This window comes from Rutidosis leptorrhynchoides, chromosome 3 (assembly GCF_046630445.1).
Source record: "Rutidosis leptorrhynchoides isolate AG116_Rl617_1_P2 chromosome 3, CSIRO_AGI_Rlap_v1, whole genome shotgun sequence".
Lineage (NCBI taxonomy): Eukaryota > Viridiplantae > Streptophyta > Magnoliopsida > Asterales > Asteraceae > Rutidosis > Rutidosis leptorrhynchoides.
The window spans coordinates 574,623,960-574,696,048 of NC_092335.1; the positions used below are offsets into that span (position 1 = coordinate 574,623,960).

General features: G+C 33.7%; 1 protein-coding gene across 1 annotated transcript; it reads right to left on the bottom strand.

Annotated features, from left to right (window-relative positions):
- Window positions 1-21,288: 21,288 nt before the first annotated feature.
- On the bottom strand, window positions 21,289-22,546 carry LOC139898672 (polygalacturonase inhibitor-like). The gene has a single exon (XM_071881427.1). It carries the CDS (start codon window positions 22,518-22,520, stop codon window positions 21,519-21,521), a length of 1,002 nt encoding a protein of 333 aa, XP_071737528.1. The 5' UTR covers window positions 22,521-22,546; the 3' UTR covers window positions 21,289-21,518.
- Window positions 22,547-72,089: the final 49,543 nt, after the last annotated feature.

Here is a 72,089-nt window from a genome sequence, read left to right on the forward strand (position 1 = left end):
GACCATTAACTTTAAATTCAATCCCATTTGAATTTATTAATTCTATCGTTCCGTATGGGAAAACTCTTTTGACTATGAATGGTCCAGACCATCTTGATTTCAATTTTCCAGGAAATAGCTTGAATCGTGAATTGAAAAGAAGAACTCTGTCTCCTTCTTTGAATTCTTTTGAACTTCTGATTCTTTTATCATGCCATTTCTTCGTTCTTTCTTTATAGATTAACGAATTTTCGTATGCTTCATGTCTTAATTCTTCTAATTCGTTTAGTTGACTTAATCGTAGACGTCCGGCTTCATGTAAATCAAGATTACATGTCTTCAAAGCCCAAAATGCTTTGTGTTCAATTTCTACTGGAAGATGACACGCTTTTCCATAAACAAGTCTAAAAGGTGTGGTTCCAATTGGAGTTTTGTAGGCTGTTCTAAAAGCCCAGAGTGCATCTTCCAATTTAATGGACCATTCCTTCGGATTTGATCCTACGGTTTTCTCTAGAATACGTTTTAAAGCTCGGTTGGTATTTTCAACTTGTCCACTTGTTTGTGGATGATATGCGGTGGAGATTTTATGAGTTACTCCATATCTTTTAAGAACTTTCTCAAGTTGATTATTACAAAAATGAGTTCCCCGATCACTTATTAAAGCTTTCGGTGTTCCAAACCTTGCAAAAAGACGTTTTAAAAAGTTGACTACAACTCGTGCATCGTTAGTTGGGAGAGCTTGTGCTTCCGCCCATTTAGATACATAATCAATGGCTACGAGTATATATAGATTATTTTGAGATTTTGGAAATGGACCCATAAAGTCAATACCCCAAATGTCAAATACTTCACATACTTGGATGACATTTTGTGGCATTTCATCACGTTGACTTATTTTTCCGGCCCTTTGACATGCATCACAGGATTTGCAAAGAAGGTGTGCGTCTTTGTAAATTGTAGGCCAATAGAATCCAGCTTCATAAACTTTTCTTGCTGTTAGTTGAGGCCCATAATGCCCTCCTGTTGGTCCTGTGTGACAATGGTTTAAAATTTTACTAGCTTCATCTCCAAATACACATCGGCGTATTATTCCATCGGGACAACTTTTAAACAGATGTGGATCTTCCCAGAAATAGTGTTTTATATCACTGAAGAATTTCTTTCGTCTTTGGTACGATAATCCTTTTTCAAGGAATCCACAAACTAAGTAGTTTGCATAGTCTGCAAACCATGGGATTTCTTTATAATCTATCTTCAATAGATATTCATCAGGAAAGTTGTCTTGTATGGCTGATTCATTCAAAACTTCTAATTCGGGATTTTCAAGACGAGAAAGATGATCAGCGGCGAGATTTTCTGCTCCTTTTTTATCTTTGATTTCAATATCAAACTCTTGTAAGAGTAAGATCCAACGGATTAATCTTGGTTTAGCATCTTGTTTTGAAAATAGGTATCTAAGAGCAGAATGGTCGGTATAGACCACCGTTTTTGCTAGAACGAGATATGATCGAAATTTGTCAAAAGCAAAGACAATAGCAAGGAGTTCTTTTTCAGTAGTTGTATAGTTCGTTTGTGCTCCTTGTAATGTCTTACTAGCATAATATATAGGTTGAAATCGTTTTTCAATCCTTTGTCCTAAAACGGCTCCCATTGCAAAATCACTTGCATCGCACATTAGTTCAAATGGTAGATTCCAATTTGGTGTTATCATGATCGGTGCATTAGTGAGTTTTTCTTTAAGAATATTAAAAGATTTGATACATTCATCTGAAAAGATGAATGGCGCATCCTTTTCTAGGAGTTTATTCATAGGAGTGGCAATTTTAGAAAAATCTTTTATGAAACGTCGGTAAAAACCGGCATGCCCTAGAAAACTCCTAACTCCTCTAACATTGGTGGGATGTGGAAGTTTAGCAATTACATCTACTTTAGCTCTATCCACTTCAATTCCTTCTTTTGAAATTTTATGTCCAAGAACTATGCCTTCTTTAACCATGAAATGGCATTTCTCCCAATTAAGTACTAGATTTGATTTTTCGCATCTAATTAGCATTCGTTCCAGATTAACTAGACATGATTTAAATGTATCACCGAAGACTGAAAAGTCATCCATGAATACTTCCATGCATTCTTCTATCATGTCATGAAAAATCGCCATCATACACCTTTGAAAGGTTGCAGGGGCGTTGCAAAGTCCAAATGGCATGCGTTTGTAAGCAAAAGTACCATAAGGGCACGTGAATGTGGTTTTCTCTTGATCCTCGGGTGCTATTGGAATTTGAAAATATCCGGAAAATCCATCTAGAAAACAATAGTAACTATTTCCGGCTAATCTTTCCAACATTTGATCTATGAAAGGTAAGGGAAAGTGATCTTTTCTGGTGGCGTCATTTAATTTTCTATAATCAATACATACACGCCATCCTGTTACAGTCCTAGTAGGAATAAGCTCATTTTTCTCATTTGTAATGACAGTCATGCCACCCTTCTTAGGCACGCATTGAACTGGGCTTACCCATGGACTATCAGAAATTGGATATATCAAACCTGCATCTAGCAGTTTAATAATCTCTTTCTTAACTACATCTTGCATATTAGGATTTAGTCTTCGTTGGCGTTGCACATACGTTTTATGACCTTCTTCCATAAGGATTTTATGTGTGCAATACGAAGGACTTATTCCTTTAATATCATGAATCTTCCATGCAATGGCTGGTTTATGAGCTTTCAACACAGAAATGAGTTGTGATTTCTCATTTTCAGTAAGAGAAGACGATATTATTACAGGTAATTCAGATTCACCATGTAAATAAGCGTATTCCAAATGGTTTGGAAGTGGCTTTAACTCTAATTTTGGCGGTTCTTCTATCGATGATTTATATCGATATCTGTCTTCTTCTTTTAGCATTTGAATTTCTTCTGTTGTTGGTTCATATCCATTAGCTATAAGTGTAGCTAACATTTCAGCTTCATCAATTGGTTCATTTCCTTCTCCTAAAGAACATTCTCCTGTTCCTTGTAATTCTGGAAATTCTTCTAATAATTCTGCATGTGCATCTATAGTTTGAATATAATAACATGTATCATCTGCAGATTGTGGTTGTTGCATTGCTCTATCCACTGAAAAGGTAACACTCTCATCCTCTATACTTAGGGTCAGTTTCTTACCGAACACGTCTATCATTGCTTTAGCCGTGTTTAAGAATGGTCTTCCTAATATGAGAGGAACTTGAGAATCTTCTTCCATGTCCAAAACAACAAAATCTACTGGAAATACTAAAGTACCAACTTTAACTAGCATGTTCTCCATTATCCCTCTAGGATATTTTATTGATCTATCGGCTAGTTGTATGCTTATTCTTGTTGGTTTCAATTCTCCAAGGTCTAGTTTAGCGTATAATGAATACGGCATTAGATTTATACTAGCACCTAAATCTGCTAATGCTTCTATTGAACTAAGACTACCCAGAAAACATGGAATTGTGAAACTTCCTGGATCAGATAGTTTTTCTGGTATCTTATTCAACAGCACTGCTGAACAATTTGCATTCATAGTAACAGCCGAGAGTTCTTCCATTTTCTTTCTATTCGTGATTAGATCTTTCAAGAATTTAGCATACCTTGGCATTCCTGAAATCACATCAATGAAAGGAAGATTTACATTTATCTGTTTAAACATATCCAAGAATTTGGATTGCTCGGCTTCTAGTTTTTCCTTCTTCATTTTACTCGGGTAAGGAAGTGGTGGTTGGTATGGTTTAACATAAGGTTTATCCTTAACTGTGTTATCTTCATTAACCTTTTCAACTACCGGTTCTTTTTCCTTATCTTGATCAGGTTGTGGTTCTTGTGAAGTAGGAATAGTTTCATCAGAAGTTACAGGTATTTCAGGTGGTTTAAGTGTTGTACCACTTCTTGTGGTAATAGCTTTAGCTGTTTCATTCCGGGGGTTAGCATTTGTATCGCTTGGTAGACTTCCCGGTTTTCTTTCACCTATTAACCTTGCTAGGTTACTTACTTCTTGTTCCAGATTTTGAATAGAAGCTTGTTGATTTCTAAATGCTTGAGCATTTTGTTCATTGGTTTGTTTTTGAGATGTGAAAAACTGCGTTTGAGTTTCAACTAGCTTCGTCATCATATCTTCTAAATTCGGCTTTTTATCATCGGTTTGTTGTGGTGGTTTGTTTTGAAAATTCGGTCTTTGCTGATTGTAAGTATTATTGGATATTTGTTGATTGCTAGGACCTTGTTGGTTGTTGTATGGAATATTTCGGTTATAATTCTGGTTTTGATTGTAAATCGGTCTTGGCGGTTGATAATTATTCTGATAATTATTTCCAGGCCTTTGGTTTATGTATGAAATATTCTCTCTTTGTTCCATTGTTAATTCAATATTTAGACAATCTTTTGTCAAATGTGGTCCTCCACACTGCTCACAACTAATTCGTATAGCATGAATATCCTTAGTCATCTTTTCCATTCGTCTCTCGAAAGCATCTATCTTTGCTGAAATGGAATCTAAGTCATGGCTAGAATCGGCTCTAGCTGCTTTAGATGATCTAATGATGTCTTTTTCTTGGTGCCACTCATGTGAGTGGGAAGCAGTATTATCAATAATTTTGTAAGCATCAGTTTCGGTTTTTTTCATAATAGAACCACCAGCTGCTATATCTATGTCTTTCCTTGTAGTGATGTCGCATCCTTGGTAGAATATTTGTACTATTTGACAAGTGTCTAAACCATGTTGCGGACATCCTCTTAATAACTTTCCATATCTTGTCCACGCCTCATATAGAGTTTCATTTGGCTTCTGTGTGAACGTAACAATTTCTGCTTGAAGTCTTACGGCTTTAGATGCAGGAAAAAATTGTTTAAGAAATTTGTCAATTAAAACATCCCATGTATCGATCGCTCCTTCAGGTAACGATTCCAACCAATCTTTGGCTTCTCCCTTTAAAGTCCAGGGAAATAACATGAGATATATCTGTTCATCCTCCACTTCTCGGATTTTAAATAGTGTGCAGATCCTATTAAAGGTACGTAGATGTTCATTTGGATCTTCCTTCGGCGCACCACTAAATTGGCATTGATTAGTCACCATGTGTAGAATTTGTCCTTTGATTTCATAATCTGGCGCATTAATGTCTGGATGAGTAATTGCGTGACCTTGGCCAGTGCGTTTAGCTCTCATTCGGTCTTCCATACTTAAAGGTTCCAGATTCTCCATAATTGAATTTGTTGAATCGGTATCACTGAATGATTCTGATTTAATAGTTCGTTCCTCAACAATCTCTGTTTGAATGATTGGTGGTTCCGGAGGAAAGTTTAATGGTTCAGGATCTATGAACCGTTCCTGAATATTTTCTGGATTCTCAATTGTGAGGTTTGTTTCAAAAACTGGATTATCGGAAATTTGAACTGAAGTACTTGGTCGACTGGATGACGATTCTAAAGAAAAATCAACGGCGGTTATATTTGTTAAACGATGTCTTGATCGAGTTACAGGTGGTGAACGTACAAAAGGTGGTGAACGTCTTGCTCGGTGCATTCACAGAATATCCTATTAGTTTTTAAAAGGAAAGAAAAATTATAATAAGTTATCCAATCAATAGACTTTTCTGATTTTGCCCACGTTTCGAATAGCCAAAAGATGCAGCAGAGGGGCAGGATTCGTTTGGTCTCAATATAATTGAGGACTGTTTGGCTCCAATAACCCGGTCCACGTACAAATCCAACTATTACTACGAACCAGAAAATTTTGATGTCTATTAATTTAACCACTCAAAATAAATTTTCGTAATTTTAAGAAATTTAGATAAGAAGTAGAATAAAATTCTAAGTCCTAAAAACTAGAATGGCGAGAAATAAGAAAGAAAAAGAGTTCGTCGCAAAAGGTCGAAAAAGAAATGGTTGAAAAATAAAAGGTGACGGAAAAATAAAAGAAACTTATAAAAACTTAAAAATACTTAACTAATTTATCCTTATTACTACAACTAACTTAAAATTATAATCGCAAATTGAAATTACTAATTGGAATGATAATTGATACATAGTAAAAGGTCTAAAAATATTAAAGCTTACAAGAAAAACTAAATCCCAAATGGAAATAACTTAAAAAGAAACTAAAACTTAAAAAGGCGTCGCAAAATTCTAAAGCACCTAAATCTTAGTATAAAGAAAAAGCACTTAAGGAATTCTACGGCAAAGCCTAAAAATCTAGGAGTAAAAATAACTATAGCTAAAACTAAGTTTAAAATTAATTATGAGCTAAAAAAAATACAAATATTACGCTACAACGATTAAAAAGGTACAAAATATAAAAATATACAAAAAGTTGTAAAAAGTACAATTTTTATAAAAATATTATTTTTATATTATTTATTTAATAAAACTACTAATTTTACAATTTAATAAAACTAATTAATACTAAATATATAAATAAAAAGTATAAGTAAAATTAAAACTATTAATAATAATAATAGTAATTAGGTTTTAATAATAATAATAATTAAAAATAATTAAAAAATAACCCGTGATTAGGGTTTTGTCCGTGTGTCAGAGGACCTCCGCGAGTCGCGGCAAATGAAGAGGAAAACCCCGCGAGTCGCGGGGTTCAGGAATTCTGTTGACAGGTAGTACTTTTACGCGTTTTTCTTTATTTTTTTTTTTTTTTTTTTTTTTTTATTTTGTTTTCTGTTTTTAATTTAAATAAACGATTTTTAATAAAATTTATATTTTTATAAATTAAAATAAAGATAAAGAAACTTATAAAACTTAAATATTTAACAAAATCCTAAAAATACTTATATTTTTGTTTTTCTTTTTATATTTTTGAATAATTAAAACGTAATTTTTACAAAAACGACTTTTAATAAAAGTAAATAAAAATCTTTTTTTTTTTTTTTTTTTTTTATTAGCGTTGCGCTTCCGGCTTTTAAGATGTTCCCCGGCAGCGGCGCCAAAAATACTTGATGTCGAACGAGGTGTATATAAAATAGTTTATAATTTTAGCAGAAAATACTATTAAATACGATACAATTTTACACAAGATATTTATTTATTTATAGAATGGATATACTTAAACCTTGCTACAACACTTATAGGCAGTGTACCTAATCGTACAGTAGTGTAGTTTTTAGTAAGTCCGGTTCGTTCCACAGGGAGATCTTTAAGCAAAGCTCAACGCTATATTAGTTTACTTTTATAAAAATACAAATATATATATAAGTAATATTATTATTATAAAGAGGGGTTTTTACCGTTTAATGACCGGTTTGTCGATTTTAAAACTTTAGTCGCAGTTAAAACCTAATGTAAAATATAAAATAAATACAAGACTTTAAATTAAAGCGTAAAGTAAATAACGATAATGAAATTGCGAATAATAAAAATGCGATAAAATTAAATTGCGATAATTAAAAAGTACGATAATTAAAAGTGCGATAAAATGAAATAACAATAAATAAAAGTGCGATAATTAGAAGTGCAATTAAATATAAAATAAAGGAAATAAAATATGATATAAAAGAATTATGCTTATTTAAACTTCCGTAATCATGATGTTTGACGTGTTGATTTTAGTTTTATGCCCATGGGTTAATTGTCCTTTGTCCTGGATTATTCAATAAGTCCGTCTGGTTTTTGTCCATAACAGTCCATCAGTCATAAATATAAATTGCAAGTGTCCTTGTCAAATTATTATTATACCCGAAGATAAATATTCCAACTAATTGGGGATTCGAATTGTAACAAGGTTTTAATACTTTGTTTAATGAATACACCAGGTTATCGACTGCGTGTAAACCAAGGTTTTACTACTTTGTTAACAATTACACCAATTACCCTTGAATGTAATTTCACCCCTGTTTTAATTATTCTAGTGGCTATTAATCCATTCCCGTGTCCGGTTAAATGAACGATTATTCGTACAAATAAATACCCCGCCCATCGTGTCCGATCGAGTGTATATGGTAATTTATAGGGACGCCCAATTGTAAATCTTTATATTAACATTAACAAACTTTCATTTAGTTAAACAAATATAAAGCCCATTAATAGCCCATAGCCTAGTTTCCACAAGTGTCGTTCTTTTATCCAAACCCCAATTATGGTACAAAGCCCAATTACCCAATTTTAGTAATTAGCCCAACATCATGATTACTTTGTTTTAAATAAGCATAATAATAACTTAGCTACGAGACATTAATATAAAAAGGTTGAACATAACTTACAATGATTAAAAATAGCGTAGCGTTACACGGACAGAATTTCGACTTACACCCTTACAACATTTGCTAACATACCCTTATTATTAGAATTATAATTAAAATTAAAATATAAATTATAAATATAAATATATATTACTCGTATATATTGAGAGAGAGATGAAAAAAAGATGATAAATTCGATCAGAATTCGGTTGGCTTTATAGCCAGAAATGAAATTTGGGGCTCCGCGACTCGCGGCAAAAAGCCCTTCAAACTCCGCGAGTCGCGGAGAGGTATTTTCATTTTACACCCTTGGAGTTTCTGGCTGCCGACGGTTTTAATAATATATATATATAATATATATATAATTAATATAATTAATTATATATTATATTATATTTATATACATAGTTAACTTGTAATTTTTAGTCCGTTGCGTCGAGCGTTAAGAGTTGACTCTGGTCCCGGTTCCGGATTTTCGAACGTTCTCGCGTACAATTTAATATCTTGTACTTTGCGTTTTGAATCTTGTACTCTTGTGATTTCGAGACGTTTCTTATCAATAATTGGAACCTTTTTGATTGTCTTTTGTTCTTTTGAGCTTTTTGGTCGTTTGCGTCTTCAAATCGTCGAATCTGTCTTTTGTCTTCACCTTTTATTATTTAAACGAATATCACTTGTAAATAGAACAATTGCAACTAAAAGCTTGTCTTTCTTGAGGAATAATGCTATGAAATATATGTTCGTTTTTAGCATTATCAAGTATGCGGAAGAACCGGTTGCAATCCTTGATGAAAAGGTTAAGATGTTGCGGAACAAGGAAGTTAGAACCTTCAAAGTGCAATGGCGACATCGAAAGGGTTCCGAGTTTACATGGGAATCCGAAGAGTTTGTTTTGGCTTATCTTCCGGCTTGTCACGCGGCTTGGATCGCGAGGACGCGCTCCGATCTAAGTGGGGGAGAGTTGTAACACCCCGTTATTCCGTACACGCTTAAAGGTACACACCTAATCAATTGTACGTCTATAACTTGCTCGATATGCGGCTAGAATAGCTAACTTGTTAGTTGTGTATGAATGTGTATATAAATGTATATATATGTATGTAGATGAGTTTGGGTAGTGTTCGGTCTCGTGAGACTTAGATTGAGGCTTGGACGAGTATTGGGGAAACGAGGATGAAGTAATTAGTCGAGGAAACCTTGGAATTGTGTAAAATGGTCGAAGGGGTCTGTTGCAGTCAATTGTCGCGCCGCGACAAGGGGGTCCGCGCCGCGGCCCACCAAAGGATTTTAAAACAGGAACCAGCCCAAACTGAATAAACCTTTTTAGTGTATCGTCGCGCCGCGACGATTAATGCCGCGCCGCGGCAGGCCTGCTGGCCAGATTTCAGATTTAGTTCAAATTAAGGGATTTTGAGGGGCAAAATGGTAAATAGACGTATAGATCAGATGGGTGCATTAAATCTGGTCCACTAGATCATTTATGTCATTTTCCTTTTTTCCTTTTTCTTCAATTTCTCTCCCAAAACTCTAACACCCAATTTAATTCAAAGTGAGATTGAGAGAGGAAGGATTGAGGGTTGATCTTTGGAGCAAGTGTTAAAGTTGTTCCTTGTGACTCTAGCTACGTGGTGATAGTCTCGGTAAGTTCTAACTCTAAGTTTCGAGTTTTAATTGATTATGGCTAGGGTTTTGGTTAATAGAAGCTTGTATGACCCATTTGGGAGTAAAATGGGTGAATTTAGGTTAGGTTGTTGTAATGAAACCCTAATGGCCATAACCTAGGGTTTTGGTCTTGTAATTGTGAGTTTGAAAGTGTTAATGATATTGTAAGCATTAAACACTTGTTAGAATTGAAAGAGATGTCATTTGGGTCAAGAATGTGCTAGTTGACCTAGTTTGGGTAAAATGGGTGTAAATTACCCTAGGTGGATGTCAATTGAGGCTAGTAGACTTCAATGCACTAATGTTGGTAATTAAAGTCGAGTCTTGGCCATTAAGAGGGCGGTTGTGGTGTGGTTGGGTCATTTAATGCGAAATTGAGTCATTAAATGCCCAAGTAAATGTAATGTGGTTAATTCCACTAGTTTATGTATTGAATTGGTACTTAATGTATTAGGTACTTGGCTTTGAAGTTTGGAAGCGATTATTCATCATCCTTGCGTCAAGGTGAGTGGAATAATTATGCGTGAACGTATATAATGTATTTATTTGTGTGTATGAATGTGGAAGTGTCGCGGTGTTCAAGACACCCCATTCTAGGTAACGAGTAGTATTGTCGCGGTGCTTAAGACACTACTCATTGTGTAATTGACTTGTGGTATTGTCGCGGTGTTTAAGACACCACAACGTCATGAGAGTGGAAGTGTCGCGGTGTTCAAGACACCACTCATTGTATTGAACGAAGTGTGGATTCGTCGCGGTGTTTAAGACGCCACATTGTTGTAAGGGTGAGTTAGTCGCGGTGTTTAAGACATCACCCGGGGGACTAGTGATTACGCGGTGTATAAGTAACACTAGTGGATGTTATGAACTCCAACGGACTTACATGTACCGTCCTCTTGTAAACTTGGTTAACCATGGTTGTGCGAATTGTGCTTAGCATATTATATTGTGAACTATATGCTATTAGTGTTGCTAGCTTAATGTGGAACGTGGGTAGTAGTTTATGCATGATCGATTGCATGTTGTTGAATTGCTAGCTTGTATGTGGTATTGTGTAATTGTATGCAAGTAAGTAGATTATATATGATCATGTATAATTATTGCATTCACTAAGCGTTAGCTTACCCCTCGCGTTGTTTATCTTTTTAGTTGCAGGTGAGGATAAAGGGAAGGGGATTGTTGGACACTAGATGTCCTTGTCGATATGCTTGTAGGAGCTTTTGGAAGTTGACCACCTTTTGGGTAGTTTAGTCCCAAACCATGCTCGTTGGGTCGTTTGGTTTATAAACTATCATTGTATTCGGTCAAACTTGTATTAACTTAATTAATGGCCTTTGTGCCTTTTGTAAACATTGAAAATGGTTGTACGTTTTAATGGAACTTGTGATTTGGTCTACATATTTAATTGACGCATAAATGTGTATATATATATATATAAAAAAAAAAATTTTATCGTACGGAGTACGGGTTGGGTTGTTTCACCTGGTAATCAACATTAACAAGATGCATATAAGAATATCCCCTATCATTCCGGGAAATCCTTCGGACATGATAAAAACGAATTCGAAGTACTAAAGCATCCGGTACTTTGGATGGGGTTCGTTAGGCCCAATAGATCTATCTTTAGGATTCGTGTCAATTAGTAGATCGGTTTACTAATTCTTAGGTTACCAAGAAAAAGGGGCATATTCGGCTTCGATCATTCACCCATATAATGTAGTTTCAATTACTTGTGTCTATTTTGTAAAACATTTATAAAACTGCATGTATTCTCATCCCAAAATATTAGATTTCAAAAGTGGGACTATAACTCACTTTCACAGATTTTTACTTCGTCGGGAAGTAAGACTTGGCCACTGGTCGATTCACGAACCTATAATAAATATGTACATATATATCAAAGTATGTTCAAAATATATTTACAACACTTTTAATACATTTTGATGTTTTAAGTTTATTAAGTCAGCTGTTCTCGTTAGTAACCTACAACTAGTTGTCCAGAGTTAGATGTACAGAAATAAATTGATATATATTATCTTGAATCAATTCACGACCCAGTGTATACACGTCTCAGGCTAGATCACAACTCAAAGTATATATATTTTTGGAATCAACCTCAACCCTGTATAGCTAACTCCAACATTACTGCATATAGAGTGTCTATGGTTGTTCCAAATAATATATATACATGGGTCGATATGATATGTCAAAACATTTGCATACGTGTCTATGGTATCCCAAGATTACATAATATATTAGAATACATGTATAATACAATATAAGTTAGCTAGGATATGATTTGTATAAAATTGTTAATATTTCCCGTAGCTACAAAAATCAAAAAATATCCAATATTGTTTTACCCATAACTTCTTCATTTTAAATCCGTTTTGAGTGAATCAAATTGCTATGGTTTCATATTGAACTCTATTTTATGAATCTAAACAGAAAAAGTATAGGTTTATAGTCGGAAATATAAGTTACAAGTCATTTTTGTAAGAGGTAGTCATTTCAGTCGAAAGAACGACGTCTTGATGACCATTTTGAAAAACATACTTCCACTTTGAGTTTAACCATGATTTTTGGATATAGTTTCATGTTCATAAGAAAAATCATTTTCCCAGAAGAACTACTTTTAAATCAAAGTTTATCAGAGTTTTTAATTATCAAACCCAAAACAGCCTGCGGTGTTACTACGACGGCGTATGTCCGGTTTTACGGTGTTTTTCGTGTTTCCAGGTTTTAAATCATTAAGTTAGCATATCATATAGATATATAAGATGTGTTTAGTTGATTTTAAAAGTCAAGTTAGAAGGATTAACTTTTGTTTGCGAACAAGTTTAGAATTAACTAAACTATGTTATAGTGATTTCAAGTTTAAACCTTCGAATAAGATAGCTTTATATGTATGAATCGAATGATGTTATGAACATCATTACTACCTCAAGTTTTGTGGATAAACCTACTGGAAAAGAGACAAATGGATCTAGCTTCAAAGGATCTTGGATGGCTTGAATGTTCTTGAAGTAGAATCATGACACGAAAACAAGTTCAAGTAAGATTTCCACTCGAAATAAGATTATTATAGTTATAGAAATTGAATCAAAGTTTGAATATGAGTATTACCTTGTATTAGAAAGATATCTTACTGTAAATAAGAAAGATTTCTTGAGATTGGATGATCACTCTACAAGATTGGAAGTAAGCTAGCAAACTTGGAAGTATTCTTGATTTTATGAAACTAGAACTTGTAGAATTTATGAAGAACACTTAGAACTTGAAGATAGAACTTGAGAGAGATCAATTAGATGAAGAAAATTGAAGAATGAAAGTGTTTGTAGGTGTTTTTGGTCGTTGGTATATGGATTAGATATAAAGGATGTGTAATTTTGTTTACATGTAAATAAGTCATGAATGATTACTCATATTTTTGTAATTTTATGAGATATTTCATGAAAGTTGCCAAAAGATGGTTCCCACATGTGTTAGGTGACTCACATAGGCTGCTAAGAGCTGATCATTGGAGTGTATATACCAATAGTACATACATCTAAAAGCTGTGTATTGTACGAGTACGAATACAGGTGCATACGAGTAGAATTGTTGATGAAACTGAACGAGGATGTAATTGTAAGCATTTTTGTTAAGTAGAAGTATTTTGATAAGTGTCTTGAAGTCTTTCAAAAGTGTATGAATACATATTAAAACACTACATGTATATACATTTTAACTGAGTCGTTAAGTCATCGTTAGTCGTTATATGTAAATGTTGATTTGAAACCTTTAAGTTAACGATCTTGTTAAATGTTGTTAACCCAATGTTTATTATATCAAATGAGATATTAAATTATTATATTATCATGATATTATGATATATTAATATATCTTAATATGATATATATACATTTAAATGTCGATACAACGATAATCGTTACATATATGTCTCGTTTCGAAATCATTAAGTTAGTAGTCTTGTTTTTACATATGTAGTTCATTGTTAATACACTTAATGACTTGTTTACTTATCATTTATCATGATTAAACATAGTTTATCAATATCTTAATATGATTCATATGTATTTAGTAAGAAGTTGTTATAACGATAATCGGTATATATATCGTTTCGAGTTTCTTAATTCAATAAACTCAATTTTATGTATATAACTCATTGTTAAAATACCTAATGAGATACTTACTTATCATAATATCATGTTAACTATATATATAATCATATATATGTCATCATATAGTTTTTACAAGTTTTAACGTTCGTGAATCACCGGTCAACTTGGGTGGTCAAATGTCTATATGAAACCTATTTCAATTAATCAAGTCTTAACAAGTTTGATTGCTTAACACGTTAGAAACACTTAATCATGTAAATAACAATTTCATTTAATATATATATATATATATATATATATATATATATATATATATATATATATATATATATATATATATATATATATATATATATATATATATATATAAACATGGAAAAGTTCGGGTCACTACAGAAGCCCTTCACATGGCTACCTATCTTTTAAACCTTCTTCCCTCCTCTGCCATAAACAATGATATTCCTCACACTCGCCTTTGCAAATATAAACCTAACTACTTTACTCTCCGTGTCTTTGGATGTCTTTGTTACCCTCACCTCAACACTACCAACAAACTTGCTCCTCGCTCCACCCCCTGCATCTTTCTTGGGTACCCATCTAACCACCGTGGTTATCGATGTCTCAACCTATCCACTAATAAAATCATTTTCTCTCGTCATGTCACTTTTGATGAAACTTCTTTTCCTTATGGTAATATATCTTCCCAGTCTCCTCCATCTTATGCTTTCCTCGATCCACCTCCTAACCTTTACTCTCGCACCATACATGAATCTCCACCCTCTGTTACCTCCCCGACCACCTCACCGTCTTCACCGCCTTCTGGTCACCCTGAGGCCACCTCACCCGACTCATCACCATCTCCTTCACCTCCTCCCCCGAATCCACCTCCAAACACCACCCCTAATGTTACCTCCACCCATCCTATGGTCACTCGTCATCGTCTGGGTACCACTAAACCTGTCCAACATCTCAATCTCCATATCTCTACTCCTTCTCCCATTCCTACTTCTTACTCTCATGCCTTCTAAGACCCTAACTGGAAACATGCTATGACCGAAGAGTATAATGCTTTAATTAACAATGGTACTTGGACCCTTGTGCCTCGCCCATCGGACACGAACATTGTTCGCTCCTTGTGGCTGTTTCGGCACAAGTTTAATGATGACGGTACCCTTAGTCGGTATAAGGCTCGACTTGTTGCTAATGGTCAGAGCCAACAGGTTGGTGTTGATTGTGATGAGACCTTCAGTCCGGTTGTTAAACCGGCCACCATACGAACCGTTCTCAGCCTTGCCGTTTCTCGACACTGGCCTGTTCATCAGCTAGATGTCAAGAACACTTTTCTTCATGGTCATTTGTCTGAGACGGTATACATGCATCAACCCCCTGGGTTTCGAGACCCCAGACGTCCTAATCATGTTTGCCTTCTACAGAAATCTCTTTATGGTCTCAAACAGGCTCCAAGGGCCTGGTTTCAACGATTTGCAGGTTATGCTCAGCGGGTTGGTTTTTCACACAGCAGATGTGATACATCCTTGTTTATATATAAACAGGGCGCGGATACAGCTTATCTTTTATTATATGTTGATGATATCATCCTGACAGCCTCGTCGCATGCCTTTCTTCAGCGAGTTATCACCTCTCTGCATAAGGAGTTCTCTATGACAGATCTTGGGTCTCTGAATTATTTTCTCGGTATATCGGTTTCGCAAAATTCGACTGGGATGTTTCTCTCTCAAAAGAAATATGCGTCCGAAATTCTTGAACGTGCTGGATTGGCTAATTGTCATCCTTGTCGGACCCCAGTGGAGACAAGCACCAAACTCACTGCTACCGGTCCGCCAGTTGCTAATCCAACTCTATATCGAAGCCTTGTTGGCGCTTTACAGTATCTTACGTTTACACGTCCCGATATCGCTTATGCTGTACAGCAAGTTTGTCTACACATGCATGATCCTCGTGAGCCTCATCTCTCGGCTCTCAGGCTGATTCTCCGGTATATACAGGGTACTCTTGATCTTGGATTGCAGTTATTTTCCTCCTCCACTGCTTCCTTGACTGCTTATTCTGATGCTGATTGGGCCGGCTTCCCTACTACACGCCGATCTACTTCAGGATATTGTGTATTCTTTGAAATGTCCCGTTCTTATTGATTAAAAACGTTCCATATTAATTGATTTCGTTGCGAGGTTTTGACCTCTATATGGGACGTTTTTCAAAGACTGCATTCATTTTAAAACAAAACATAACCTTTATTTCATCAATAAAGGTTTAAAAAGCTTTACGTAGATTATCAAATAATGATAATCTAAAATATCCTGTTTACACACGACCATTACATAATGGTTTACAATACAAATATGTTACAACAAAATAAGTTTCTTGAATGCAGTTTTTACATAATATCATACAAGCATGGACTCCAAGTCTCGTCCTTATTTAAGTATGCGACAGCGGAAGCTCTTAATAATCACCTGAGAATAAACATGCTTAAAACGTCAACAAAAATGTTGGTGAGTTATAGGTTTAACCTATATATATCAAATCATAATAATAGACCACAAGATTTCATATTTCAATACACACCCCATACATAGAGATAAAAATCATTCATATGGTGAACACCTGGTAACCGACATTAACAAGATGCATATATAAGAATATCCCCATCATTCCGGGACACCCTTTGGATATGATATAAATTTCGAAGTACTAAAGCATCCGGTACTTTTGATGGGGTTTGTTAGGCCCAATAGATCTATCTTTAGGATTCGCGTCAATTAGGGTGTCTGTTCCCTAATTCTTAGATTACCAGACTTAATAAAAAGGGGCATATTCGATTTCGATAATTCAACCATAGAATGTAGTTTCACGTACTTGTGTCTATTTTGTAAATCATTTATAAAACCTGCATGTATTCTCATCCCAAAAATAATAGATTTTAAAAGTGGGACTATAACTCACTTTCACAGATTTTTACTTCGTCGGGAAGTAAGACTTGGCCACTGGTTGATTCACGAACCTATAACAATATATACATATATATCAAAGTATGTTCAAAATATATTTACAACACTTTTAATATATTTTGATGTTTTAAGTTTATTAAGTCAGCTGTCCTCGTTAGTAACCTACAACTAGTTGTCCACAGTTAGATGTACAGAAATAAATCGATAAATATTATCTTGAATCAATCCACGACCCAGTGTATACGTATCTCAGTATTGATCACAACTCAAACTATATATATTTTGGAATCAACCTCAACCCTGTATAGCTAACTCCAACATTCACGTATAGAGTGTCTATGGTTGTTCCGAAATATATATAGATGTGTCGACATGATAGGTCGAAACATTGTATACGTGTCTATGGTATCTCAAGATTACATAATATACAATACAAGTTGATTAAGTTATGGTTGGAATAGATTTGTTACAAATTTTCACGTAGCTAAAATGAGAAAAATTATCCAATCTTGTTTTACCCATAACTTCTTCATTTTAAATCCGTTTTAAGTGAATCAAATTGCTATGGTTTCATATTGAACTTTATTTTATGAATCTAAACAGAAAAAGTATAGGTTTATAGTCGGAAAAATAAGTTACAAGTCGTTTTTGTAAAGGTAGTCATTTCAGTCGAAAGAACGACGTCTAGATGACCATTTTAGAAAACATACTTCCACTTTGAGTTTAACCATAATTTTTGGATATAGTTTCATGTTCATAATAAAAATCATTTTCTCAGAATAACAACTTTTAAATCAAAGTTTATCATAGTTTTTAATTAACTAACCCAAAACAGCCCGCGGTGTTACTACGACGGCGTAAATCCGGTTTTACGGTGTTTTTCGTGTCTCCAGGTTTTAAATCATTAAGTTAGCATATCATATAGATATAGAACATGTGTTTAGTTAATTTTAAAAGTCAAGTTAGAAGGATTAACTTTTGTTTGCGAACAAGTTTAGAATTAACTAAACTATGTTCTAGTGATTACAAGTTTAAACCTTCGAATAAGATAGCTTTATATGTATGAATTGAATGATGTTATGAACATCATTACTACCTTAAGTTCCTTGGATAAACCTACTGGAAAAGTGAAAAATGGATCTAGCTTCAACGGATCCTTGGATGGCTCGAAGTTCTTGAAGCAGAATCATGACACGAAAACAAGTTCAAGTAAGATCATCACTTGAAATAAGATTGTTATAGTTATAGAAATTGAACCAAAGTTTGAATATGATTATTACCTTGTATTAGAATGATAACCTACTGTAAGAAACAAAGATTTCTTGAGGTTGAATGATCACCTTACAAGATTGGAAGTGAGCTAGCAAACTTGAAAGTATTCTTGATTTTATGTAACTAGAACTTGTAGAATATATGAAGAACACTTAGAACTTGAAGATAGAACTTGAGAGAGATCAATTAGATGAAGAAAATTGAAGAATGAAAGTGTTTGTAGGTGTTTTTGGTCGTTGGTGTATGGATTAGATATAAAGGATATGTAATTTTGTTTTCATGTAAATAAGTCATGAATGATTACTCATATTTTTGTAATTTTATGAGATATTTCATGCTAGTTGCCAAATGATGGTTCCCACATGTGTTAGGTGACTCACATGGGCTGCTAAGAGCTGATTATTGGAGTGTATATACCAATAGTACATACATCTAAAAGCTGTGTATTGTACGAGTACGAATACGGGTGCATACGAGTAGAATTGTTGATGAAACTGAACGAGGATGTAATTGTAAGCATTTTTGTTAAGTAGAAGTATTTTGATAAGTGTATTGAAGTCTTTCAAAAGTGTATAAATACATATTAAAACACTACATGTATATACATTTTAACTGAGTCGTTAAGTCATCGTTAGTCGTTACATGTAAGTGTTGTTTTGAAACCTTTAGGTTAACGATCTTGTTAAATGTTGTTAACCCAATGTTTATAATATCAAATGAGATTTTAAATTATTATATTATCATGATATTATCATGTATGATTATCTCTTAATATGATATATATACATTAAATGTCTTTACAACGATAATCGTTACATATATGTCTCGTTTAAAAATCATTAAGTTAGTAGTCTTGTTTTTACATATGTAGTTCATTGTTAATATACTTAATGATATGTTTACTTATCATAGTATCATGTTAACTATATATATATATCCATATATATGTCATCATATAGTTTTTACAAGTTTTAACGTTCGTGAATCACCGGTCAACTTGGGTGGTCAATTGTCTATATGAAACATATTTTAATTAATCAAGTCTTAACAAGTTTGATTGCTTAACATGTTGGAAACATTTAATCATGTAAATATCAATCTCAATTAATATATATAAACATGGAAAAGTTCGGGTCACTACATTCTTGGGCAACAATTTGTTGTCGTGGTCCTCGAAGCGACAACTCACTCAATCCCGCTCCAGTGCCGAGGCAGAATATCGGGGCGTTGCTAACGCCGTTGCAGAGACATGTTGGATACGTAATCTCCTTCGCGAACTACATTGTCCTCTGTTCTCCGCTACGCTTGTCTATTGTGACAATGTCAGTGCCGTTTACATGTCTGGTAATCCGGTTCAGCATCAACGCACCAAACACATTGAGATTGATATACACTTTGTCCGCGATCTTGTGGCGCGCGGTCAGGTCCGTGTTCTTCATGTTCCTTCCAGGTATCAGTATGCGGATATCTTCACCAAAGGGCTTCCTAGAGTTCTTTTTGACGAGTTTCGATCCAGTTTGAACGTTCGTGCTACTATCACTCCAACTGAGGGGGGATGTTAACGGATGATATGCTCAGCTCATTGGGTTGCCTTATCTGCTAAGTTGTGTCATTTATGGCCTAAGTTATGTTATCTCTTGATGTACCATATCATTTATAGCCCATGTCTTTTAATGTTCCTCATTGTATCTATATATATCGATTGTATCTTGGATGATCAGATCAATAACAAGTTATCCTTTATTCTCACTGTATTATATAAATTATCAATAAGTTCATTTTTTTCCAAAATTTTGACTTAAATTTTTTTTTTTTTTTTTGTAATATATATAATACATGATTGAAATTTATATGGATAAATTACATTTTATATGTGTTTTTATTTTCTATAACTTCTATTAAACATTATATAACACAAAAAAAATTTTTATTTATAAAAAAAATAACTTAGAACTATTAAATTGAAACAAAGAGAGTAACAATTTTTATTTTAGGGTTAAGTATTCTTTCTGATATCCCGGATCTCATATAATCATAATAACTTGTAATGGTTTAGATGAACTTTAGCCTTTAGAAATCGAAGTGTTCAAGCTGCGGTAGTGGTCTGGAGCTAAAGGTATGTTTGAGAGTTAGTTACTGAATTTTAAATTAATTAATTATCAATTAGGGTAATATATGAAGTTTACTTAAATTATTGTGGATCGATCAAAATCTAATGTGTTAAAATGACCTCAGTAATAAACAGTAATATAGGAAGTTTATTTAACTTGACTTTTTTAGTAACCGATGGTTAGTTGATCCGATCTTTTTGAGAGATTAGTGAAACGGGGTTTATTACCCCCTTCGGCGTCAACTATAAATGATAATGGGTCGTCAAACGTCTTATCTTACAAGTTCAAAAATCGGTCGGCAAAAGAAGTTCATCTTGACACGATAAATGGTAAGGTTGATAGATCGAGGACTAAAGGGCGTTAGTCTTCCCTGTTTAAATTTGCTCGTTTCGTACTGTATTTCCTTTTTGTTAGTTTTGTGGTTTTATTATTAGATTAGTTGATTTTAGCGATTGGTCTTGACATTGCTTCTCTTTTGTTAGAAGCGGTTTTGTTGTTTTTTCTTTTTTTCAATATAGTTTGGTTCGGTTGTAGATACCGTTCACTTTTTTTTCATTTTGGAGTTTTGTTTTTAGTTTTAATCCTAGTCGTGAATCAGTTGTAATTTTTGTTAGCCTCTTATTTCATCTTGTGATGAATTTGCCCTTTGTTATACTGTTCACCTTATTTTTCTTTCTATATATATATATATATATATATATATATATATATATATATATATATATATATATATAATGTAATAGGACCAATAATTTAAAAATAACCTTGAGGGTGTTCAACATGTGCGTTTGCACTGAGCATATAATTCAAAGGGGCCTATAATTCAACAATATTATTACTTATGAACAATATTATTATTATGACTGATGCTTGTACCTAACATAATTTTTTTTAGTACTTAATGAAATTATTCGTACAATTGTTTAAAACTCTTGTAAAGTAAAGGCTTATTATTTAATAACTAAACATGAGTCATATAAAAAATTGAAATTGACGGGACCCGAATGCGTGTAGCTCATACACGTTTTTTTGGCATGTTCTAGCTTTTTGTTCGTAAAGTTGCAATTTGACAGTAAACTTTCATAAAGAAAAAAAACTTTATTTCATCTTGTAAATCATCTTTCAACCATAACATAACAATTATTTTAAAGCAAATAATTATTACAAACCACGTATGCATAAACATATTCTTCAAGTGCAAGCTGGCAACGGCGACCCACATAAGCACCGATTATGAAAATACTCATAAGTAGTGAAACTTTGCAAATCACCCCCTTGAGGAATCTGTCCACACAACCGATTATAACTAACATTCAAATACTGCAAATTTAACCCAGTCAACATTGTCGGCAAACTCCCAAATATCTTGTTATGATTCAAATCTAACGATGTCAAACTAGACGGAAACACCACATCTGTTAGATTAAACATAAAACTATTCCTCGAAAAATCGACAATTTGAATTGTCTTGTTCGATCCAAAAAACATATTTAAATCTCCCGTGAGATTGTTTCTTGAAAAATCAATCACGGTAAAATTTAAGTACCCAAGTGATTTGGGTACTGTTCCTGTGAGGTGATTATGTGAAAGATATAAATCTGGGACGTTTCCTGTAAACGTCCCAAAAGAGTCAGGAATGACCCCTGTTAATTTATTTCTGTCTAAATGTAGCGCGCCAAGGTTTGTTAATTTCGAGAGCTCGGATGGGATGGACCCGGTTAGATCATTGAACGATAAATCGAGAAAATTCAAGTTTGTAAGTTGGCTAAGGAAAGATGGGACGGGCCCGGATAAATTGGTCCAACTAAGTCGTAACGTTTTGAGTTGTGTTAGTTTTGTGATCGCTATTGGGATTTCGCCCGTGAGATTGGTGAGTTTTCGAAAAACTAGGGTTTGAAGGAATGGGAGATCACCAACTTGTTTTGGGATTTGGCCCGAAATATTGCCTTGGAAGATTGTGAGTGATATGATACGACTAGTGTTTAAGTCACATTCGACGTTGTACCATTGGCAACAATCTAATGTTTTTTGCCAAGAGGCTAAAAGATAAGGGTTTCCTAAGGCTTTCTTGATCTGGAAAAGGACTTTTTCGTCATTTTTGTTGCAAGTTTGGGAGAGAGAGGGAGTGAGGAGGGAGAGAAAGATGAGAAGTGAGATTGTGGTAATGGTGAAGAGTGGTGGTGTTGTCTTCATTTTTGTTTGTTGTGTGTTTTTTTGGTTTTGGATTTGCATGTGTATTTATGGAATTTGGGGAGGCAAAGTAGATTTTGGCTTCTATTGTTTTGTAGATATTGGTGGATTTTTTTAAGTTTTAATTCTAATTAAACCGCCTTTTAAAATAAGTTGTAACTATTTGTCAATAATTACATGAAAGAGACTATGTAAATTGTGTAATTTATGTATTTGAATCTGTGGGTTCTTTTAGATCTATATAAGTTTCCTTCCGTTGACAAAATTTACAGGAGTTTATTTGAACTATGTATTTAAGATTATAATAATTGAAGCAATTTTCATTGAAATTGTGCATTAAAATTTTATTTATACATTATGAAAAATATAACTTTTATAATCTTGATGAATTTGTTTGATGTGAATGATGAATCAGTTCAAGAGAAGAGGTGCGCCGCGACATTGAATGGCGCGACGCGGCCTACCACATGAACTGAGCATCAGATTCGAGAAGCTTATGTCCTGGATTTTGCCTTGGAGGCGCAGCGCGGCCCTATATAGGCGCGGCGCGGCTTGATCTGACTGGCAGTTTCCATATTGACGTTTTTCTTGTTCTCCAAGGTGTTTTCTTGTTGTTTTTGATATATATATATATAAGCATCCTATTGTAACCCTTATGTACACACACAAATTATATCAATAAAATCTCCTTAGTTGGTCCATGGATTAAAGTAATCGACATTCGATTACATAGAACCACGTTAAATCTCGCGTTCTTTAATTTTTCATTATTGTTCTTTCGTTTGTCGATCGTGGAAGGGTAATTCTCTGGAATAACTCTATTGTTTGGGTCCTATAATCCTTACAATTGGTATCTAGAGCTCAACGTTCGAGTTGGGATCGATGGTGGAAGACGGTAAATTGAAGATTGAGCGGTTTGATGGCAAAGACTTCGCTTTTTGGAAGATGCAAATAGAAGACTACTTGTATCAAAAGAAACTTCACTAACCTTTGTTGGAGACCAAAACCGAAGGCATGAACGATGCCGATTGGATGCTCTTGGATCGTCAAGCTTTGGGTGCGGTTCGTCTTACACTCGCCAAGAACGTTGTTGGTAATATTATGAACGAAAAAACAACGTGTAATTGTTTGAAGGCACTCTCTAACATGTATGAGAAACCTACGGTGGTGAATAAGGTTTTTCTCATGCGACAATTGTTCAACACTAAGATGAAGGAAGGTATAAATGCAACGGATCATATCAACGAATTCAAAAATCTTGTTTCAAGATTAGAGTCGGTTGAAATCAAATTTGATGATGAACTAAAAGCACTAATCTTGCTTTCATCATCACCGAAAAGTTGGTCGGGTACGGTTACCGCGGTTAGTAGCTCTACCGGTACTACTAAGCTTGCGTATGAAGGAATTAGAGATTTGATTCTCGGTGAAGACACTCGTAGGAGAAGTTCGGGGGAATGGTTATTCGGTTCTTTGTTAAGTACCGACAATCGTGGTAGGAAAATTGATAGCGGTGTGAAGAATAGTATAGGGAAGTTCAAGAAGAGGTATCCATCGAAAGACCGAAGTGATGTTATTTATTGGGGTTGCAATCAAAAGGGGCATTATCAAAGAAATTGTAAGAATGCTTCGGTTAAAGATGTTAACTTAACCGCGAAAGATACAGAGGATGCATTATTATGTAGTATTGAAAGTTCGGTGGAGTCTTGGGTCTTGGATTCGGGAGCTTCGTTTCACGCTACACCCACTAAGAGCGTGATGAAGAATTCAGTCGTATCAAGGTAAAGTTAGATTGGCAAACAACAAAGGTCTCGAGATTAAAGGTATAGGAGATATTGTATTGAAGACTACTCTTGGTTCTAATTAGACTTTGAAAATCGTGAGGTTTATTCCTAAGCTAAAAAGGAAGCTAATCTCGGTTGGTCAATTAGATGAAGAAGGTATCATTTCAAGAATCGCCAATGGGAGGTGATTAAAAGTAGTAATGTCGTGGCTCGTGGACATAAAAGGGGAACTCTTTATATGGTTGATGTGTTTGAAGAAGACACGGTGATTGCTACGTTTGACGTTGGGGCTAGTTCTACTCTATGGCACCGAAGACTCATGCATATGGGTGAGAAGGATATGGAGGTTCTTAGTTCGAGTGGGAGGATTCCGGATTTGAAAAAGATAGAGCTATGGTTTTGCGAACCATGCACTTATCGGAAGCAAAAGAATGTAACTTTTGTTAAATCGGGGAATACACCAAAGTTAGCTAGTTCATACGTATGTTTTTGGGCCAACGAATGTAGAATCACATGGAGGTTCTCGTTATTATGTGATGTTAAAGCAGAGGGGTACGAAATAGTTATATTTTTATTTCAAAATACTATTAAATACGATACAATTTTTCACAAGTTATTTATTTATTTATAGAGTGGATATACCTAAACCTTGCTACAACACTTATAGGCAGTGTACCTAATCATACAGTAGTGTAGTTTTTAGTAAGTCCGGTTCATCCACAGGGAACTAGCCAAGTTTAACGCTATATTTTTAAACTATATTTGTAAAAAAAAATATATATATATATATATATATATATATATATATATATATATATATATATATATATATATATATATATATATATAAGTAGTATTATTATTATTAAAGGGGGTTTTTACCGTTTAATGACCGTTTTGTCGATTTTATGTCTTAAGTCGCAGTTAAAACCTAATGTAAAATATTAAAAATAAATTTAACTTAATTTAAAGCGTAAAGTAAATGACAATAATTAAAGTGCGATAAATAAAATGACGATAAATAAAATTGCGATAATTAAAAAGTACGATAATTACAAAGTGCGATAAATAAAATGACAATAAATAAAAGTGCGATGAAATATGAAATAAAGGAATTATGATTATTTAAACTTCCGTAATCATGATGTTCGTCGTGTTGATTTTAATTTATTACCATGGGTTAATTGTCCTTTGTCCTGGATTATTCGATATGTCCATACGGTTTTTGTCCATAACAGTCCATCAGTCATAAATATAAAGTGCGAGTGTCCTCGTCAAATTATCCTTATACCCGAAGTCAAATATTCCAACTAAATAGGGATTCGAACTGTAACAAGGTCTTAATACTTTGTTTAATGAATACACTAGGTTATCGACTGCGTGTAATCCAAAATTTTACTACTTTGTTAACAATTATACCAATTACCCTTGAATGTAATCCACCCCTATTTTATTGAGTCCATTAACTATTAAGCCATCCCCGTGTCCTATAAAATGAACGATAATTCGTATTTATAGATATCCCGCCCACCGTACCCGATTAAGCGTATGTGGTTATATATAGATACGTCAAATTGTAATCTTTATATTAAATTAACGAGGTATCGTTTAGTTAATATAAAGCCCGTTAATAGCCCATAGTCTAATTTCCACAAGTGTCGTTCTTTTGTCCAAACCCCAATTATGGTACAAAGCCCAATTACCCCATCTTTAATATTTAGCCCAACATCACGATTATTTTGGCTTAAATAAGCATAATAATAACTTAGCTACGAGACATTAATTTAAAAAGATTGAACATAACTTACAATGATTAATAATAGCGTAGCGTTACACGGACAGAATTTCGATTTACACACTTACAACATTCGCTAACATAATGTAACATCCCGCATTTTTCCGTTAAATTATTTTAACGCCCGTCTTTTTCTTTTTAAATAATACCCTTCATATCTAGATTCGTATCCTTTGTTAAGTAACATTTTAAATATTCTCGTTATCGGATTTTTAATATCTCCCGTACTTCCGTGTAATTTAAAATAATTCGTTTGGTCAATTCACGCACCCGCAACCGAACGCGAGGGACTAGTTTCGCCATTGGAGCAAAGATGTGACTAGCTTGACTAGTCAACACCCACCTCCCCATTTTCCTTTTCATTTTCATTTCCATTTTCTTTCTATACTTTCCAATTTTCTCTCAAACACCACTACAAAGAATCATCATCTAAATTCGGATTTGGAAGCTTCAACCAAAACAAAATACATATTTGGAATCCTCTCTTCATCCTCTTCAATTTGATACCAACTTCATCTCATTTGGGTAACTTTCTAAAATCACTAATTTTATGTGTTCTTGAGATTTTTGAGTTATAAAGTTGTTAATTAGTGTCTATGGCTCATTGTGATGTCGTGTATGTAATTTGTATGCTCGATTCGTTGTTTTTGGTGTAACTAGTTCAATATGAAAATTACTTGCTAAATCCTTGATTTTGGATGATCAAATGTTGTTAGATTGTTAAAGTGCATGTTTTAAAAGTGTTACTAGTATCATTAGCTTCGTTTTGATGTATAGGTTGATTAAGGAAACTCCAAGAACGTGATTAATGATTTTGTGAACTTGGATTAGGGTTTGATGAGCTTTACATGAACTTTTGATGCGTCAAATGCTATGAGATATTGTCGTTAAGTGTTTTGTTGCAATGTGTGTTTGATTACCTTCGAAACGGCATAACATACATGTAAATTGGTTGCCCGAATCATAAAATGCGTTTTTGGAACTTGAACTTTGATTATGAATGTTTAATTGCGGTTTTTGGTTGTTGTAAGTGGAAGTTTGATTGATGAAATGCGTTTAGATGTTTTCCTTGTCAAAATACCTTTCCGATGGTATAAGATACATGTTTTAAGTGTTTTCGGTGCATAAGATGTGTTAAATTGTATTTTGGTTCGTGACTTGGACCATTTTTCTGCAAACTGCATGTTTCCCAGGTATTGCGTGCCGCGCATATACCCGCGCGCCGCGCAGAATTAGAAATCCCAGATGTTTGCCTTCATGGTTAAGTTCTGACCAGGATTTACACTTGGGTGCGCGCCGCGCAACCCATAGCGCGCCGCGCATCTGCCCAGCTCATTTTGTCTTTGTTTTTCATGTCACAAAAATGTTTCCCGCTTTACTATAACCCCGTTTACCATGAAACTTGACTATTATGCTCGTATATGACTTCTCATCATGAGAAAATTGTCGGACACCCGACCCGACCCCGTTGACTTTGACTTTGACCAAGTTTGACTTTTAGTCAAACTTAACCAAACGATTATACAATCGTTCTAACATACTTAACTACTTGTATTGTGCATGAAACTTGACAAATTGATTCACATGCTATATTAATCGAGTTGTAACGAGCCATAGGACTAATTGAACATCTTTGACCGTTTGTGTTTACCGTTATTAATACAACCTATATGTTTAGGTCAAGACTAGCTTTGTCTTTGCACGCGTCTACTTGTTGAAGTACTTTATTAACTCTCGCGCTCAAGGTGAGATCATAGTCCCACCTTTTCAACAACTTTTATACTTTTAAATCGTGGGCTGAGAAAACATATACTTTGTTACATCTTGTACTACTTACTTTTATGTTTTGAACACAAGTGTGAAAACAAACATTCCACGTGCGAGTTAGAACAAAAATGCCTCAATTCGATTATCATTAGTTACACTTGCAGGGTGTAAGCGAGAACTTATATTGTGTGGCCATACGGGTTTAACAAACCCTCATTCGGACGGTTCGCTACCGTTATGCGGATGAAATATATTTTTGTGTTTTAGTGTGGGTTCTAGCACTGTGTGATGGGGTAACGTTGGTTAAGTTTTGATAATTGAGTGCTCGCGTATAACAACACTTTTGGAATGCAAATGATTTGGATAATCTACGTTATGGAAATACAAAATCTTGTGGTTCAAAAACAACGTTTAATACTTACTAAACCTATGATTTCACCAACGTTTTCGTTGACAGATTCTTCTATGTTTTCTCAGGTTTTGAATGCTTAGTGATACATGCTTCCGCACTCTTTTGATACTTGCTTGGATGTCGAGTATACATGCATTTTGGAGCATCTTTTGAACTTATTTAAACTGTGTCGCATAGTTTTCATTTGTACTTATAACGTTGTAACTTAACTTGTGGTCAATTATCTTTGTAAACTTTGAAACAATCTTTACACTTGAATGGATGCAACATATTTTGGGTCAAACGTCTGTTTTAAAGACTTATGACCAGGTAATGGGACCTACGTAGTCGACGCCGTCACTTGACGATTTGTCGGGGTCGCTACAAGTGGTATCAGAGCCTTGGTTGTAGGGATTTAGAGTTCATTTGTGTCCACCCCGAGTCATAGGGTACATAGGTGAATCTAGACTACAACCGGCATATAGACTGAAGTAGGAATTACTTGACTATTTGTGCATTTATACTCGAACTCTTCTATCATATCTAACTCGTATTCGATCTTGATCTTACGTTGATGAATTTTGTTGATGCGCCACCTTGACTTTATGAAGTAATGTTAAATGCACATGAGGATCAGGGTAATATAATTTCCGGGATTATATTACGGTGATTCACATGGACGTTCCGACATTATGACATAGAGAATTTAAGGCGAGTCAAGGAAAATTTTCTCTCTATCCTTATTCCATGCCCCGGTTAGTATTGTTGAAAATACTAACCAACGATATTCTTGTCTCATGAAGGAACAATGGCTCACCAAGGTCAACACAACACTCCTCTCGAAACTCTAGAACAAGCTCTTCAACGAATGATAACCACCGCCGTGGGTACGGCCATGGCCGATCACTTTTCCAACAACACCAATCATGGAGCCGGTAATTCAATCGAAGGTTGCTCCTACAAGAACTTCATGAAGTACAATCCTCCCACTTTCGATGGAACCGGGGGACCGGTTACTCTCACCCGATGGTTTGAACAAACAGAATCCGTTTTTAGCATAAGCGGTTGTCAGGACCAAGATAAGGTCAAGTTTTCCACCCTCACTCTTACCGGTATCGCTCTCTCATGGTGGAACCCGTATGTACAATCAGTGGGTATCGATGAAGCCCTTACACTCTCTTGGACCGAATTAAGAGAAAGAATGATCACCGAATACTTCCCGCGCGATGAGACTCGAAGGCTCGAGCAAGGGCTAAGGAATTTAAGAACGGTCGGGAATGACCTCGGAGCTTATAATCAACGGTTTACCGAACTAGTCTCAATGTGTCCAAATCTCATGACTCCCGAATCCCTAAGAGTCAAACTTTACATGGATGGCCTCCCTAAGAGCATTCAACACGGGGTAATAATATCCCAACCCCCTAACCTACAAGAGGCTTTAACAACGGCCCGCCAAACTTTAGAAACAGCGAAGGAAATGGAAGCACCGGCACCAATGGTCGAGAACCACCCGAGTAACAACAAAAGAACATGGGGAGCCTCTCAATTTAGCAACCACAACAATAACAACAACCCCGCCAAGAAGCCTTTCACCTCCAACGACAAGAAAGGCTATGCCGGAAAACTACCTTTTTGTAACGAATGCCACAAGCATCACTTTGAAGGATGTGGCAGGTTTCGCCACCGGCGCCAAGGAAGTGGTCACGTCGCCAAACGTTGTGGAAGTACCACCCCCGTCGCTCGAATGATGCCCAACGCACACAGGACGGGTGCTTGTTTCGAATGTGGTCAACTGGGTCATTTTAGGAATGAATGCCCAAATAAGAAAATCAACCCCAACGCACGCCGTTGAACTTTCAACATCAACGCCTAGGATGCCCGAGACGACGATGGACTAGTCACGGGTACGTTTCTTCACAACAAACCGTATATTTCATACTTATTCGATTCGATTACCGCTAGACGTTTTACAACCGAGACCTTGACTTGTACTCTTTACATTCCACCTTTTTCCTCTAGATACTACTTAGGCAACGTAAGCGACCAACGGAAAGATACTGTGTGTCTATAAATTTTATCGGAGGATATGCGTTAAGAAATTGGACTCGACACCTATAGAACTAAGGAGCTCAGAACCTATTCGTTAGGGAGAAATTGTTTCCCTACAACTAGGTATAGATTATTGTGAACCGAGTAATTTTCGGTTGGAAACCGATACCCTCTTCCTCGTATCCATTACCTCATGATTATTTGCGTGGATCCCGTGTATTCCAAATCGACCTCCGTTCCGGTTATCATCAAATGGGGGTTAAGGGAGACGATGTCTCCAAAGCCATTTTTTTTTCCGAACTCGCAACGTTAGTTGTAAATCTCTCTTAGTACCGTTTGATTTATTTAGGACTCCGTCCGTATTCATGAACCTCCTAAACCACGTATGCAACTTATCTAGACAAATCTGTTATCGTATTTATGGATGACATCTTAACTTATTTAAGTAAAGAAGGAAAACGAACAACATCACCATCTTACGCTCGAACTTTTGAGAAAAGAGCAACTCTATACCAAATTCTCCGAGTGAGAATTTCTGTTGAACGAAGTCCAATTTTCTAGACCATGATGTTAATGGTCAAGGCATTACAATCAATCTCGAAATCAAGCCACATGTAATCAGGAAACTCTCCCAACTCAGACTTGTATTCGTAAAAATCTTAGATCTCACCGGTTGTTACCGAAGATTCATTTCTGACTTTTCTTGTGTTACACAACTTTAAACCTCTTCATGTCTGAGCCTTGAACGTGATTCTTCACACCAACCTTCCTAGCTAAATTCGTATAGCACTAGATGGAACTCAAACATGGAAATATTTCTACTTGAACGCCCGAAAGGCATACTCTCTCGACTCGAAATCAACGGAACTGAAATTCGTTATTTTTGCACGAAGAATTCGAATACATAATTGTTGATCCGATCAACTTTTCTCGTCATCACGTACCACACTACGTACCTCTGTTATTCCACCGTTACCGTCTGATATTACTGGAACTTAAGATAACCCACAATCCAAGGATACATCACTCTTATTTGACATAACGTCCTTGTGTTTCTGATAATCGGCCAACTACTATTCAACCCCGAACTATACAACTACGTGTACTATCTCGATTTTCTTTCAAACTTCAACTTTTGACAACTAGATGCACAATACGGCGACCTTGAGATGTAAACTCATCCTATTCTAAGACCTCATTTCACTCCTATCTTTATCGCTCGCACTTCCGTTTAAGGAAACTCCTTGTGACATTTCTCCATGGATAGAGAAACTCCTCATATTACCTTAACATTCGCCACGAGGGTGAATAGTCCTAACGAACATATTTCGAACCCTAACTGACTTGTTCAAACATATCTTAAGAGATTCTATTCCAGTACGGTGTATCTTCGTCATTTATCCTGTATCGAAATACTCGTTTCACTTCTAGTGTTACAAGAAACCTTGGGAACTCGCTTAGACACATGTACCGCGTATCTCCCACAACCGACGAACCGAGCAAACGTACGATTCAATCTTGGAAAGACATGTTACAGACTCGTATTGTCACCTTTAGTAGATCACTCTTACAACAGTAGTTACCACTCGTGTGTTCACGCGCACTTTCCGAAACCCTATATGACCGCTAATGTCATACCCCTGTTCATTTAACCAAAGCATCAACCACCGAAATCTGAACTCCATCAAGAAACAACAATTGAAATCATTCAAATCCGAGGAGGGCTCGAGACGATCCGTAGTCGCCAAAAGAGTTATACCAAACTTAGATGAAAACCTCACAAATCCCAGTGTGTAACCGCGTAATATTGAGAAACCGCACCTTGGAAAGGTGTAATCCATTTTGGGAAATCGAGAAAGGCTATAGCCGCAATATTGAACCTTTTGAAACCTTGGGGCGTATTGGAACCGCTTCCTACCGTTTAGAATTTCCGACTAAATTAAGTTTCCGTTTACCCTACATTTCGTGTAACAAACTTAGAAACGTGTCCTGCGGAACAGGAACGTGCAATCCTGCTAGATACACCAACTATCGATGACAAACTTCTCTTCATAGGAAAACCAGTTGAAACCAGGGATCGTAAAAAAAAAAAAAAAAAAAAAAAAAAAAAAAAAAAAAAAACCAAACCTTAATACAACGTGAAACCCTAACTATCCAAATTCATGAGAACACTCAAGGACGTACCTTCACTTATTCATATCATGAACAACGTAAAGTCTCGAGTAAGAGATATCCACTACTACTTCCAACTAAATTTCGGGACGAAATTTCTTTTGAGGTGTGGATAATGTAACATCCCGCATTTTTCCGTTAAATTATTTTAACGCCCGTCTTTTTCTTTTTAAATAATACCCTTCATATCTAGATTCGTATCCTTTGTTAAGTAACATTTTAAATATTCTCGTTATCGGATTTTTAATATCTCCCGTACTTCCGTGTAATTTAAAATAATTCGTTTGGTCAATTCACGCACCCGCAACCGAACGCGAGGGACTAGTTTCGCCATTGGAGCAAAGATGTGACTAGCTTGACTAGTCAACACCCACCTCCCCATTTTCCTTTTCATTTTCATTTCCATTTTCTTTCTATACTTTCCAATTTTCTCTCAAACACCACTACAAAGAATCATCATCTAAATTCGGATTTGGAAGCTTCAACCAAAACAAAATACATATTTGGAATCCTCTCTTCATCCTCTTCAATTTGATACCAACTTCATCTCATTTGGGTAACTTTCTAAAATCACTAATTTTATGTGTTCTTGAGATTTTTGAGTTATAAAGTTGTTAATTAGTGTCTATGGCTCATTGTGATGTCGTGTATGTAATTTGTATGCTCGATTCGTTGTTTTTGGTGTAACTAGTTCAATATGAAAATTACTTGCTAAATCCTTGATTTTGGATGATCAAATGTTGTTAGATTGTTAAAGTGCATGTTTTAAAAGTGTTACTAGTATCATTAGCTTCGTTTTGATGTATAGGTTGATTAAGGAAACTCCAAGAACATGATTAATGATTTTGTGAACTTGGATTAGGGTTTGATGAGCTTTACATGAACTTTTGATGCGTCAAATGCTATGAGATATTGTCGTTAAGTGTTTTGTTGCAATGTGTGTTTGATTACCTTCGAAACGGCATAACATACATGTAAATTGGTTGCCCGAATCATAAAATGCGTTTTTGGAACTTGAACTTTGATTATGAATGTTTAATTGCGGTTTTTGGTTGTTGTAAGTGGAAGTTTGATTGATGAAATGCGTTTAGATGTTTTCCTTGTCAAAATACCTTTCCGATGGTATAAGATACATGTTCTAAGTGTTTTCGGTGCATAAGATGTGTTAAATTGTATTTTGGTTCGTGACTTGGACCATTTTTCTGCAAACTGCATGTTTCCCAGGTATTGCGCGCCGCGCATATACCCGCGCGCCGCGCAGAATTAGAAATCCCAGATGTTTGCCTTCGTGGTTAAGTTCTGACCAGGATTTACACTTGGGTGCGCGCCGCGCAACCCATAGCGCGCCGCGCATCTGCCCAGCTCATTTTGTCTTTGTTTTTCATGTCACAAAAATGTTTCCCGCTTTACTATAACCCCGTTTACCATGAAACTTGACTATTATGCTCGTATATGACTTCTCATCATGAGAAAATTGTCGGACACCCGACCCGACCCCGTTGACTTTGACTTTGACCAAATTTGACTTTTAGTCAAACTTAACCAAACGATTATACAATCGTTCTAACATACTTAACTACTTGTATTGTGCATGAAACTTGACAAATTGATTCACATGCTATATTAATCGAGTTGTAACGAGCCATAGGACTAATTGAACATCTTTGACCGTTTGTGTTTACCGTTATTAATACAACCTATATGTTTAGGTCAAGACTAGCTTTGTCTTTGCACGCGTCTACTTGTTGAAGTACTTTATTAACTCTCGCGCTCAAGGTGAGATCATAGTCCCACCTTTTCAACAACTTTTATACTTTTAAATCGTGGGCTGAGAAAACATATACTTTGTTACATCTTGTACTACTTACTTTTATGTTTTGAACACAAGTGTGAAAACAAACATTCCACGTGCGAGTTAGAACAAAAATGCCTCAATTCGATTATCATTAGTTACACTTGCAGGGTGTAAGTGAGAACTTATATTGTGTGGCCATACGGGTTTAACAAACCCTCATTCGGACGGTTCGCTACCGTTATGCGGATGAAATATATTTTTGTGTTTTAGTGTGGGTTCTAGCACTGTGTAATGGGGTAACGTTGGTTAAGTTTTGATAATTGAGTGCTCGCGTATAACAACACTTTTGGAATGCAAATGATTTGGATAATCTACGTTATGGAAATACAAAATCTTGTGGTTCAAAAACAACGTTTAATACTTACTAAACCTATGATTTCACCAACGTTTTCGTTGACAGATTCTTCTATGTTTTCTCAGGTTTTGAATGCTTAGTGATACATGCTTCCGCACTCTTTTGATACTTGCTTGGATGTCGAGTATACATGCATTTTGGAGCATCTTTTGAACTTATTTAAACTGTGTCGCATAGTTTTCATTTGTACTTATAACGTTGTAACTTAACTTGTGGTCAATTATCTTTGTAAACTTTGAAACAATCTTTACACTTGAATGGATGCGACATATTTTGGGTCAAACGTCTGTTTTAAAGACTTATGACCAGGTAATGGGACCTACGTAGTCGACGCCGTCACTTGACGATTTGTCGGGGTCGCTACACATAACCTTATTATTATTAATCTTAAATTAAAATTAAAATTAAAATTATAAATATATATATATATATATATATATATATATATATATATATATATATATATATATATATATATATATATATATATATATATATATATATATATATATATATATATATAGAGATAGAGAGTAGATAGAAAAAGGAGTACATAAATCGGCCGAATTCGTTGCTTTTTATAGAATGTGGGCAGCTACAGGACTCCATGCGATCGCATGAATTTTGGTCTTCCTGGCCATGCGATCGTATGGCCTTCTTTTACAGCTCAGGTATTTTTGTTTGCAAGCTTGCCGACGGTTTTATTAAATATATATAATATATATAATTTTAAGAATTATTTATATATTATATTATATTTATGTGCATAGTTGACTTGTAATTTTAGCTCCGTTGCGTCGTGCGTTGTTAGTTGGCTCAGGCCCCGGTTTCGGATTTTCGAACGCCTTTTCGTACAATTTAATATCTTGTACTTTGTGTTTCACGGCTTGTACTCTTGTAATTTTTAGACGTTTCTCATCAATAATTTGAACCACTTGGATTGTACTTTGTACTTTTTAGCTTTTTGGTCATTTGCGTCTTCAATTCGTCGAATCTGTCTTTTGTCTTCACCTTTTATTATTTAAACGAATATCACTTGTAAATAGAACAATTGTAACTAAAAGCTTGTTTTTCTTGAGGGATAATGCTATGAAATATATGTTCATTTTTAGCATTATCAAATATTCTCACACTTGAGCGTTGCTTGTCCTCAAGCAATATAGTCTTGAAATAAAAATACTAGAATCTCTTCTTTATTCTTCACACTTTGTACATCAGTGATTTCTATACGGTGGTATTAACAATGGTAGTAACATTGTGGTTTACAGTCCCACATGACTATGAAAATTTAGATCCTTTAAGGAAATTGGATCTTTATGAAAACATTTGATCTTTTTGAAAATTCAATCTAGCTTTTACCCTAGATAAGTTTTCCGAAATAACCCTTCACCGGTGTTTGCAAAATGTTTTTGTGGGTTTTGTGGGTTTCAGATTTGAAAATTTTAGCTCAAAACTTGCAGTTTTGTGTCACCCACTTGCTAACCTTGTATTGGGAAAGCAATACGTCCAGTATACTTGCTCCGTATATTACCTTTTGGTAAACTACTGTCCGGTTGTAAAGGAAAGCGTTGAACAAGCAACTGTTAAGGCAATGTCCCGTGACATGCTTTTGATTATAGTCTATATCGTGTCGGATGCAATTACTATCCTTTGTAGGAGCAATAGTAAAGATCACCCTATAGTTTTTCGGTCTGGCACAAGGTCCTGTCTTCGACCATGCTATGCAACCACCGTTCTTACGGTTGACACCCGATTTGGTTCAGGTGACCTAATGAATTACGATGAATTCTCAGGATTGTACGTTCAATGGTAATGAACGCATTGAAAATGAGTTTTCAGAAAACAAATTGGTTTTAATTTGATCAAAATATTTTCTCGTTCAAGCTCGAGTTTAGATATCATTGAATTCCATGAGTTTGAAATTCTCAATCTTTAAGGTCAATCTCAAGGATTGAGTAATATCAGTCTTAAAAGCTGATTTTTGATCTTTAAGGAGATTATCCTTTCTGGGGATCTGATTCATTAGTCTTATAAGCTAATTTGCACGGTGCCCCCCATTATACGAGACAGATCCTCTCATGGTTAGGATAAGTCTGACCACTTGGCGACCCTGTTTGATGCTGAGGTCCGTGGATTTCCAGCTGATTTTCGAGAAAACTTTTCAAGGTTTTTCGTAGACTCTACAACTGGTCTGGACGACAACTTCCTGACCTAAATCAAGAAGCGCTAGTATTTTTATCTCGGAAGACTTTACTTCCTTTTAAATTTCATTTATATTACAATAAACTGGGTAAAACTGATTAATATTGTCCAAAACAAAAATATCTTCAATTATTTGTACAAAAATATGTGACATATGTTCTAAATAACTTGGTAAATTTTTCTCACACTTGGCTTTTATTTTCCTTTCTTTGCCTTTTTATTTTTCTCTATTCCATTTTAAATGAATTCTAACATTTTGGGTTGTTTCTCAATTTATGTCCTTTCCGAGGTAACAATAATTTCGGTGTTAACACCTAGTTTTATCGTTCACAAATATGTATAAACATGATTTTGAATTCATTTATTTGAAAATTTTGAAAAATTTTACTAGAATTGGGTCGTCCTTATATAAGACTATGGCTGTTCTTTATTATCAGAGAGCACTAGATTCTAATACAACTACTGCGTTACTAGTATTTTTAATGGTAACCAAGTGTTTAAATTAAAATTTTAAAAATCCGAAAGAATTTAACCCCTTCCCACACTTAAGATCTTGCAATGCCTTCATTTGCAAGAAATCAGTAAAAATTTAAATTATTGAGGGTGATTAGCGTAGAAAAATGATTAAATTTTACCAAAGTTTCCAAACATATTGTTGTTTATGTTGAATGATAAATGGTGCACATCATTTGTTCATTCCGTCACGTTGTTACGTCACATTTGTTTTTCGTTTTGTCGTCAAAATTAGTAGCTTTTGCTGAACTTAATGCCAGTCTTTGAAAGTTCGCTGTTTTACCCTGTTGTGTACAATTGACAATATACATACATACAAATAATAACATGCATGGTAATTTGAAATGGGACTTAACATCCCACTTTCAAATTATAAATACGAAATATTAGTAACAAAATAAAAAAAAATGTTAAAAATTACATAAAAGTATCACAATATTATATGTTTTAAACATAAGTAAATAAAAATAATAAAAAATAAAAATCACCAACGAAAACTGTATCAATCTGGATAGGGGTTCCAGTTCATGTCGTCGGTCGGGTTCCACGGTTGGTTATAGGTGTGCTGATAGGCTTGGTTGGGGACGTAGAGAGTAAATGGTAGTCGCATATCGGGATGGTGTGGCGGATAGTAAGCAGGTCGGGTCGGTACGTAGTTATTTGGTACCTGAGGTGATAGCTGGCTCATGGTCTGATGCTGATGATAGTGAATCTATCATGCTGTCGTTGCCTGGAATGCTCGTACACATTCTCGGCGTGCCACTGCTCGTACTGACTATGTCTAGCCTCGTTTGTCATTTCTACCTCATCTATACGCTGGTAAACGTCAGTAACAGCCTCCCTAATGACACCCCTAATGTCATCCGCTTCCTCCATTTCCTCATCTGAACCTCTCTCTACCTGTGGATGAGAGCCCTGATATGGTACTGTCTGATTGCATCTGCTCTTTAATACCTTTTCACCTTGATAGACCCGCAATCCTAAAGTCTCATCTTGTTCTCTACACACCATCAGTGGACCCCCTTGATCCCTATCTACACCCAAATACTCTCTAATGAGAGTAAAAAAAATACCTCATCCTATTATTCCCCCGTCCTGTATACCTTCCACCATTTTGGACAGATAAAAACCAACACAGTAGGGGATATTAACAAAGCTTCTAGTGTTTCGAATACACTTAAGGTAAAATAAATCGTGTAAAGTCATTTTCTCCTTGTTGTTACCTCTTTGTGTAATCGAATTAGCTAAAAATCTATGTATAATACGAAGCTCTGCTTTGTTAATATCTAAATAGGAGTGTCTTCCTCCCCGCGTAAAAACATTATAATTTGACATACGCCTACAGACGGCGTCAGCGTCAAAATTCCTATCTACCCTCTCACCATGATAAATCAAATTTGTACAATCAGGTAGTAGTAATTCGGCGGGAGTGTAAATCTGTAAAGCCCTGGCCATGTCCAGCATAGACATCCTGTACATCCTACGGCCAAGCAAAAATCTAAGAAAACTCTTATCGTCTAACCTATCTACATCCTTATTAAATGATATAGTACTCATAAGCTCAACACACCACTCTTTATATACAGGCCTACGAGTAGTAAATAAACATTCCCAATCGAGAAAAGAAGAGCTGTCATACCTTTGGATTAGATGCTGCCTAACTGGGTTAGCTAGGTGGACCCTTTCCAAAGGCTCCCAACCGATTACCCTCGGTACTTCTACATTTTTCGTTACCAGTTTAAATTTGTTACTTTGGTACGTCGGGTAATCTCTCCAACTTCTATCAATCCTTAAATTGGGATGCAATTGTTCTTCATGAATTGTTGGGTGTTCTACTATATGATGAGCGGGAAATACTACGTAGGTAATAAAAAATTGTGGGTCTAGTTCATAGTATGGTACGTGTTGATCAGGTTGTTGTTGTGGTTCCTGTTGTTGCTCCGGTTCGTGATATTGCATCTCTGGCTGTGGTTCCGAAGCAGGTTGCCTAGATGATGATGATGCACCATCAGTATCGGTATTTCTATGCAAAACACATTAAATACAAAATTTGTGCATCCAAATATGCATTAGTGTTAGCAAAATAACAAATTAAAACAATTACAATAACATGTTTAATCCATATTAAACTTATACTCATTTTCATATTTTTTTTTATCAATTCTACACTTTTTTCAAATAAGCATATATGAAAATGTTTACAAAGTTCATAAGCATTCAACTCAAATAACATGTTAAAATAACCATTACTAGAAATTAAACAAGTTTCAAATGGCATTTACATCAATTTAATCAATTTCATGAATTTTAGACTTAAAAAGTCCACTTTAATTCTCAAAAATCATGTTTAGGATCAAAGTTTGGATCATTTAGCTACCTAAACATGTTACACTACTTAATTTAGCAATAATTCATGACAAAAATCGACCATAACATGTTTATATCAAAAAGCCCCAAATTGCTCAAGAACACAAACCCTAGATTTCTAAAAATTTTGAAGTTTTTGGCTTCAAATCATGTTAAATAGCATCAATCTAGGTTATACATGCATAATTGTGATGACCCAAAAATTTCTGACTAAATTTAAACTTAATCTTTGTATGATTAACATTTCCGACACGATAAGCGAAGTCTGTAAAACTGAATCTCAAAATTTTTGAATTACTTTTATATATTTAAATACCCTTCGGTTGTTTTCGACGATTCGCGAACAATTATATGTAAATAGATACATATATACTATAATATGAAAAGGTAACAATGTATTAATTGTTTGATACCGTACATTAAACTTATTGGTTTAAATATCTATTCGAATGTATATGATAAGTTAAAATATTTATTATTAAAATTTATTTATAAATAACTTCCAATGTGTATTTAAAAACTGATTTATGTATATTAAAAAGATATATACATATATATAATAAACGATAGTAACATTCGTTTATTGATTCAATTGATATTTAGTTAAGTTAACTAAAGCGTTTAAGATGAACCAGTTAAACACTAATTTGTTACAGTGTTTTCAAATTGCCACATTACTCAAAATGCTACAGTGTTTTCGAAAATCACTATTTGCTACAGTGAAATTGACTTTGCTACAGTGAATTGCTACAGTAAAATTTGACTTTGCTACAGTAACTTTGCTACAGTAAAACACTATTATAAAAATGTGTTTTAACAAATAGCGAGACGATGATTTATAGAAGTAAATGACCAAAACACTCGAAAGTTTAAGATACACTTTGAGTGATATAATTAAGGGATAATTTAAGGCTATATTTTGACAAAGGTACGTGTCACGAAATGTAAAATGCAAGTTTTCTAAGCGTACGAAAATGCGTTCGAGAAACCGGAACCGGGACATAAGTCGAGTGATGACGTACGACTTATCGGAACAAAAATTACAAGTCTACTATGCACAAGAATAAAATATAATATATAAATAATTATATTAATTATTTATATATTTATATTTATTTTATATTATGTCGACAAGCTAGGAGCCAAAACAATGTGAGCTGTCCCTGGTCCTCATGCGAGTCGCATGGCCAGAAGGCCATTTCCATGCGAGTCGCATGACTCCAGATTCCAGGCCAGGTACTATAAATTCAGGTGTTTTGCTCGAATGAAAAAATCAAAACACACATACACAAATATATATTACTCCGTATAATATTTATTATTATTATTATTATTATTATTATTATTATTATTATTATTATTATTATTATTATTATTATTATTATTATTATTATTATTATTATTATTATTATTATTATTATTATTATTATTATTATTATTATTACTATTAAGATTATTATTAATCTTATTAATCTTATTATTAGTATTATTATTTTTGCAATACAAAAATAATAATGTACATAAAATATTACGACGGAGTACTGTCCAAGTAATTTTCAAAACGAGTTTCCGAGCGAGCTAGAGCTAAGGAAAATATGGGTTATTGCCAAAGAGGTTATGGGTAATGTTCGGGGGTATTTTTGTGAATCAAACCTCGTGTTTATTATCTCCGATGCGTCTACATGCTTTCCTACAATATTGTATATCAATATTAAACAGTGAGTTTCATAAGATCCCTTTTACTCTCTACATTTTTGGGCTGAGAATACATGCAAATGCTTTATTAACCGATATACAATATTTATATGCGTGAGTTTCATATGATCCCTTTTTCAAATTATATTTTTGGGCTGAGAATACATGCGCAGTTTTATAAACTGTTTTACTAAATGGATACAAATACTAAAACTGATTTTGTGTGAGTTTCATAAGATCCCTTTTACTCTCTACATTTTTGGGCTGAGAATACATGCAAATGCTTTATTAACCGATATACAATATTTATATGTGTGAGTTTCATTTGCTCCCTTTTTAATTGCTTTTGCAATATATATTTTTGGACTGAGAATACATGCACTTTATTTTAAACACAATGGATACAAGTACATATTAAATTCTACACTGAGTTTGAACCGAAAATCCCTTAGCTTTGGTAACTAGTAACTGCCAGTTATAAGAACTGGTGGGCGCGAGTAGTAGTATATGGATCCATAGGGCTTGATATCCCCGTCCGAGCTAGAGCACTAGCCTTTTAACGGACGTATGCTATTTGAGAAGCGTACACGTTGGTTTGCGTGTATTATTAAGATGATTATACAAAGGGTACAAATTATATAAGCATTAAAGTTTAGTTACCAGGGTGCTCAATTTTGTAGAACCGATTGATAAACGTTTCGGATGAAACAACTGAAATCTTGTGGTCCACCTTTTATTTAAAACATAATGATAAACATTTTGAATGACACAACTGAACTTTTGTAATCCACATTGATATACGGATTATGTGTAATATTAAAACTATGAACTCACCAACCTTTGTGTTGACACTTGAAGCATGTTTATTCTCAGGTTTCTAGAAGTCTTCCGCTGTTTGCTTATACGTGATACAAGATATGTGCTTGGAGTCATACATGCTATATACAAGAAACTTGCATTCACCAAACCATTACCATGTATCTTATTTTGACTGTATTGTCAACAGATGTATTATTGTAAACCATTTAAATGGTGATTGTCTATACGTAGAAATCATCAGATGTTAAAAACCTGGAATTTATATATTCATTTATGAAATACCTTTTCAAACGAATACAATGTTACAAAATGTATCACATAGAGGTCAAATACCTCGCAATGAAATCAATGAATGACGTGTTCGTCCATATGGATTTGGAGCGATCGTCACAATAATATACTAACAATTTAACTCTAGTTACACTAGAAATTAACAAAATTAAATTAGGTAAAATTTAGCTCAAGAACACTAAAATTCAATTTTAAAGAGTTTTAGGGGTGAAATCTTTACCTTCTTTGAAAAACTTCTGAACAATTTCATGATTAAAGCGGATTATAGCAAGAAAATTGGTGAATTTTGGTGAAAAATTGGTGAAAATTGAGGGTGTTTTGGAGTGTGTTCGTGTATGTGTATGTGTTGAAGTGAGAAGGCAGAACAGGCGAGCTGCTCTTTTGATTCTGACCAGCATTTGGTCCCCATTCGACCGCATGGTTTTGAAGCACAAACCCCATGCGATCGCATGGGGTGTATTTTTATTTATTTTTTTTATATATAAAAACCTTTTACTTGTTAAACATAATAATAGATTAATTTTAAAATTTTGTTTTTTAAGAATGAGGGCGTTTTGGATCATTGTCCTAGTCCGTCTCTCGACATTTTTTTAAAATTTGTCATTTTTTAAGCGTCGTTTTAAAAGCAAAGATTTTTGGGTTTTTTTTAATGTTTTTGGCATACTTTAACTCAAATAAAATTAAAAATAATGATAACAAAATTTCTCGTCCCTCCCTTGGGTAAAGCAATTTCGGTTCAACGACCTAATCTTCAACTCACGACGAATTTTAGAAATTATATTTTTAACTTAATGAAATAAAGTAAATTTTTGTTTTTAAATTCACACCAAACTTAAATTTAAATTGCATAAAATTAAAAATTCATATTAATATTATTAATATTTTTATATATTAATTTTACAAACTTATATTGAAAATATAAATATTTAAAATATTTAAAAACTTAAATATATTGGTTTTAGAAATTTACAATAGTAATTTAATATTAATTTAAAAAACAAGGTGAAAATTAAAAATCTTTTTAGTCTTTTATCCCACTTTAATCAATCAAATATTATCAAGAATATACGCCCCTCTTTTGGGTAAAGTAATTTCGGCTATTTTACCTAGTTTTACTCCTGACGAATTTCTGAAATATTTTAGATTGATTGATTAAAGATATTTATACCTTAAGAATAAACGGTAAATTTCGCAGTGATGTAATAAATTTTTGTATGATATCAATAATTTCGATTTCGCATACCTAATTTTATTGAATATCAATTTAATACTTTATAGCGAATGATTCAGCGTTTATTATCAAAAGGTTAAAAGCAATAAAAATAAAAATAAAAACTTTACATATTTACCTATGAGAAAGAATTCTCAGAGACCTGCTTTAGCCGACTCATAGGAGAGTCGTGTGATTTGGTTTTCCATAGCTACATAAGCGTATCCTCGATTCTTCAATAACTTTTCTTCTAAACATATGAACGGTCCTTCTCTGCATAGAGTAACAAATTCGGTATTTGAATATGTTTGATTGTTCGAACATTTACCTTCGTGTGACCATTTTCCGCATTTATGACATCTTTCAAGGTGTCGTGCTCTTCTTTTTGTTGCGGATTTTGATTTTCCTTTACCAAAATATATCTTATTATGATTGTTCATAAGTTCTTTCCTCACTTCGTCCATTTTGCCTCTTATGATGGATACCACTTCACTCGGGAGTGTGTCATTATTACGTTTAGTAATCATAGCGTGTAGTAGTAGACCATGGTTCAGATCAAAGGAATTCTTCATCTCGTAAAACCTATAAAAAAAATTCAGAATGGAGGGAGAAGACTAGTTCTTTAGGGTCTGCTAGGGAAAGAACATTCAGATTCCATTCTCGAGAACTACACGAAAACAGAATATCTAACTCTAATAGAAATATATATTATCCTTAAAAAGACTTGATTCTCCCCACACTTAGTTAGCTGTGGTGTCGAAATTGTGATTAACTTCGTTTTTAACTTCCATTGGACCATGTATGTAATGTTTAACTCCGTGACCATTTACTTTAAATTCAATCCCATTTGAATTTATTAATTCTACTGTTTTGTATGGGAAAACTCTTTTGACTATAAATGCTCCAGACCATCTTGATTTCAATTTTCCAGAATATAGCTTGAATCGTGAATTGAAAAGAAGAACTCTGTCTCCTTCTTTAAATTCTTTTGAACTTCTGATTCTTTTATCATGCCATTTTTTCGTTCTTTCTTTATAGATTAACGAATTTTCATATGCTTCATGTCTTAATTCTTCTAATTCGTTTAGTTGACTTAATCTTAGACGTCTGGCTTCATGTAAATCAAGATTACATGTCTTCAAAGCCCAAAATGCTTTGTGCTCAATTTCTACTGGAAGGTGACATGCTTTTTCGTAAACGAGCCTAAAAGGTGTGGTACCAATTGGAGTTTTGTAGGCTGTTCTAAAAACCCAGAGTGCCTCCTCCAATTTCATGGACCATTCCTTTGGACTCGATCCTACGATTTTCTCTAGAATACGTTTTAATGCTCGGTTGGTATTTTCAACTTGTCCACTTGTTTGTGGATGATAAGCGGTTGAGATTTTATGAGTTACTCCATATCTTTTGAGAACTTTCTCAAGTTGATTATTACAAAAATGAGTACCCCGATCACTTATTAAAGCTTTCGGTGTTCCAAACCTAGCAAAAAGACGTTTTAAAAAGTTGACTACAACTCGTGCATCGTTAATTGGGAGAGCTTGTGCTTCCGCCCATTTAGATACATAATCAATGGCAACGAGAATGTAGAGATAATTATGAGATTTTGAAAATGAACCCATAAAGTCAATACCCCAAACGTCAAATACTTCACATACTTGAATGACATTTTGTAGCATTTCATCACGTTGACTTATTTTTCCGGCCCTTTGACAAGCATCAAAGGATTTACAAAGAAGGTGTGCGTCTTTGAAAATTATAGGCCAATAGAATCCAGCGTCATAGACTTTTATTGCTGTAAGTTGAGGCCCATAATGCCCTCCTGTTGGTCCTGTGTGACAATGGTTTAAGATTTGACTAGCTTCATCTCCGAATACGCATCGGCGTATTATTCTATCGGGACAACTTTAAAATAAACGTGGATCTTTCCAAAAATAGTGTTTTATATCACTAAAGAATTTCTTTTGTTTTTGGTACGACAATCCTTTTTCAAGGAATCCACATACTGTAACGACCCGGATTTTTCCGACCGTTTTATACATATGAGATTAATATCTACATAAATTAAATATTACCAACATGATAAGCAATCCAAATTGTTGAGTCTTGTGTTTTTGAAAAGAGTTTTACACAACGTTTGACCGTCCAATTTGACCGATGATAATCACGAACTATATAACATATGATAATTATACGATTGTGTACATATACATATTTATACATATTTAACATGATCTAAGGATGGTTTAACATATCATTGTGTACTAATAACAATGAGTTATAAGCATACTTTGAGACTACTAACTTAAGTTTTTAAAACGGTAACTATACGTAACGTTCTTTGACATATATACCTATAATCTATAATGTTTATACAGGTATCGTATAAATACATATTTAATTACTTTAAAGGACTTAAATACATAAAACAATATAAGTATATTCAAAAAAGATAGTTATATTTGAATTCTCGTTCCGTTTTCTCAAGATTTCTACATGTATACCTAGGGTATATGTACCCGTATTATACGCAACTTCTAGATGTATTTACTATTGATAAATACCAATTATTATACCTCAATTATCTGCTCTTAGCAGCTATTGTTAGTCACCAACATGTGGGATCAATTAGGAAGACTTATGAGCTAAAAATCAAAACTTAAAATCTATATATATACATACATATACACGTTTTTTTATATACATACATATACTTCCATATCAAATTTATTTTAAGATAAATGATCTTCTAAACTCTCTCATCTTCAACCTTCAAGAGTTCTTCAAAGTCTTCATAAGTTTCTAGCTCCATAATCAAGGTAAAACTATGTTTAAACTTTGATTCAATTCATGTAAGTTAATTATCTTAAATCAAGAAATAAACTTACTTACAACCTTTATTTCTTTCATGATTTCACTTCTTAATCTTCCAAGTCATCAAGAACAAGTTCATATCTTGTTTATTCAGTAACTTTCTTCATAATACTTGAGGTATAACCTTTGTTCATCATCTTGTTCAATTATAACTATCTTACTAAGAATATACAAATTATAACAACAAGAACATAGTTTGAATGATTTCAAACTTGTTCACAAAGTAAATAGATCCTTCTAACTTGACTTTTAAAACACTTAAAGACTTGTAATATATCATAATGATATGCTAACTTAACAAGATACAACTTTATTTTACAAAGAACACCTTAAAACTGAATCTACATCGTTGGAGTGCAACCGGGGGCTGTTTTGGGTTGGATAATTAAAAACCATCTTAAACTTTGAATTGGAAGTTTATATTCTGGAAAAATGATATTTCTTATGAATATGTTAATATATAAAAATCTCATGGTGTAACTCAAAGTTTAAGTATTTTTGTAAAAATGATCATCTAGATGTTGTTTTTACAACGGAAATGATCACTTTCATAAGATTCACCAAAGTTTGACCTATAACCTGTGATTTCGAATGCAAACTAAGGTATTTATAGTTCATATTCATAAATAATGACTCGATCCAAGGAAGTGGCAAGTTGAACCAACAAAAACGGAGTTATATTGAAGAAACTACGGCTAAAACAAAATTGGGTATCCAAAGCTAGTTTAGCTACGAAATTAATTGGAGTAAAACTAAACTAATCATATCTTTGCTAATTAATATGATATTTTATATATATTTACTTATAATTTGATTTTATATATTTCAGGACCACCCGTAAACAACACGAGAAGATTAATCATAAGACCTCATGATTGTACGCAACACGTCATTTGACAACACGGTACTTTATGTACGCAACACGTCATTTGACAACACGGTACCATGGGTCGAGATTAATTCCAATCAATACGAATTCGATGGGGTCTTTATTTATTTTATTGAACAACTAATTGTGGACCACTAATATCGGACTGCTAACTACGGACAATTAGATATTAAAAGTATTATAAGTATACATGTAACGATTATTTGAAAAGAAAACATGTTGATATATTATATATGGTTAGGTTCGTGATATCTATCGGAGACCAAGTCGTATTAAATATCTTCAAGGCAAAAGTGAGTATATAGTCCCACTTTTAAACTCTAAATATTTCGGGATGAGAATACATGCATTTTATGATTTACGTTATGGACACAAGTGATTAAAAATATATATATTCTACGTTGAGTTGTACCACTGGCATACTTCCCTGTAACTTGGTAACTACTATTTACATGAGGTATTGTAAACGCGAATCCTGTTGATAGATCTAACGGGCCTGACAACCCCAACCGGACTAGACGACCAGTATTCAACGGTTGCACAGTACTTCGTTTTGGTGACTACACTTGGTACGGTGTAGTGAGATTTCATAATAAAGGGAATATGCGACGTTGATTAAATGTTAAGTATGGTTATCAAGTGTAGTGACCCGAACTTTTCCATGTTTATATATATTAATTGAGATTGATATTTACATGATTAAATGTTTCCAACATGTTAAGCAATCAAACTTGTTAAGACTTGATTAATTGAAATATGTTTCATATAGACAATTGACCACCCAAGTTGACCGGCGATTCACGAACGTTAAAACTTGTAAAAACGACATGACGATATATATATGGATATACATATGGTTAACATGAGATTATGATAAGTAAGTATCTCCATAAGTATATTAACAATGAGTTATATACTGATGATGTAGCGTGAGGGTACGAAATAGTATTATTTTTAATACAAAATACTACAAAATATGACACAAGTTTTATTAATTTACGGATGGGATATACCTAAACCTTGCTACAACACTATAGGCAGTGTACCTAATCGTAGAGTAGTGTAGTTTTTAGTAAGTCCGGTTCGTTCCACAGGGAGCTGGTGATACTTACTATATTTTTAACTATATTTATACAAAATATATATAATTATATAAGTAGTAATATTATTATAAAAGGGGGGTTTTACCGTTTAATGACCGGTTTGTCGATTCTATATTTTAAGCGTAAAGATAAATGACGATAATTAAAGTGCGTAAAATAATGACAATAAATAAAATGACAGTAAATAAAATTGCAAGTAATAAAATGACAGTAAATAAAGATACGATGAGAAATATAATAAAAGAATTATGCTTATTTAAACTTCCGTAATCATGATGTTTGACGTGTTGATTTTAATTTATTACCATGGGTTAATTGTCCTTTGTCCTGGTTTATTTGATACGTCTATCTGGTTTCTGTCCATAATAGTCCATCGGTCATAAAAATAAAGTGCGAGTATCCTCGTCAAATTACCCTTATACCCGAAGTCAAATATTCCAACTGATTAAGGATTTAAACTGTGACGCAGTTATCACTTCTGTCAACAATTACACCAGTTATCACTGTATGTAATCCACCCCTGTTTTAATTAGTTTATGAATATTAATTCATCCACTTGATCAGAATGAATAATCAATTACCCAACCCAATTGATTAATTAAATGATTATAACAGATTCCATATGAACATCACTAAATAGGACAATCATAATCATTATTAATTATTAGGTTAATTAATTTGAAGATAGGTTCGACAGACTCCAATGAGTTGTCACTCAATTAGACAATACCCCCCATCTATTAATAGTCAATAGTTCAATTTCCACAAGTGTCGGTCTTTTGCCCAAACCTTAATTATGGTCCAAAGTTCAATAACCCCTTCTTAATATTTTAGCCCAACATCACGATTACTTCGGCTCAAATAAGCATAATAATAACTTAGTTACGATACATTAATGTAAAAAGGTTGAACATAACTTACAATGATTAAAAATAGCGTAGCGTTACACGGACAGAATTTCGACTTACACACTCAAACGATCTCTATCATAAATCTTATTATTATCATAATTTAAAATTAAAATTAAGATTATTGTTATATCTTATTAAGTTAACATTATGATAGAGATATAGAATATAGATATTGATAATTGATATTGATAAATAAGAAAAAGATAGAAAAAGGTGTGTTTTTACATTACGATTACAAAGCCTTTTATAGGCGAATTTAGAAATTGAATTTTCACTTATGACCCCTGAACTATGCTCAATTAACAACTTTTTATTATTTAATATTATTCTTATTATGAATTATTTAAATATTATATTTTATTCTTGTGCATAGTTGACTCGTAATTTTTACACCGTTGCGTCGAGCGTTGAGAGTTGACTCTGGTCCCGGTTCCGGATTTTCGAACGTCCTTGCGTACAATTTTATATTTTGTACTTTGCGTTTTGTAACTTGTACTCTTGTCATTTTTAGACGTTCCTCATCAATAATTTGAACCTTTTTGATTGTATCTTGTACTTTTGAGCTTTTTGGACCTTTGTGTCTTCAATTCGTCGTTTTCGCCTTTTGTCTTCGCACTTATTTAAAATAAACGAATATTACTTGAAAATGGAACAATTACAACTAAAATCTTGTCTTTCTTGGGGGATTTTGCTATGAAATATATGTTCCTTTTTAGCCTTATCAATATCCCCACACTTGAGCGTTGCTTGTCCTCAAGCAATACAGTCTTGAAATAATATAATACATCACACGAATCACTTCTTTATTCTTCACACTTTGTACATCAGTGATTTTGATAGAGCGGTATAAACAATGATAGTAACGATATGGTTAAAGGTGGGTGTGTCATCCACAGTTGCCTTGGGTTTAGGACAACGACACTTGCAATCAAATAGCCGATTTACTTTCGGTTTCCAAAGCAAAGTGCACATTTGAAAGGCGGTTTACAGTCCCACATGACTATAAAAATTTAGATCCTTTAAGGAAATTGGATCTTTATGAAAACATTTGATCTTTTGAAAATTCAAGCTAGATTTTACCCTAGACAAGTTTTCTGATTTGATCCATCATCGGTGTTGCAAAATATATTTGTGGATCAATATTTTGGCTAAAACTTTTAGGTTCGTGTAATCCACTGCTATCCCGGTATCGGACAGTACACATCCAGTTTACTTGTTCCGTATATTATCTTTCGGTAAACTACCGTCCGGTTGTAAAGGAAAGCGATGAACAAGAAACTGTTAAGGCAATGTCCCGTGACATGCAGATGATTATGGTCTTTTAACGTGTCGGATGCTAGAACTATCCTTGGTAGGAGCGATAGTAAAGATCATCCTATGATTTTTCGGTCTGGCACAAGGTCCTGTCTCCGACCATGCTATGCAACCACCGTTCTTACGGTTGACACCCGATTTGGTTCAGGTGACCTAATGAATTCCAGGTGAATTCCTAGGATTTTACGTTCAATGGTAATGAACGCATTGAAAATGAGTTTTCAGAAAACAAATCGGTTTGTATTTTTGATCAAAATATTTTCTCGTTCAAGCTCGAGTTTAGATATCATTGAATTCCATGAGTTTGAATTCTCAATCTTTAAGGTCAATCTCAAGGATTGAGTAATATCAGTCTTAAAAGCTGATTTTTAATCTTTAAGGAGATTATCCTTTCTGGGGATCTGATTCATTAGTCTTATCAAGCTAATTTGCACGGTGCCTCCCCATTGTACGAGATAAATCCTTCTCATGGTTAGGATAAATCTGACCACTTGGCGACCCTGTTTGATGCTGAGGTCCGTGGATTTCCTGCTGATTTTAGAGATGACTTTTCTAGATTTTTCGTCAACCTACAGCTGGTCTGGACGACAACTTCTTGACCTAAATCAAGAAGCGCGTGTCTTTTTCGGAAGACTTTTGTGACGATCGCTCCAAATCCATATGGACGAACACGTCATTAATTGATTTCATTGCGAGGTATTTGACCTCTATATGATACGTTTTGTAAACATTGCATTCTTTTGAAAAGGCGCACCATAAATGAATATTTAAATCAAAGGTTTTCGACATATGATGATTTTTACATATAGACAATCACCATAAATAATAGTTTACAACAGTATTTCCGTTGACAATGCAGTCAAAATAAGATACATGGTGATGATTTGGTGAATGCAACGTTTCCTTGAAAATATGTCATGTAAGACTCCATGCACATAGCTTGTCTAACATCTAAGCAAACAGCGGAAGACTTCTAGAAACCTGAGAATAAACATGCTTCAAGTGTCAACACAAAGGTTGGTGAGTTCATAGTTTTAATATTACACATAATCCGTATATCAATGTGGATTACAAAAGTTCAGTTGTTTTATTCAAAACGTTTATCAATAGGTTTTACATAAAAGGTGGATCACAAGATTTCAGTTGTTTCATCTGAAATGAAACGTTTATCAATAGGTTTTACATAAAAGGTGGATCACAAGATTTCAGTTGTTTCATCTGAAACGTTTATCAATAGGTTTTACATAAAAGGTGGATCACAAGATTTCAGTTGTTTCATCTGAAACGTTTATCAATCGGTTCTACAAAATTGAGCACCCTGGTAACTAAACTTTAACGTTTATATAATTTGTACCCTTTGTATAATCATCTTAATAATACACGCAAACCAACGTGTACGCTTCTCAAATAGCATACGTCCGTTAAAAGGCTAGCGCTCTAGCTCGGACGGGGATGTCAAGCCCTATGGATCCATATACTACTACTCGCGCCCACCAGTTCTTATAACTGGCAGTTAACAGTTACCAAAGCTAAGGGATTTTCGGTTCAAACTCAGTGTAGAATTTAGTATGTACTTGTATCCATTGCGTTTAAAATAAAATGCATGTATTCTCAGCCTAAAAATATAGATTGCAAAAGCAATTAAAAATGGAGCAAATGAAACTCACGCATATAAATATTGTAAATCAGTTTATAAAGCATTTGCATGTATTCTCAGCCCAAAAATGTAGAGAGTAAAAGGGATCAAATGAAACTCACGCATATAAATATTGTATATCGGTTAATAAAGCATTTGCATGTATTCTCAGTCCCAAAAATATATATAAAAAGGGAGTAATGAAAGTCACGAAAAATCAGTTTTAGTTTTTGTATTCATTTTATAAAACAGCGCATGTATTCTCAGCCCAAAAATATGTATAAAAGGGGTCAATGAACTCACTGTTTAATATTGATATACAATATTGTAGGAAAGCATGTAGACGCATCGGAGATAATAAACACGAGGTTTGATTCACAAAAATACCCCCGAACATTACCCATAACCTCCTTGGCAATAACCCATATTTTCCTTAGCTCTAGCTCGCTCGGAAACTCGTTTTGAAAATTACTTGGACAGTACTCCGTCGTAATATTTTATGTACATTATTATTTTTGTATCGCAAAAATAATAATACTGATAATAAGATTAATAAGATTAATAATAATCTTAATAATAATAATAATAATAATAATAATAATAATAATAATAATAATAATAATAATAATAAATATTATACGGAGTAATATATATTTGTGTATGTGTGTTTGATTTTTCATTCGAGCAAAACACCTGAATTTATAGTACCTGGCCTGGAATCTGGAGTCATGCGACTCGCATGGAAATGGCCTTCTGGCCATGCGACTCGCATGAGGACCAGGGACAGCTCACATTGTTTTGGCTCCTAACTTGTCGACATAATATAAAATAAATATAAATATATAAATAATTAATAAAGTCAATTTCACTGTAGCAAATAGTGATTTTCGAATAGATATTTAAACCAATAAGTTTAATGTACGGTATCAAACAATTAATACATTGTTACCTTTTCATGTTATAGTATATATGTATCTATTTACATATAATTGTTCGCGAATCGTCGAAAACAACCGAAGGGTATTTAAATATATAAAAGTAATTCAAAAATTTTGAGATTCAGTTTTACAGACTTTGATTATCGTGTCGGAAATGTTAATCATACAAAGATTAAGTTTAAATTTAGTCGAAATTTCTGGGTCATCACAACTTTACTTCCTTTTAATGATGGAATTGATTCATCGTGTAGATCCATCTTTCTTTCAAATATATTACAGTAAACCGGGTAAAACTGATTAGTATCATTCAAAACAAAAGTACCTGCAATAATCTTGTACAAAAATATGTGATATATATTTTAAATTGAATAACTTGGTACATTCTTCCCACACTTAGTTTCTTTCTTTGCCTTTTTATTTTCTTCTATTTCATTTTAAATGAATTCAAGCGTTTTAGGGTGTTTCTCAATTTATGTCCTTTTCGAGGTAACGATAATTTCGGTATTATCACCTAGTTTTCATCGTTCATAAATATGTATAAACATGATTTTGAGTTCATTTAATTGAAAATTTTTCAAATTTTCACAAAATTTGGCAAATAAACTAAGTATAAACCCGAGAGAATTTATAACCCTTCCCCACACTTGAGATCATGCAATGCCCTCATTTGCATGAAATCAGACTATAATTATAAATTCATGAGGGTGATTAGTGTAGAAAAGTGATTAAAAATACCGAATTTGTAATTACAAAGCTCGTTGAATGATTGATGGCGCCTCATCGTTCATTCCTTCATTTGTTATATCACATTTGTTGTTTTGTGTCTTGTCGTCAAAATTAGTACCTTTTGCTGAACTTAATGACAGTCTTTGAAAGTGCGCTGTTTTACCCTATTTTGTACATAACATAGAACACAAACATATATATACATATTTTTGAAGTTTGGTATATAACCCCACGTTCAAAAATTTATAATATATAATATTTTTGGCATCCTTTAGATCAATAAAATTAAAAATAATGATAACAAAATTTGTCGCCCCGCCCTCGGGTAAAGCAATTTCGGCTCTATGACCTAGTCTTCAACTTACGACGAATTTTATAAATCATTTTTTTTTCAACTTAATGAAATAAAGTAAATTTTGTTTTTAAAAACACACAAAACTTAAATTTAAAAAGCATATTAATTTCATATAAAACCTACAAAGCAAAAATTCAGAATGGAGGGAGAAAACTAGTTCTTTAGTGTCTGCTAGCGGAAAAGACCAATCGAATTCCATTCTCGGAACTACACGAGAACAGAACAACTAACTCTAGATAGCATTTTCTTTTTAGAACATTTGAATCTCCCCACACTTAGGTAGCCGTGGTGTCAAAATTGTGATTAACTTCATCGTTAATTTCTCTTGGTCCATAATCAACTTGCATATCCGTGACTTTTTCTTTAAGCCATTGGTCGGATTCCTGTGTAATATCCACAATTTCAACTAGTTTCTCCTTTTCTTTAGGTGATAGATTGGATACTAACCGGTTACATAACTTAAAGTTCCCCTTGGTTCTAGCATCGCGAATCCGTTTAATAAGTTTCTTCATTGAACTATTAATAACGGGATCATTTAATTTCGTATCAATAACGGGGTTCTTTGTTATCAAGTCATCATTAGGCGTTACTTCATTTTCCCCACACTTAGGCGTTTTATTATTGCTAAGTACTACCGTTGGAGTTGGTAAAACAACATGGTTCTTACCAATCGTTTTTGCTGGTTCAACGGTTTTGGTTGGTGGAGATTTAGACTTTCAAATCATAAAGGTGATCGATTTGTCACCACTTTTAAGTGTCATTCTTCCATTTCCTACATCAAATAACGCCTTGGTGGACGCTAAGAATGGCCGACCTAAAATTAGAGGAATGTTTGGGTCCTCTTCTATGTCAATGACAATAAATTCGACTAGAAAGGTTAAATTGCCTACTTGAACGGGTAGGTTGTCAGCAATTCCAACTGGGTGCTTAATGGTTTGATCAAAGAGTCGAACACTCATATCCGTTGGACTTAACTTACCTACACCTAATCTCTTATATAAGGAAAGAGGCATAACACTTACACTTGCACCTAAATCTGCTAGTGCATCATACATGACACAATCACTAAGTAGACAAGGAACAATAAATTCACCCGGATCACCTACCCTAGGTGGAGGTTTTGGTGGAACTGTCTTCACCGGGTTTATATTTACGGCTTTTGTTTCTTGCACTTTCTTATTCTTTTTCTTCTTCTTCTTTCTAGAGGTATCACAATCTTTATTACCTATCACTTACTCATACTCAACTCCTTTTCTTGGAAACGGGATGGGTGGTTTGTATGGTGCCACCACTGGCTTTACATACTCGGGTGGTGGTGGTGTAACTTCTTCATTGTTACTCTCATCTAAAACCTTCCCATCTTCTGGTGCTGGTTTTTCAGAATTCGTTGAAACCATATTAACATTCTCATTCCGAGGATTTACTTCAGTATTACTCGGTAGCTTTCCTTGTTCCCTCTCACTCATCATGCTAGCAAGAGTACCTACGTGTTTTTCTAGATTCAAAATGGAAGCTTGTTGAGTTCTTAATGACTGATCAAATCTCTCGTTCGTTTGGGTTTGAGTTTCAATAAATTGTGTTTGAGATTCAACTAGCTTGAATACCACGTCTTCCATATTTGACTTTTTCTCTTCGGTTTGTTGTTGTGGTTTATATAAGCCAGGTCTTTGTTGATTGAAAGTGTTGTTTTGAGTTGGTTGGTTATTCGGACCTTGGTGGTTATACCAGTTATTTTCGGGTCCTTTTGGATTGTAAAGAATGTTTTGATTTCGATTGAAGTTTAGCTTTGGCGGTTGATAATTATTTTGATAATTATTTCCAGGCCTTTGGTTCATATAGGAAATATTCTCTCGTTGTTCCAATGTTGGTTCAATGTGACAATCTTTCAATAAGTGTGGTCTACCGCATAGCTCACAACTGATTCGTATTGCGTGAATATCTTTATTCATCTTTTCCATTCGTCTTTCGAAAGCATCTATTTTTGCTGAAACGGAATCAAAGTCATGGCTAGAATCGGCTCTAGCCACTTTAGATGAACGAAAAATATCTTTTTCTTGGTGCCACTCATGCGAGTGGGAGGCTGTGTTATCAATAATTTTGTAAGCTTCAGTTGCGGTTTTCTTCATAATGGAACTACCAGCTGTTATGTCGATGTCTTTTCGTGTAGCAACGTTGACACCTTGGTAGAATATTTGTACTATTTGGTAAGTGTCTAAACCGTGTTGAGGACATCCTCTCAACATCCTTCCGAATCTTGTCCACGCCTCATATAATGTTTCATTTGGCTTTTGCGCGAACGTAACAATTTCTCCTTGAAGTCTCACGGCTTTAGATGCCGGAAAGAATTGTTTAAGAAATTTTTCAACTAAAACATCCCATGTGTCAATCGCCCCTTCAGGTAACGATTCTAACCAATCTTTGGCTTCTCCCTTTAAAGTCCAGGGAAACAACATGAGATAGATATGCTCATCTTCCACTTCTCGGATTTTGAATAGTGTACAAATTCTTTTAAACGTACGAAGGTGTTCGTTAGGATCTTCATTCGGTGCACCACTGAATTGGCATTGGTTAGTTACCATGTGTAGAATTTGTCCTTTGATTTCATAATCTGGCGCATTAACTTCTGGCTTAATAATGGCGTGACCTTGGCCCGTGCGTGTGGCTCTCATTCGATCTTCCATACTTAGAGGTTCCGTTACTTCCATAATTGAATTTGTTGAATACGAATCACTAGAGGATTCTGATTTAATGGTTTGTGGCTCAGGAGGAATAATTAGTGGTTCAAGATCTTGGAATTGTCCTTGAATATGCTCCGGGTTCTTAATTGTGAAGTCGGGTTCAAAAGATGGATTATCGGAAATTTGAGTTGGAGTTCTTGTTCGACTAGATGACGATTCTAAAGAAAAATCAACGGCGACAATATTTGCTAGATGTCTTGATCGAGTTACAGGTGGTGAACGTATGACCGGCGACGAACGTCTTGCTCGGTGTATTCACTGAATATCCTATTAGTTTTTAAAAAGGAAAGAAAAATTATAATAAGTTATCCAATTAATAGACTTTTCTGATTTTGCCCACGTTTCGAATAGCCAAAAGATGCAGCAGAGGGGCAGGATTCGTTTGGTCTCAATATAATTGAGTACTGTTTGGCTCCAATAACCCGGTCCACGTACAAATCCAACTATTACTACGAACCAGAAAATTTTGATGTCTATCAATTTAACCACTTAAAATAAATTTTCGTAATTTTAAGAAATTTAGAGAAGAAGTAGAAAAAAATCTAAGTCCTAAAAACTAGAATGGCGAGAAATAAGAAAGAAAAAGATTGCGCGTCGAAAAAGGTCGAAAAATAAAAAGGTCGAAAAATAGGCGTCGAAAAATAAAAATAAGAAAGTAGTGCGAAATACGGCGTCGTAAAATTCTAAAGCACCTAAAACTTAATCTAAGGAATAAGCACTTAAGGGATTTTACGGCAAAGCCTAAAAATTCTAGAAGTAAAAATAACTATGGCAAAACTAAACTTAATACTAAAAGTTGCGACTATAGTCTAAAAATCTAAAGGTAATAAAACTAAAAAAAAACAAAATTTTTTTTTATAGACAAAATCTTAAAAAATATATATTTTTTTTAATAATTTTTTTTTTTTTTTACGTTTTTGTTTTTTTTTTACGTTTTTGTTTTTTTTTTACGTTTTTTTTTTAAGTTTTTTTTTTTTTTTACGTTTTTTTTTTAAAACGAATTTTTTTTTCTAAAAAAAAAACGTTTTTTTTTTACAATTTTTTTTTTTTTTTAAAAAAAATGATTTTTTTTACAAATTAATACTTTTTTTTATAATTATTATTTTTTTTCAAAACTTTTTTTTTAATTCATTTACTATTCATGAATAGTAAATGAAAAGAAATTAATTAATTTACTATTCACATGAAAGCGACATGATAGAAATTATTAATTACAAGTTACATAATATACCCCTGAAGTATTTAATAAATACGACTTTTTAAAACTTTTACGATTCAAAATATATTCTAAAATATTATTATATTATTATATTCTATTTCAATATTATTATATTATTATATTCTATTTCAATATTATTATATTATTATATTTTATTTCAATATTATTATATTATTATATTTATTAAATTATTATTATAATTAAAAATATAGCGTTTTAGCGCTCCCCGGCAGCGGCGCCAAAAACTTGATGATGTAGCGTGAGGGTACGAAATAGTATTATTTTTAATACAAAATACTACAAAATATGACACAAGTTTTATTAATTTACGGATGGGATATACCTAAACCTTGCTACAACACTATAGGCAGTGTACCTAATCGTAGAGTAGTGTAGTTTTTAGTAAGTCCGGTTCGTTCCACAGGGAGCTGGTGATACTTACTATATTTTTAACTATATTTATACAAAATATATATAATTATATAAGTAGTAATATTATTATAAAAGGGGGGTTTTACCGTTTAATGACCGGTTTGTCGATTCTATATTTTAAGCGTAAAGATAAATGACGATAATTAAAGTGCGTAAAATAATGACAATAAATAAAATGACAGTAAATAAAATTGCGAGTAATAAAATGACAGTAAATAAAGATACGATGAGAAATATAATAAAAGAATTATGCTTATTTAAACTTCCGTAATCATGATGTTTGACGTGTTGATTTTAATTTATTACCATGGGTTAATTGTCCTTTGTCCTGGTTTATTTGATACGTCTATCTGGTTTTTGTCCATAATAGTCCATCGGTCATAAAAATAAAGTGCGAGTATCCTCGTCAAATTACCCTTATACCCGAAGTCAAATATTCCAACTGATTAAGGATTTAAACTGTGACGCAGTTATCACTTCTGTCAACAATTACACCAGTTATCACTGTATGTAATCCACCCCTGTTTTAATTAGTTTATGAATATTAATTCATCCACTTGATCAGAATGAATAATCAATTACCCAACCCAATTGATTAATTAAATGATTATAACAGATTCCATATGAACATCACTAAATAGGACAACCATAATCATTATTAATTATTAGGTTAATTAATTTGAAGATAGGTTCGACAGACTCCAATGAGTTGTCACTCAATTAGACAATACCCCCCATCTATTAATAGTCAATAGTTCAATTTCCACAAGTGTCGGTCTTTTGCCCAAACCTTAATTATGGTCCAAAGTTCAATAACCCCTTCTTAATATTTTAGCCCAACATCACGATTACTTCGGCTCAAATAAGCATAATAATAACTTAGTTACGATACATTAATGTAAAAAGGTTGAACATAACTTACAATGATTAAAAATAGCGTAGCGTTACACGGACAGAATTTCGACTTACACACTCAAACGATCTCTATCATAAATCTTATTATTATCATAATTTAAAATTAAAATTAAGATTATTGTTATATCTTATTAAGTTAACATTATGATAGAGATATAGAATATAGATATTGATAATTGATATTGATAAATAAGAAAAAGATTGAAAAAGGTGTGTTTTTACATTACGATTACAAAGCCTTTTATAGGCGAATTTAGAAATTGAATTTTCACTTATGACCCCTGAACTATGCTCAATTAACAACTTTTTATTATTTAATATTATTCTTATTATGAATTATCTAAATATTATATTTTATTCTTGTGCATAGTTGACTCGTAATTTTTACACCGTTGCGTCGAGCGTTGAGAGTTGACTCTGGTCCCGGTTCCGGATTTTCGAACGTCCTTGCGTACAATTTTATATTTTGTACTTTGCGTTTTGTAACTTGTACTCTTGTCATTTTTAGACGTTCCTCATCAATAATTTGAACCTTTTTGATTGTATCTTGTACTTTTGAGCTTTTTGGACCTTTGTGTCTTCAATTCGTCGTTTTCGCCTTTTGTCTTCGCACTTATTTAAAATAAACGAATATTACTTGAAAATGGAACAATTGCAACTAAAATCTTGTCTTTCTTGGGGGATTTTGCTATGAAATATATGTTCCTTTTTAGCCATATCATATACATATAAACAACACTACTAACTTAAGGATTTCGAAACGAGACATATATGTAACGATTATCGTTGTAACGACATTTAAATGTATATATATCATATTAAGATATATTAATATATCATAATATCATGATAATATAATAATTTAACATCTCATTAGATATAATAAACAATGGGTTAACAACATTAATTGAGATCGTTAACTTAAAGGTTTCAAAACAACACTTACATGTAACGACTAACGATGACTTAACGACTCAGTTAAAATGTATATACATGTAGTGTATTTAGATGTATTAAAATACTTTTGGAAGACTTCAAGACATATATCAAAACACTCATACTTAACGAAAATGATTACAGTTACTTTCCCATTCTTTTCTTTCATCAAGAATTCTAGTCGTATTCTTACCCGTATTATACACAGCTTCAAAACGTACTTACTATGAGTATATACCAAGAGGAACTAGCATGGGATTCCACTCTTGATTATGTCATGTATGAATAATCAATTTTAACTTCTACCATGAGCTAGTCAACTAACTAGAACTCCTTTTAACCCCACTCACCACTCACCAATTACCACTCATCATTTACTCCATTTCACTTCCAATTCTCTTTCTAATTCTCTCTCAACACACACACACACACACACTATTATGAACGTATTTTTCCAGTAGTTAATCATCATCTTCATCAAAAATCACTTCAAGAATCAAGCTATAATCATCATAGGAAGAACACTTCAAGAACACTTCAAAAATCCCTTCAAGTTTACTAATTTACTTTCAAGCTTTCTAATCCATTCCAAGTAATCATCTAAGATCAAGAAACCTTTGTTATATACAGTAGGTTATCTTTCTTATTCAAGGTAATATTCATATTCAAAATTTGATTCAATTTCTATAACTATAAACTATCTTAATTCGAGTAAAAATCTTACTTGAACTTGTTTTTGTGTCATGATCCTACTTCAAGAACTTTCAAGCCATCCAAGATCCTTTGAAGCTAGATCATTTCTTGTCACTTCCAGTAGGCTTACCTACTAAACTTGAGGTAGTAATGATGTTCATAACATCATTCGATTCATATATATAAAACTATCTTATTCGAAGGTTTAAACTCGTAATCACTAGAATATAGTTTAGTTAATTCTAAACTTGTTCGCAAACAAAAGTTAATCCTTCTAACTTGACTTTTAAAATTAACTAAACACATGTTCTATATCTATATGATATGCTAACTTAATGATTTAAAACCTGGAAACACGAAAAACACCGTAAAACCGGATTTACACCGTCGTAGTAACACCGCGGGCTGTTTTGGGTTAATTAATTAAAAACTATTTATGTTTTAGCAGAGTGGTATAAAAATACTATTAAATTTAACAGGAAATACTATTAAATACGATACAATTTTACACAAGATATTTATTTATTTATAGAATGGATATACTTAAGCCTTGCTACAACACTTATAGGCAGTGTACCTAATCGTACAGTAGTGTAGTTTTTAGTAAGTCCGGTTCGTTCCACAGGGAATCTTTTTAAACAAAGCTTAACGCTATATTAGTTTACTTTTATAAAAATACAAATATATATATAAGTAATATTATTATTATAAAAGGGGGGTTTTTACCGTTTAATGACCGGTTTGTCGATTTTAAAACTTTAGTCACAGTTAAAACCAAATGTAAAATATTAAAAATAAATACAAGACTTAAATTAAAGCGTAAAGTAAATAACGATAATGAAATTGCGAATAATAAAAGTGCGATAAAATAAACTTGCGATAATTAAAAAGTACGATAATTAAAAATGCAATTAAATAAAATAACAATAAAAATGCGATAATTAGAAGTGCAATTAAATATAAAATAAAGGAAATTAAATATGAAATAAAAGAATTATGCTTATTTAAACTTCCGTAATCATGATGTTTGACGTGTTGATTTTAGTTTTATGCCCATGGGTTAATTGTCCTTTGTCCTGGATTATTTAATATGTCCGTCTGGTTTTTGTCCATAACACTCCATCAGTCATAAATATAAAGTCCGAGTATCCTCGTCAAATTATCCTTATACCCGAAGTTAAATATTCCAACTAATTGGGGACTTAAACTGTAACAAGATTTTAATACTTTGTTTAATAATTACACCAGGATGTCGACTGAGTGTAGTCCAAGGTTTTGATATTTTGTTATCAATTATACCAAGTGTCCTTGTACATAATTTCACCCCTGTTTTAATTATTCTAGTGGCTATTAATCCATTCCCGTGTCCGGTTAAATGAACGATTATTCGTACATATAAATACCCCGCCCATCGTGTCCGATCGAGTGTATATGGTAAATTATAGGGACACCCAATTGTAAATCTTTATATTAACATTAACAAACTATCATTTAGTTAAACAAATATAAAGCCCATTAATAGCCCATAGTCTAATTTCCACAAGTGTCGTTCTTTTGTCCAAACCCCAATTATGGTACAAAGCCCAATTACCCAATTTTAGTAATTAGCCCAACATCATGATTACTTCGGATTAAATAAGCATAATAATAACTTAGCTACGAGACATTAAATTAAAAAGGTTGAACATAACATACAATGATTAAAAATAGCGTAGCGTTACACGGACAGAATTTCGACTTACACCCTTACAACATTCGCTAACATACCCTTATTATTAGGATTAAAATTAAAATTAAAATTAAAATTAAAATATAAATATAAATATATACGATATAGATAGAGAGATGGATATATTGATGATGAAAAATGATCAGAATTCGGTTGGCTTTATAGGGAGTTTCAGACTTTGGGGCTCCGCGACTCGCGGCCCATTTTGTCTTCAAACTCCGCGAGTCGCGGAGTTTGTAAATACAGCTCACCAGCTTTTGGAGTCTTTCTTGCCGACGGTTTTTATTTATTTATATAATATATAAATAATTATAAGAATTATTTAAATATTATATTATATTTATATGCATAGTTGACTTGTAATTTTTAGTCCGTTGCGTCGAGCGTTGAGAGTTGACTCATGTCCCGGTTCCGGATTTTCGAACGTCCTTGCGTACAATTTAATATCTTGTACTTTGCGTTTTGAATCTTGTACTCTTGTAATTTCGAGACGTTTCTTATCAATAATTGGAACCTCTTTGATTGTCTTTTGTACTTTTGAGCTTTTTGGTCGTTTGCGTCTTCAATTCGTCGAATCTGTCTTTTGTCTTCACCTTTTATTATTTAAACGAATATCACTTGTAAATAGAACAATTGCAACTAAAAGCTTGTCTTTCTTGAGGAATAATGCTATGAAATATATGTTCGTTTTTAGCATTATCAAATATTCCCACACTTGAGCGTTGCTTGTCCTCAAGCAATATCGTCTTGAAATACTAGAATCACTTCTTTATTCTTCACACTTTGTACATCAGTGATTTTTATACGGTGGTATAAATAATGGTAGTAACGATATGGTTTACAGACCCACATGACTATAAAAATTTAGATCCATTAAGGAAATTGGATCTTTATGAAAACATTTGATCTTTTGAAAATTAAATCTAGTTTTTACCCTAGATAAGTTTTCCGGAATAACCCTTCACCGGTGTTTGCAAATTATTTTTGTGGGTTTGGTGGGTTTCAGATTTGAAAATTTTAGCTCAAAACTTGCGGTTTTGTGTCACCCACTTGCTAACCTTGTATTTGGAAAGCAACACGTCCAGTTTACTTGTCCCGTATATTACCTTTCGGTAAACTACCGTCCGGTTGTAAAGGAAAGCGTTGAACAAGCAACTGTTAAGGCAATGTCCCCTGACATGCTTTTAATTATGGTCTATAACGTGTCGGACGCAATTTCTATCCTTGGTAGGAGCAATAGTAAAGCTCACTCTTATAATTTTTCGGTCTGGCACAAGGTCCTGTCTTTGACCATTATGCAACCACCGTTCTTACGGTTGACACCCGATTTAGTTCAGGTGACCTAATGAATTCCAGGTGAATTCCTAGGATTTTACGTTCAATGGTAATGAACGCATTGAAAATAGGGTTTTCAGAAAACAAATCGGTTTATAATTTTGATCAAAATATTTTCTCGTTCAAGCTCGAGTTTAGATATCATTGAATTCCATGAGTTTGTAATTCTCAATCTTTAAGGTCAATCTCTAGGATTGAGTAATATCAGGCTTAAAAGCTGATTTTTGATCTTTTAAGGAGATTATCCTTTCTGGGGATCTGATTCATTAGTCTTATCCAGCTAATTTGCATGGTACCCCCCCATTTTACGAGATAAATCCTTCTCATGGTTAGGATAAGTATGACCACTTGGCGACCCTGTTTAATGCTGAGGTCCGTGGATTTCCTGCTGATTTTAGTGATGACTTTTCTAGATTTTTCGTCAACCTACAGCTGGTCTGGACGACAACTTCATGACCTAAATCAAGAAGCGTGTGTCTTTTTCGGAAGACTTTACTTCCTTTTAATGATGGAATTGATTCATCGTGTAGATCCATCTCTTCTTTTCTTTCATCGGGTAAAACAGTTTAGTTTAGTCCAAAGCAAAAGTATTTTCAGTTATTTGTTACAGATATATGTGACATATGTTTAAGATAACTTGGTAAATTTTCCCACACTTGGCTTTTATTTTCCTTTTTATCGTCCTCTATTCCATTTTAAATGAATTTTAACATTTTGGTTTGTTTCTCAATTTATGTCCTTTCCGAGGTAACAATAATTTCGGTGTTAAAACCTAGTTTTATCGTTCATAAATATGTATAAACATGATTTTGAGTTCATTTAATTGAAAATTTTGAAAATTTTTACTAGAATTGGGTAGTCAGTATATAAGATTAGGATTGTTCTTTATTATCATAGAGCACTAGATTCTAATACAACTACTGCTTTACTAGTATTTTTAATGGTAACCAAGTGTTTAAAGTAAAAATTTTAAAATCCGAAAGAATTTAACCCCTTCCCACACTTAAGATCTTGCAATGCCCTCATTTGCAAGAAATCAGTAACAATTTAAATTATTGAGGGTGATTTGTGTGAAAATGATTAAATTTTTACCAAAGTTTCCAAATATATTGGCGTTTGTTTGCTGAATGATAAATGGTGCACATCATTTGTTCATTCCGTCTTGTTGTTATTTCACATATATTTTGCATCTTGTCGTCAAAATTAGTTGCTTTTGCTGAACTTAATGCCAGTCTTTCAAAATGCGTTGTTTTACCCTGTTGTGTACATAAGATAAACTGCAAACATATATACATATTTTTCAAGTTTGGTATATTACCCCACATTCAAAAATTATTAAAATCTAAGAATAAAAGTTAGAAAATTATAAAAACTATTACAATATTAACATAAGTATTAAACGTATCAATATTACAAATTACAAAATAAATAAAACTAAGTAGACTAGGGATGATACTGGTACCAATAGGGGTTCCAAGCATAACCATAGGTGCTATAAAATGCTTCGGCAGGGTTATACGTAGGATACGGTGGTTGCATCTCTATAGACCAGGGAGGGAATATGGGTTTTGGCGTAGGAATATAGTTTCTACCTATATGTTGGCAATGAGCTATGATTTGGTTTTGATGAACTTGCCAATCTTCAAATGCTCTCTTTCTAGCATTTTCGTACTCCTGTGAAGCTATAAACCTTTGCATTTCTTGCATTTCATTTCCCCCTCCTACATTACCTTGCTGTTGGTTTCTCTCAACCTGTGGATGTCTACCATGGTATTGTACTGCGGCGTTATTTCGCCTCTTCAAAACTTTCGCACCATGGTATACATTTAAACCTATAGTATCGCGGGGTTCTGGTTCTTCGACTAATAATCCCCCCTGACTTATATCCACACCGAGATATTCAGCAATCAAAGTAATAAAAATACCACCTCCTATTATGCTATGCGGTCTCATCCCCCTAACCATAGCTGATAAATAATAACCCACACAATAAGGTATACTTACAGCGCTTTGTGGGTCTCGAATACACATATGGTAAAACAAATCCTGTTCATTTACCTTTTCCTTGTTCTTACCTCTTTGTGTAATCGAATTAGCTAAAAACCTATGAATCACTCTTAATTCAGCTCTATCTATATCCAAATAAGAGTAATTTCCCCCTTTGAATCGGTGATGGCTTGTCATTTGACTCCATACACCGTGTGTATCAAAATTTTCATCTATCTTTCTACCATTTAGTATCAACCCTCTACAATCGGCAGATGCTAACTCCTCAGGCGTATATATACGTAAAGCCTGAGCCATGTCTAGTAAAGACATGTGGCGCATCGAACCTCCTAACAAAAATCTAATAAAAGATCGATCGGTTAAACTAGCTACCCGATCGTTTAATTCTATACTACACAACAATTCTTCACACCATACTTTATATACAGGTCTACGCATGGTGAATAAACGTACCCAGTCATTAAAAGTAGAATTACCATACCTCTGTACAAGTAATTCCCTAATTGGCCCGGCCAATTCTACAGCTTCTAATGGTCCCCATTCTATGACCCTAGGTACCTCAACAACCTTAGAATGAAGAGTATGCAAACCCCTTTGGTATTTTGGATAATCTATCCAAAGTCTGTAAAATCTCAGGTTCGGGTGCAAATCTTCCAAGTGCATATCAGAAAAGGTCATGACTGGATGAGGTATATCTTGCTTGTAGTAGTTATCCACCTCCTGTTGTTCCGCATTCTCAGCAGGAGCATTGCGAGCTTGGGATGAAGATTCACCCCTTTCATTCTGCAAAACACATCAAACACAATTTTTGTGCATCCAAATATGCATTAGTGTCAGCAAAATCATCAATCAAAATAATTACAATGACATGATCAATTTATGTCAAACTTAAGCTCATTTTCACATTTTTATCAAATCTACACTTTTTCAAATAAGCATATACGAAAATATTCGCCAAGTTCATAAGCATTCAACTCAAATAACATGTCAAAATAATCATTACTAGCAATTAAACAAGTTTCAAATGGCATTATCTCTCAAAAATCAAGTTCATGAATTTTAGACTTGAAAAAGTCCACTTTAATTCTCGAAATCATGTTTAGGCTCAAAGTTTGGATCATTTAACTACCTAAACTTGTTACACTACTTAATTTAGCAACAATTCATGACAAAAATCGGCCATAACCTGTTTATATCAAAAAGCCCCAAATTTGCTCAAGAACACAAACCCTAGATTACTCAAAATTTGAAGTTTAAGGCTTCTAATCATGTTAAATAGCATCAATCTAGGTTATACAAGCATAATACATAAACAATTTAAGCATAATTACACTAAAAAGCATCAAAATCAAATTGGGGAAAAAATTGCTCAAGAACACTAATTTTCGGATTAAATGGTGTTTAGGTGTAGAAATTTACCGTTTTTCTTGAGTAATTCCTTGATAGCATCCTTCTCAACATGATTTTAGTAAAAGATTTGATGATTAACGGTAAAAAATTGTGATTTTGGGGTGTATTTTTCGGGTTTTTGCGCAGTGTTTTTCTTATTTGAGGTGTGCAACTGAGCTGTTCCAGCTCCTTTTATTTTTTTCTGTAATCCGATCCCTCCGCGAGTCGCGGTGTTTAAAGATTCAAACTCCGCGAGTCGCGAAGTTTGCTTTTTTTTTTTTTTTAACATCTTATATTAATTAAAACAATTAAGTAATTAATTTTAAAATTTTGTTTCCCTTGTTATTTAGGACGAGGTCGTTTCGGATCGATGTCCTAGTCCGTCCTTCGACAAAATTTTAAAATTTGTTTTTTTGTAGCGATTGTTTTAAAAGCTAAGATTTTTGGGTTTTTTAATGTTTTTGGCATACTTTAATTCAATAAGATTAAAAATAATGATAATAAAAGTTCTCGTCCCTCCCTCGGGTAAAGCAATTTTGGTTCAAAGACCTAGTCTTCAACTTACGACGAATTTTAAAAATCATATTTTTAACTTAATGAGATAAAGTAAATTTTTGTTTTTAAATTCACACAATTTAAATATAAAATTCAAAATTAATATTAAAAATTCACACCAAACTTAAAATTTGAAATGCATAAAATTAAAAATTCATTTTTTAAAAATTTAAAAATTCATACCAAACTTAATTTAAAAATTCATATTATAAATTCACACCAAACTTATATTAATTTTTTTAAATATTTACAATTTTAAATATATTGTTTTTACAAGGTTTACAATATTAATTTAAGATTTAAATATTAATTTTAAAAACATGGTAAAAATAAAATTAAAAATCTTTTTGGCTTTTTATCCCACTTTAATCAATCAAATATTATCAAAAATATGCGCCCCTCTTTTCGGTAAAGTAATTTCGGTTCCAAGACCTAATTTAACTCATGACGAATTTTTGAAATATTTTGGGTTGATTGATTAAAGATATTTATACCTTAAGAATAAACGTTAAATTTCGCAGTGATGTAATAAATTTTTGAATGATATCAATAATTTCGGTCGCCAAACCTAATTTTATTCAATACCAATTTAATACTTTATAGCGAACAAATTAGCGTTTATTATCAAAAGGTTAAAAATAAAAATAAAAATAAAGACTGTACAGATTTACCTGTGAAATAGATTTCTTAGTTATATGATCTATCCCATTCATAAGATAGTCGGTTTAATTGGTTTTTCATAGCTACATAGGCGTAACCTTGAGCATTCAGTGTCTTTTCTTCTAAACATATGAACGGTCCGTCTCTGCATAAAGTAACAAATTCGGTATTTGAATAGGTTTGATTATTTGAACATTTACCTCCATGTGACCATTTTCCGCATTTGTGACATCTTTCTAGGTGTCGTGCTCTTTTTTTCGCTACGGATTTTGATTTTCCTTTACCAAATTGTAACTTATTATCTTCGCATCTGGATTCTTTTCTCACTCGGTCCATTCTTTCTCTGATTACTGTTACTATTTCACTCGGAAGTGTGTCATTATTACGTTTAGTGATCAAAGCGTGTAGCATTAGACCATGGTTTAGTTCACAGGCAGTCTTCATTTCCTAAAAAAAAATAAAAATTCAGAATGGGGGGAGAAGACTAGTTCTTTATGGTCTGCTAGGGAAAGACCATTCGGGTTCCATTTTCGAGAACTACACGAAAACAAACAATCTAACTCTAACAGAAATACATATTATCCTTTAAAGACTTGATTCTCCCCACACTTAGTTAGCTGTGGTGTCGAAATTGTGATTAACTTCGTTGTCGACTTCCATCGGACTATCTATGTAGTGTTTAACTCTGTGACCATTAACTTTAAATTCAATCCCATTTGAATTTATCAATTCTACTGTTCCGTATGGGAAAACTCTTTTAACTCTGAATGGTCCAGACCATCTTGATTTCAATTTTCCAGGAAATAGCTTGAATCGTGAATTGAAAAGAAGAACTCTGTCTCCTTCTTTAAATTCTTTTGAACTTCTGATTCTTTTATCATGCCATTTCTTCGTTCTTTCTTTATAGATTAACGAATTTTCGTATGCTTCATGTCTTAATTCTTCTAATTCGTTTAGTTGACTTAATCGTAGACGTCCGGCTTCATGTAAATCAAGATTACATGTCTTCAAAGCCCAAAATGCTTTGTGTTCAATTTCTACTGGAAGATGACATGCTTTTCCATAAACAAGTCTAAAAGGTGTGGTTCCAATTGGAGTTTTGTAGGCTGTTCTAAAAGCCCAGAGTGCATCCTCTAATTTAATGGACCATTCCTTCGGGTTTGATCCTACGGTTTTCTCTAGAATACGTTTTAAAGCTCGGTTGGTATTTTCAACTTGTCCATTTGTTTGTGGATGATATGCGGTGGAGATTTTATGAGTTACTCCATATCTTTTAAGAACTTTCTCAAGTTGATTATTACAGAAATGAGTACCCCGATCACTTATTAAAGCTTTCGGTGTTCCATACCTTGCAAAAAGACGTTTTAAAAAGTTGACTACAACTCGTGCATCGTTAGTTGGGAGAGCTTGTGCTTCCGCCCATTTCGATACATAATCAATGGCTACGAGTATATATAGATTATTATGAGATTTTGGAAATGGACCCATAAAGTCAATACCCCAAATGTCAAATACTTCACATACTTGGATGACATTTTGTGGCATTTCATCACGTTGACTTATTTTTCCTGCCCTTTGACAAGCATCACAGGATTTGCAAAGAAGGTGTGCGTCTTTGTAAATTGTAGGCCAATAGAATCCAGCATCATAAACTTTTCTTACTGTTAGTTGAGGCCCATAATGCCCTCCTGTTGGTCCTGTGTGACAATGGTTTAAAATTTTACTAGCTTCATCTCCAAATACACATCGGCGTATTATTCCATCGGGACAACTTTTAAACAGATGTGGATCTTCCCAAAAATAGTGTTTTATATCACTGAAGAATTTCTTTCGTCTTTGGTACGATAATCCTTTTTCAAGGAATCCACAAACTAAGTAGTTTGCATAATCTGCAAACCATGGAATTTCTTTATAATCTATCTTCAATAGATATTCATCAGGAAAGTTGTCTTGTATGGCCGATTCATTTAGAACTTCTAATTCGGGATTTTTAAGACGAGAAAGATGATCAGCGGTGAGATTTTCTGCTCCTCTTTTATCTCGGATTTCAATATCAAACTCTTGTAAGAGTAAGATCCAACGGATTAATCTTGGTTTAGCATCTTGTTTCGAAAATAGGTATCTAAGAGCAGAATGGTCGGTATAGACCACCGTTTTTGCTAGAACGAGATATGATCGAAATTTGTCAGAAGCAAAGACAATAGCAAGGAGTTCTTTTTCAGTAGTTGTATAGTTCATTTGTGCTCCTTGTAACGTCTTACTAGCATAATATATAGGTTGAAATCGTTTTTCAATCCTTTGTCCTAAAACGGCTCCCATTGCAAAATCACTTGCATCGCACATTAGTTCAAATGGTAGATTCCAATTTGGTGTTATCATGATCGGTGCATTAGTGAGTTTCTCTTTAAGAATATTAAAAGATTTGATACACTCATTTGAAAAGATGAATGGAGCATCCTTTTCTAGGAGTTTGTTCATAGGAGTGGCAATTTTAGAAAAATCTTTTATGAAACATCGGTAAAAACCGGCATGCCCTAGAAAACTCCTAACTCCTCTAACATTGGTGGGATGTGGAAGTTTAGCAATTACATCTACTTTAGCTCTATCCACTTCAATTCCTTCTTTTGAAATTTTATGTCCAAGAACGATGCCTTCTTTAACCATGAAATGACATTTCTCCCAATTAAGTACTAGATTTGATTGTTCGCATCTAATAAGCATTCGTTCCAGATTAACTAGACATGATTCAAATGTATCACCGAAGACTAAAAAGTCATCCATGAAAACTTCCATGCATTCTTCTATCATGTCATGAAAAATCGCCATCATACACCTTTGAAATGTTGCAGGGGCGTTACAAAGTCCAAATGGCATGCGTTTGTAAGCAAAAGTACCATAAGGGCACGTGAATGTGGTTTTCTCTTGGTCCTCGGGTGCTATTGGAATTTGAAAATATCTG

Excerpts from the sequence above, each read along its gene's own strand:
- LOC139898672 (XM_071881427.1), bottom strand. The coding sequence starts at position 22,520 with ATGAAGACAACACCACCACTCTTCACCATTACCACAATCTCACTTCTC.